The sequence below is a fragment of the Rhineura floridana genome, chromosome 4 (assembly GCF_030035675.1).
Source record: "Rhineura floridana isolate rRhiFlo1 chromosome 4, rRhiFlo1.hap2, whole genome shotgun sequence".
Classification (NCBI taxonomy): Eukaryota; Metazoa; Chordata; class Lepidosauria; order Squamata; family Rhineuridae; genus Rhineura; species Rhineura floridana.
The window spans coordinates 7,095,049-7,167,137 of NC_084483.1; the positions used below are offsets into that span (position 1 = coordinate 7,095,049).

At 41.7% G+C, this 72,089-nt stretch overlaps 2 protein-coding genes and 1 pseudogene across 2 annotated transcripts; 2 read left to right on the forward strand and 1 right to left on the reverse strand.

Moving 5' to 3' along the window:
- Positions 1-9,180: 9,180 nt before the first annotated feature.
- LOC133382827 (serotriflin-like) lies at positions 9,181-38,131 on the forward strand. The gene is made up of 9 exons (XM_061622318.1): positions 9,181-9,215; positions 10,396-10,457; positions 11,491-11,532; positions 17,222-17,332; positions 19,487-19,577; positions 26,495-26,640; positions 30,547-30,641; positions 33,995-34,083; positions 37,997-38,131. The coding sequence occupies exons 2-9, from the start codon at positions 10,398-10,400 to the stop codon at positions 38,122-38,124; spliced, it is 762 nt and encodes a 253-aa protein (XP_061478302.1). The 5' UTR covers positions 9,181-9,215; positions 10,396-10,397; the 3' UTR covers positions 38,125-38,131.
- Positions 38,132-56,789: 18,658 nt separating this feature from the next.
- Positions 56,790-68,786, forward strand: LOC133384110 (serotriflin-like). The gene is made up of 7 exons (XM_061626038.1): positions 56,790-56,849; positions 58,756-58,860; positions 62,016-62,106; positions 64,852-64,997; positions 66,898-66,992; positions 67,992-68,080; positions 68,659-68,786. Exons 1-7 carry the CDS (start codon positions 56,790-56,792, stop codon positions 68,784-68,786), a joined length of 714 nt encoding a protein of 237 aa, XP_061482022.1.
- On the reverse strand, positions 65,152-65,321 carry LOC133384725 (U2 spliceosomal RNA; annotated as a pseudogene).
- Positions 68,787-72,089: the final 3,303 nt, after the last annotated feature.

Genomic DNA, 72,089 nt, shown 5'->3' on the forward strand with positions numbered 1-72,089 from the left:
TCTGATGAAGCTTTACACTGTGCATAATAAAGCAGTCCCTCAAGATGTAGTGACAGCCACCTTGGATGGCTTTGAAAAAGGATTAGACAAATTCATGGAGGATACAGCTATCAATGGCATCTCATTGGGCACTGTGAGAATAGGATGCCGGACTGAATGGGCCTTTGGCATGATTGATCAGGGCTCTTTTAATGTTCTTATCACCACTCTAGAAAATTGAATAGTTGTTAGGCTGACCCAAGTGTCATCCAGGACAGCCAATAGGTGATGCAGTCATAATCGAGATGCTTTCTGGTCGGCAAAAAGCCAGTTGTGACTATCAGCTGAAGCTCATAAAACTGCACCCTTGAAATAGTCTTGTACTTTCTGAATGAAACCACTCAGAGCAGTCAAGTGATTAAAGGTACTTTCTTTGATTATTTTTTTAACTGATTAACCAAGTAACTGATCTAGGGGCTCTATTTTATCCCGTATGTATTCTAATATTTTCATGAAACCACTGAGTGAGGCCATTTGAGTAAGCTGCCATCAGTATTCAGATGACATCCAATTCCAGTAGCGGCCAGTGGTGTGGGTGGGGCTCCATTGCTCTCCCAGTATTCCAACATTGTGGATCACTGGTGGTGACTGAGAGAGGGGGGGAGAGGTGAAGGAAGCGCATCTTCTCCCTTGCAGTCAGCGTCAGGAAGGCAGAAGGCAGGAGAGCAATGGACCCTGATCCACACTGCTCCACTGGTTACTACTGTCCAATTCTATCTTCTCAACTAACCCAGGTAAGGCAGCTGAGATGCTTAATCAGTGCCTGACTGTGGTGATGGGCTGGATGAGGGCCAATAAACCTGGGCTCAATGCCAATAAGACTAGCAACTGTTACTGGGTGGTTTCTATCTACTCAGGTGAATGTTCAACCTATTTTGGACGGGGTTGCTCTCCAACTAAAGCACCAGATGCATAGTTTGTAGGTGCTTCTTTTTCCATCTTTGTCACTAAAGGTTTAAGCGACCTCTGTGGCACAAAGCACCTTCTACCAGCTTAGGGTGGCATGCCAACTACAACCATACCAGGAAGAGATCACCTGGGTTCATTAATCCATGCCTGTTAACCTCCGGTTTGGACTACTGTAGGCCATATATACATATATACATATGCTAATATTTTTATTGGCTCCTGCTCTGTTCACAGGCTCAGTTGAAAGTGCTGGTTCTTATTGTTGAAGCCCATCGTGGTTTGGGATCTCTGAATCTGAAGGATTGCTTCTTCCCCACATGTACCTTGAGATCATCTGAGGCCCTCATCTGAGTGCCCCCTCACACCAACTGAGGAAGGGCACGTGGCCCCAAAAGAAAGGGCCTTTTTGGTCGTTGGAGAATACCCTTCACATCTCTAATGTCTTTACAGCGCCAGAGGAAGAGCTTTTTGTTTTCTCAGGCCTTTTAACTATGCTGTAGGCTTCAATATTGTGAGCTGTTGGATTTTTATTCCTCTGCTTTCTATTTTATTGATCAGGCTCTGTAGTTTTATTTCTTTGCTCTCTGTTTTAACTGACTGTTTTTACTTTGTTGTTCTGTTTGATTGTTGCTTTTATTGTATTTTTATTGCAATGCGCTTATTTTATACAGTTAGCTTCCAGAAAGCTTTTATTGTAGAATGACATATAAAAATGTAAGCAAGTAAGAAAGTAAGTAAATAAAGATGAGGAGAGCTTTTTTGGTTACAGTACTCACTGGTACAGGAACCTCTTTCTTTGCTGCCCAAGGCAGCCATTTTGTGCTGACAACCATAACACTTTTATCTTGTTTTAATAATATATTTTTATTGATTTTTCTTTTCTTTTCCAGATATATAAACCATATAAGAGAAACTATAACAACAAAATAAAAAGAATGTCATGGGCAAGCATAATGTCTCAAGATAAACCACTACTATCTAAATCAATAATCCTGAGCTGGAGGCTACTAGAGGAAAACTGCAAATGGAATAGTATTCCAGAGCAGCCAGATATTAGTCGAGTATTGCCAAATGTCCCCATAATGTAGTGGGTCTCCTTGAGAATGTTGTATCAGCTGCATATGAAATAAAAGAATACCAGATTCAAAGAGAAAGAATCTGGAGCTTCTTGTCCTTGTAAGAGTTTCATTTGATGTGTTATTTTTTTCCATTATGGCACTATTCCATAAATAATAGTACCATTTGTCCAATGTGAGATCACGAGACTGTTTTCATAGCTAACTGAGCAGCAAGTAACATACAGATAACCAATACTTTAGAGATAATTGTGCCGTTATTTCCATCAAAAACATTAAGTGACATAAGTTTTGGACACATTTCAATTCTGTCAGGTAAAATTAAAAGCATTTCTTTATATATTAATTCCCAATATTTTTTCACACCTTCACATGCCCACCATAGGTGGTGGTATGTACCCATCTTTCCACAGCCTCTCCAACAAAGTGGGAGCATTCAGAACCGTCTAGGCATTTGACTTGGAGTACAATACCAACAATGCATTAGTTTTATGCAATTTTCCCAGATGTTATTGGAAACAGAGTTAAATGGATTGATATCCCAAACAGCATTCCAATCTTTGGTATGTATCTCCAAGCCAATGTCTGATGTCCACATTTTGCATGTGTGTGTGTTTAGAAGTATTTATTTATTTATTTATTTATTTATAGAATTTATTAGTCGCCCATCTGGCTGGCTGTCCAGCCACTCTGGGCGACGTACAACATAGGCATATAATACCTAGACATTGAAAATCTAAAAATAATGAAGATAAAATGTAGCCCACCCCAAAAGCCTGCCTGAAAAGCCCGGTCTTCAAGGCCCGGCAGAAGCTCATCATAGAAGGGGCATGGCGGAGATCATTTGGGAGGGAGTTCCACAGGGTGGGGGCCACAACTGAAAAAGCCCTCTCTCTCGTCCTCATCAGTTTGGCTGTTTTGACTGATGGGATGGAGAGAAGGTCTTTTGAGGCTGATCTTGTTGGGTGGCATAGCTGATGATGCTGGAGGCACTCCTTTAGATAGACTGGGCCGAAACCATATAGGGTTTTAAAGGTCAAAACCAACACCTTGAATTGGGCCCGGTAAGCAACTGGTATATCATAAACCTGTGACACAGTGCCCTTTCTCCTTCTCCATATTGCTTAACAAATTTTCAAAACGTGTGAGCTGTCTTAAAGCCTGCATTTTGACAAAATCCTTTATGATCAAGCTGCATACCTGTACGATAGTTAATCAATCAACATGTTTACCTCACAAGGTAGATTGGAGCTGTTCCACTATAATGGAAAGATTGTTAGTACAGAAGTCACGAAGACAATAGAGACCTTTAGTTTCCCATGTTCACAACTGTGATTCTCTGTTGGATGTGTGAAATGGTGGTTGGTATGCTATAGGTGTCAGGAGCGAAATTTCCTGTGCTAGCTTATTTTGCTAAGACTTGCAGATGGTCGTGGTATTTCTTGTAAATGGGTTTGATCTTTTATGTATAAGGTCCGGTTTAATTGATTTAAAGAGTTGCCTAAGTTGGGAAGCCAAGTAATAGCATCAACCTTCCTGAGAGGTTTGTCTAAACAGTAGAGAATTAGTCAGCCTGAGCTTTTTCTTTTGAAAACTAAAACTCTGTATCGCTTGTTGCCATTTTTGTATGGTCTGTATGAAATTGGGGCGGGTAGAATTTGAAACAAAAATAGGAAGCGAGGAAGAAGCATCATTTGCACCATAGCTATTCGTCCCAAAAGTGACAACATATGTTGAGACTACAATTTCGAGTAGGCCTTCAGCTTACCTACAATTGGGTTATAGTTAACATAAAACAGCTCATGTAAATTCTGTGGAATATATACCCCTTAATAATTGAACGACTTTGCACATATCATAATACCTGACAACTCATTTACACTCCTTTGAATTCCAGATCTATAAATAGAGATTTTGTGTAGTTAATTCAAAATCCCAAAATAGACCCATATTTTGCAAGCAATTCCTGTAATGCCAGTGTCTGAGTCTGTTAAAAATAAAGCTATGTCATGAGCAAATAAGACTGGTTTTGTGATGTGTGTTGGCCAACGTATTTATACTGTATGTTGGGGTTCCCTCTTACTGCCTGTGCTAGAGGTTCCAATCGAAAGAGCGCCAAGAGGGGATAACCTTGTTTTAGTACCCTGCCTTATCTCTACAGCGCCAGATTCAAAGGCATTAACCCAAATGCTGGCCTCTGTTTATCAGCTGCAATTCTGTGGGGCAGTGCTCAGGTAGGAAGAAGAGTCACAGCTGCCTCTTCTTCATGCCTGATGCCCTGTCCCCTAGCAACTCCAGGTCACTCTGGGTCATCAAGTCTGACCCATAGCAATCCATGGCTGCCTGAACCTGACTTGGCTGAGGCCCCAAACTGCTGAATGCATCTGATTTGGCGCAGGACTCAGCCGAATGCAGCGCACAGCCCTACTTCACAGTTTTAGTTTATGTATTCAGTTTTTGTGGGGTAGATAAGAACTCTTTATTCTTATCTTTCCACAAGGAGAACTGAATGACAAAAGCTTCAAAACACCACTAACTGTTTCCATGGCAAATCTGAGTACATTTGTCTGCAGATAATCTCATATTAGTGCCAACCATACTAATTTGAAGACAAGCAAGATTACCTAAGGGATACGAATGTACATCCACTTTAGACAAACTCCAAATTCCAAGCTGAAGCTGTCTGCGGAGGCATTCAGACTTTGAAGTAAGGCAGCTTTTGTGGACTGTTCCCAAAGATTTTGATGTGCCTCGGAGATTCAAACGACTGCTTTTTTTTTCAGTTGAATTTTAACTTGAATTTGATACTTTAAAAAAGCTTCCTACCTGCAAGCCCTCAAAAAAGGGAAAATGCTAGACAAGAATGGGGGAGACAGTAGGGGTGTGGTTTTGTGACTGACAGCTGTAGCTTCCAACGAGGAAATGTATTTTCCGGGACTCTCCTTATTACTTCTAATCATAGTGTTTTTGGGGAAGGATACAAAAGGAACTTATAACAAGCTTTTCCAGTGTTTTGTTTCCACAGTACCGCCTTTTGGGGACCAATGATTTGTGGCAGCTGCATCAGCAGTTAGGGCTTGAAAAGCACCACTAACTGCGAGGGGTGTCTTTACCCGCTGCTGCTGCCTGCTCAGTGGGTGGCGGCTGATGCCAAGAGCTACATGTAATTCCATTGACCATGGCTGAGTCAAGCTCCCCAGCCCTTTCTCCCTACCTGCCAGTACAGGGAAGACAGAGCACCGCCTTCCTGCTAAAGGTGGTACTTACCAGCAGAGCTTGGAAAACTTACTTTTTTAAACTACAACTCCTATCAGCCTCGGCCAGCATGGCCACTGGATTGGGCTGATGGGAGTTGTAGTTCAAAAAAAGTAACTTTTCCAAGCTCTGCTTACCAGAAACCCTACGTTAGGGGTTGATGATCTCCAGGGAGCACAGCTGGGTGTGTCTGCATGGGGAGAACTGGTCTTGCCCCTTCTGCTGCCTCACTGTTAATATTTAGGGTTGCCATATTATTCAGTTGGCCAGGTTTTACTCAGATTCTAGCCATGACACCTGGTGCCCATTCGCACCATTAGCTGGCCCAGATCCCTTGTTTCATTCTTTTAAAAGCGAGTTCTTACCCTTGTAGATGTCAAGATAGGAGGCAAAATTGCAGGCGCTATTCTAATTGTTGTTGGGGTTTTTATTTTTTAATAAACAAGTCCATCCTGTCTGCTATTGTTCTTAGCCAATTAAAGAAATCACAGCTGTGATTGACATTTAGGGAACTAATAATATAAAGTGACATACTTACTGTCTACCAAAGAGACTTCCTGGTTCATTTTGAAGCTACTTTTTGTCTTCCGTGAGGCAGAACTGATATCTGGCCAGAGGAAGCAATAGAGAAATCCAAGAGGATAGCTGTGGGTTTGGCAGTACAGCAGCAACAAGGAAACTCCAGCCTTTATTAGGCATGCCAGAGGTCCTACTTTGGCTAGCGATACCATTTTCTACAAGCCATGCCCACCTGCCCCACACCTGAGATCAAATGTGACGTTAGGTGTGAGGCTGGTAAAGATGCAGCTGCAAAGGAAAATCAGGAGGCTTAAAAAGCTCTCATAATTGTTCCCTGACAAGTATGGCTTTTATTTGCATCTTTAAATCTGGCACCAAATCCAAGCCCCTGGTGCTACCCGTGGGGTAATTTAGTCTCAATTCCCCCTCCACACATAGCAATGATGTTGAAGCCTAATATGGGGAAGTCTGGATCTCTGGGCCTCAGTGAAGTATACCCTTCCCCCCATGCTTGGGATTTCTCTGGAGATGCTGGGACAAGGTCTGAGTGTCCTTCTCAGCAGGTAAGGACATTGTGCCAAGGAGCTGAAATCACCTCTGTCCCAGGAAAATTGGGTGGGGACACAGAAAGGGAGAGGAGGTGGCAATGGAGGTGAACATTAAAGCACCTATGGGGGTTTTGCAGGCTCTTGCTTGGAGTGCATGCAAAGGATCAAGCCCTTTGAGGGACAAACCAAGAGATCCTCATGTTTCCCTTGTCTAACCTCAAAGTGGCAAATATATGGTGGTTGACTATTAAATCAGCTGTGCCCTTTTTATCAGTCCAAATCTGGCAACTATGATTTGTGTCTTCTATCACATTAGTGATAGATTACTGCAGTTTGGTCTTGCAAGGCTTCTTTTGAAGAAGTCAGAAACATCAGGTAGTGTAGAACATGAGGAATTGGCTGAGTCGAGTGGTGGGATACAATTGAAAACGTGGCTGCTATTCTGCAAACCACAAGGACTGCTGGGAGACATAATCCAACGGAAATAAAACCAGTCCAAAACTGAAGGCTCATCCAGATGACTGTAAAATATGTGACATGATCGCTTTGTGTTTTCATTAGTTTTCGGTTGTCCATATGACATCGCACGCTTTTGCGCATTTTTGCGCTGTTAAATCTGCTCCTGCAATACTGCAAATCATGCGATTTGCTTTTTTAAACCAGAAATCATCTGCTGTACCTTCAGGTGCTTGGATGCAATACCACGGACTTTACAGCTGTGGGCGTTTGATGGGCGGTTCCCCGTATCCCTTCCCTCATTCTCACCAATCACGTATTTCCACTGTTGTGCATGTGTGCGAATGTCTGGGGAAAGCCCAGGAAAAAGGAACCTATCAGAGCAATGGTGTGGTGTTGGGGCCCCCCCTGCAACTTCTACTGCGCAGATGCAAAAAAGCGCATTTGCACAGAAGCAGCAACAGTGGTTAATTTTTAACTTGGCAGCAGCTCAGGGTGAGATCTGCAATTGTGGTTGTTTGGAAACTTTTTCAAGGGAGAAAATATTTATCTTTGCCTATCCTCCACCTCCCACCCCTCACCCCCTGCATCAAATGTCCTTCTTGAACGTATTGGTGTTTGCTTCCAGGCATCCAGAGTCGAGGGAGAGGGGGGGAGAAGAGAAATAGAGGCTTTCCTCTTGGATTACAGACACTCACCACCCTTAGTCAATTTCGCTTTCCTGCCTGCAAGGCTACTCTCTTCGAGTCTTGTCAATTTCAACCACAGCCTGCAGGTTCTGGCAGCCCAGCTGAGCTGAAAAGCATACAGTCGCTTTTGCGAAATATCGCAAATACAAGCAAAAAACCCACAGGAATTATTGGCATATAAGTGGTTTGCTAAGAGCGTCTCAGCCACCCACAACCATGGAGACTGGTGGTATACCTTCCCAGACATGACACATCGTTACTTGCTGTTCTGGGGAAATAAGTGGAACTGCAATCATGTGTATCTCCAGAAACGTTAATATGCATAAAGGTAGAAAAGTATACAGTCGGTTTTGCGAAATATCGCAAATACAAACAAACAAAAATACAGGAATTATAGGCATATAAGTGGTTTGCATGTTTCTTTTATCAGAGGGAATACCGCAAAGCCTGTGCTGGTCGCTTCAGCGCAGGTTGACACAGCAGCACGTGGGGCTGTTTGCCTGCATTCTCTGCCCGAGCCAAGAGCGGCCACCCCTGGGGGGGTTGTTTGCTTCCCTCAGGGGCAGCATTCCTGCCGCTGAACCGCATAACGGTCCGGGGCTGAACTCTACAGTGAATGAGCCCAAGGGTTACGGGGGATTCACCTGGCGATTACAAGCGCTGATCCCTTGCACTGCCCACAATCCCCCCGGATGGTCAGGGGCACCTGGAGACACCCCCCCCGGCCGGCACTGCTCCAGAGTGGTGAGCGACAAGGAACTCCATTACAGCCACTACTACCAAACCATCAGGAAATTCAAACTTTTGCGCTCGTACGTTCAAGCGCATGCACCTTGTGCTTTGTTACAAAGGGGGAGAGGAGCATACGTCATATTTTTGCGGACCAATTGGCTGATGGGGGGAGTGTTATGGGCGGAGCTGGGAAAAAGCGAGAAGTACGGGTCCTCTCGCTGCGTGTGTGGGTGCAAAAAAAGCGGGTTTTTTTATTGGGAAAGAGCGAACAAACAGGCAAAGTGAGGACTGTCAGATGACAAACCTGATATGGAAAACGTGGATTATCCCACTCCGTTTGGATGAGCCCTAAGTATGGCAAATAGGATAGCTCCATTGTGGAAGTTTCTCCATCATCCACAACTTTGCTTTTAAAACTTTTTGTTCCAGGGAAGGCAGTGACTGAAGCATCTCTCCTCAAGATTCTCTAAGGATCACGCACATTTGTCAAGCTCCTGGATCTCCCAAATCAGCTCCAGCACAGCTCCATTTTCTTCCTAGCTGAGGATGTTTAAGTCAGGTAATTTTACAGTGCAATCCTATATATATCTACCCATGTATAGGTTCAGTGAGACCTACTCCCAGGTAAGTGAGTATAGGATAGCAGCCTTAATAGCTCATATTAATTTTAACACTGCAATCTTACATTCATCTCTTAAGAAGAAATCCTGGTGCAGCTTAATGCAATATATTGCTATACATATTTTTAGAGAGAGAGAGAGCATTGCAATTAAACTGGGAGCTTCACAGCTGCTATTAGCGAAAAAACTTTAAGAGTTTTAAAAGAAATACAGTTTGGTACCGTTGTAGATTTTTTTGTGGCTTTTTTTTGGAAGCACTACTTTATGAAGCAGGAAGTGTTCTTGCTGTATATATAGACACACGTCTCCAGAGCAGTTTAGAACTAACTCTGCCACCCTTCAGAAGACACAGAAAAGAACTCTCTGGATAAGGTTATTTATTTATTTTCATGATTTACATACCACCCTTTGCACAAGTAAATCCCTTAGTTGTATGTCGGTTGGGTTATAGCAATACATTCTACATAGAGCTGTTTTAAAAATAAATGTAAATGTATTGCCTTCAAGTCGATTCTGACTTATGGCGACCCTACGAATAGGGTTTTCATGAGGCTGAGAGGCAGTGACTGGCCCAAGGTCACCCAGTGAGCTTCATGGCTACGTGAGGATTTGAACCCTGGTCTCCCTGATTGTAGTCCAACAGGGTAATTGCTAGAGTCTACTCTGTGGAGCACAATAGTTGTTATGTACAATTTACATTACCTTCCAGTTTGTTTCCAGGTAATTACCTACACAATCCTGGTTTGGGACCAGGATATGTGAAGGACCACCTCCTCTCATATAAATCTGCCCACCCACTATGTTCAGCATCTGTGTTCAGCAAGGGTCCCGCTCCATGTTCCACCTCCCTGGTCTCCTGGTTTGTGGACCCAGGATATAAAACTCTTCCTCTTTAAAGGATCTTGGGTGGCTTTTGCTGCTGTTAGGTTGGATTATGTATCTATTTTGTCTTTTGAATTGATTTTATGATTTTCAATTGTGAGTGGCCTTGAGAGGGCCTTTGGCCCTAAAAAATAGTTTGCTTTAAGCATGTTTATACTATCAAAAACATAAACATTTTTTCAGAGCTTGGAAAAGTTACTTTTTTGAACTACAACTCCCATCAGCCCCAGCCAGCATGGCGCTGGCTGGGGCTGATGGGAGTTGTAGTTCAAAAAAGTAAATTTTCCAAGCTCTGTATTTTTTAAAAAACCTGTTTCTTTTGCCCAGCCTGTGGTCTTTCCTGAGTCTTTATTGCTGCCTTGGTTTTGCTGCTTATGTGCTGACTTCTATCATATTGATTTTTATATTCTTGCATTTTTATTGTAATGGTTGTGTAACTTGTACTTTTATTTAGTGTGTGGGGAATCCTTGTTAGGATTAAAAGGTGAGGTATACTTTTAAAAATGCAAAACTTATCAAAGGTTACTGTAGTCACTGACTCACTACCAATAGTAGTAAAGTCTCACACTGAACTCGGTGGGACTTAATCCTGAGTAAATAAACACGTCCACAAATAATATAAGTATGTGAAGATCCCAATTACATTTGCTGATTGCTTTTGTTTCCCCAGAAATGCTTCTTTCCATCCTCTTCCTGCTCTTGGCTGCTGTGCCGCAACAATCTCTAGGACAGGTATGAATGCCTGGCAGGATGATTCTGTGTTCCAGATTAAAATTGCCAAAATTACGTTGAAGCTTATTGTGGCATAAGTAATGGTATCATATGCTCTCCCAGCATCAGTGATAACAGAAAAAAGAACTAGCATATCACTTACAATGGCCACTCCCAGCATACCTACCAATTCTGTTGTCATCGATGAACCTCCCATGTCACCCATAAATGCAAGGAATCAATAAATGGGAATAAATCTAAGGCAGGAACACCTTCACAACATAACATCCTATGCCATGCCCTCTGGGTTCATCATGACAGCAAATGCTTCAGTTCATTATTTTGTGTGGAAAGCAGGGCAGCTGACAAGGAAATAAAATGTTTCACCAACCTCGAGATAAATGGCCCCCTACTTTGCCACTCATTGACACCAGTGCTGGACATAGTAACCCTATTTTTAAACCTGACATATGAGCAAATCCTTGATCTTTTTAAGCCTCTTGCTGAATCTTTTTCAGGAATATGAATATGCTTCTTGTTTGCAGCTCTTTAAATGTCCACACTTAACCTGGAGTATCCTACATATACTTACTCAGAAGTAAGGGTGGGCAAGAAATTGGATTCAGTTCGCATTTAAAACCAAATTTATCAAATCTGTATTTTCTGAAATATTATAACTGAAACACACCCATCTTTCAAAATGTGCACTTATCCAAATTTTGTGATGCGGTTATACAACCAACCAGTCTTTATAAAAATGCATCTATTATTTTACATATTTCATGTGTATAAAATACATATATTGCTGAAAACAGCATACAAAAATGCATTATATTAGGATAACTTGCTTGCAAAAAAATGTGTACATTAGTCAAAACTCAAATGAGGAGCAGAGAACCGAAACTGACACATCATTCCATCCTTACTTAGAAGTGAATCCCAAGCTGATGAAATGAAGGAGGGCACAGATTGTGCCTTTACACAGCACGCATATGTAGCTTTGAGCTTTATTAGACTCTGTATGTGTTCAGAATGTCTTATTTTTACCATACAGGACAAAAGGAAAGTGGAAGGAAAGGAACAAGCAGTGGCTCAGGTAATTTTTGACTTAATTGACTTACAGGTAACGATGGTATTTAGACAGTGATGTGTGCATTTATTTATTCTATTAATTCACCTACTTCAAATGCAAAACATATTTATCTTACCCACCCACCCACATTTGCACACTTTACAACCGCTCTGTACTCCTCCTGATGTATAAAGCAAAACAAACAACATCTTGATGACCTGAATAATGCACGTGTGAGTGAGTGCAGATATATGTATGTATTACAGACTGCACTCCTGTGCCCCACTCACTCCCCATCACCTCCATTAACCCCCTAGTGCTTCCCCTTCTCACCCCGCACAACTACTAAGCTCCCTCTTCACCTTCCCAAACCCATTTCTGAAGCCACTTCTCTCCTCTAGCCTGCAGTCTGCTTTGCACCCTTGCTTTCACCGTTACCCCCATGCAGAAGGCTTCTCCTGTCCCTCCATTTGTGCAACTCTCCCTTGCACACAGACCACCACCTTGGTAACCTCCTGCATCTTCCACCTCTCACACATTGCAATTCCAGAGCTTGGAAAAGTTACTTTTTTGAACTACAACTCTCATCAGCTCAATCTAGTGGCCATGCTGGCTGGGGTTGATGGGAGTTGTAGTTCAAAAAAGTAACTTTTCCAAGCTCTAAAGCACCCTTTTCACCTTCTGCCCAGTTATACCATCCTCTCCTATTCTGTAGCCCCTTTCATACCTCTGCTTTTATCTTCCCCCACATTTCCATGCCTCCTACTCCCTCCTTTTTTGCAACCCCCATTGCATTCCCCATTTTCTCCTTCACCCTTTTCCTACCTCCTCCTTCCTCCTTTTCAACTCCACCTTGCACACAGACCACCCCCATTTTTTGCCTCCTCCTGTTCTGCAGACCCCTTTGCACCCCCTGTGATTATTTTTGATAATGTATCTTTAAGATGAATAGTAAGCTTGTTCAGTTAGAAAAGGTTAAGTTCAGTTGATGAATGTTATGCATATATGGGTGTTTATCTGTTAATAAAATACGTGTTCTAAATTACTACATTGAATCTGGGCCTTCATCTTGAAGACAACACATGGTACAGGAGTGAAAGTACTATGGAATAGTTGAGGGCTCTGCATCCTTTATCTCATATTATTTTTATTTATTTATTTATTTTATTTTATTTATAGACCGCCCATAGCGAATAGCTCTCTGGGCGGTGAACAGCAGAGTTAAAATACAAAGTTACAATAAAACATACAAGGTCACAACAAGGTAGAGTAAAAAACATATGAGGCAGTTGTGAAGTGTATGTGGGTGAGATAAATACTCATGTTTTGCATTTGAAGTGAATAGAAACTGGAGTTTGAGTATAGTGAGAAAGGGTTGACACTGAAAGGGGAAAAGTGGTGGTTTTAAACAATGGCAAATGTTTGAGTCAAGCAGGAATGGAGGGGCATTGAGAGGAAAATTGTGGTTTTAAATAATAACAGAGGTGTGAGTAGAATGAGCAGGGGGAGACACACAGGAAAAAATTTAAGGGTTGAGTACAGTGGGAAGGGAGTTGGTTTAAAGGCTTTGTTGTGCTAGCTTCTGTGTTGCACCTATCTCTGCTATTCCTCCTTGTTAAAACTTTTTTAAAACAATCCCCCCGTGTACCTCCGTTCCCAATCTACTCAGACCTCTCCCACTATTTTAAACCACCACTTTTCCCCACTCAGCGTCCTTCTTTTCTTGCTCCCATGTCATGGCCACTGCTGTTGTGCAACCTGCCTTTCTTTCCCCCCCCTACCCTGCTCTGACTTCATGGCAAAGCCAGCATTGAGATGAGGCACTACATATTTCTGTTGCAAAAAGGTTTGACTTCCGCCTTCATCAGCGGCTCTGGTGAAAATGAAAGGATGCTATTGCCAAGGTGGCAGTGATAGAATTTTGCAGATGGAAAGTTCAGAAGGGCTTTATTTCCTGAAGCTTAGTGATGTTGGCACTATCCTCCAGGCCATGAGGTGTTAACTCTCTTAGCTCTCTCCTTCTGTGAAGGATCAGTTGACATCTCTTCTGCAGTTATCAATAAATCTGACAGTCTGTGTTTCTCAGAATTGAAATGGTTGCTCTTTTTTGGGGGGGGGGCAACATTGCCAGACTTGTGGTTTCTAAAATATGTACATACACAGTCGATTGTAATGTTATCTATGTACTGGATATAACATTCTGGTTGTTTGCACTCAATGATATAGACTACATTGCAGGATTTGCAGGTGATGTTCTGTTTGATGTGGCATGCCCACAAAATCCTGGTGCTTTTGAAGGCAGCTGTCGCTATGAGAAAGATGATAAAGTGTTTGGAATTACAAGGATGAGATCCAGGACTGCTGAGTTATCAGCAGTGTGTTCCCCTTATAAGTGGTTTTGCAAATTGGCTTTTTAGGGATGTCTTGTTCATGTTTTCCCATAAAAAGATTTGCATAAGATGGTGCCATGTGAGTGCCCATGGCTGTGCTTGTAACTATAGGTAGTGTTCACCACTGAGTGTAAAGTTATTACAAGTGTAGCTAAAGTAGTAGAGTAGGAACTCATTTAAAGCTTGAATCCGATCATTATGTGGTATATTTGTATAAAGACATGTGACATCAAAACTGGCTAGTATTGTTGAATTGATGATGCTTGTTTAGAGACTCACTGTTAAGTAAGATGGCATTGGTGGCTTTAATATATGGTGTGAGACTATACACCTTGTATACTGAAGGTCCCAAATTGGTGGTCATCAGTATATCTTATTATAGGGCTTTCTAGAGTTTAACAGTGTGCTTTGTGAAGAAGTTCTTCCAGGAACTTGTACAATTCTTTGGTTCTACTATTATGAGGAATAAGTTTTTTTTCTTATCCACTTTCAACTGTGAACTTATCCAATTTCACTTGTGGAACTCCTTACCATCAGTAGGAACAGGACCGCTAGAAGTGTTGTCTCAGCCACACTCTGCCATGACACAACACAGCATTTATGGGTTAAGAGTCACAAATGTATTGATAACATGGGGACCTACAACAAGGCAGGGTTAACTAGGGGGCCCTGAGATCTTCAGGAGAGACCCTTCTCACGATCCCAACACCTTCACAAGTGTGACTGGTGGGGACACGAGATAGGGCCTTTTCAGTGGCTGCCCCTAGGCTCTGGAGCTCCCTCCCTAGGGAGGCAAGAATGGCCTCCTCTGTGCAGTCCTTCCGCTGACAGCTAAAGACTTTTTTCCTCCGGCAGGCCTTTGGAACTGAAGGCTTTAAGGCTAGTGACTGAAGAGGATGCTGTATGTTATTGTTTTACTTGTATGCTCCTAAACTGGGTTGCAGTATTTTAAGAGTAATTGGTTTTAACATCTTAATAGTTTAATCCTGTTTTAATGCTGATTTTATATGTTTATATGTTTTATATGTTTATAGGTTCTTAATGATATGTACTTATTTTTATCTGGAAGCCGCCTTGAGTTCCAGTTTGGAAAAAGGGCGGGGTATAAATAATAATAATAATAATAATAATAATAATAATAATAATAATAATAATAATAATAATAATAATAATAATAATAATAATAATAATAAAAGAAGAGACAAAATTCTCTGGCTGCAAGCATCTGGTCAGGAGATTAGCTGATCTGCTCCTCTTTGGCTCACCTGTTGGTACGAGGCAAGGGATCCCTGATTCCTCCACCCCTCCTCCACTGTCCAGCATTCAAAGAGATGAAACCTCCAGGGCCCAAAGGTAGATACCTTCCCCGCCCCTCAAGCCAGCTGCCAATGAAGAGTAGACTGGGCAGTAGCCCATGTGGGTGCCTCAGCGTGCTCATCAGGGCAGACTAATCTCTCCCACAAGGACACATTGAGTTCAGCAACTCAAGTGAACTTTCCCCTACCACCTGACCAAATGGTTGCATAGCCCTTGGTAGAGACCCTCCACAAACAACAGTAGACAGATGAATGCCATCATCTCGGTAGAGATGTAGAGAATCATGCCAAATCTTATACAATATATAGACTTCATCCATTGGCAATAAAGAGTGGGTGGCAGCAGCACCCCTCTGGTAGCAGCTCTGTATTTGCTGAGACAGTAGTGAGGTTGGGGAAGCTCTGGGTTGGCAATGGCAGTGTCCAGCACACACACACACTTCTCAACAAGAGTTTTCCTCCACCTTTTGTTTGCAAACAAGCAGGGTCATTCCAGGTGCTTGTAATCTTTAGCAGTGTTGGGCAGACAGCAATGCAGATGAACAAGTAGGATGCTGCCTCCTTTCCTCCACAGATGCACGGCCCTCAGTGTTGGCCTGGTGCATGGAACCATGTGAACACAACTTCCCCTTGTTCTGCATTGAGGCAAAGAGGAAGAAGGACGAGCCAGAAATACCCCCCCAGCTTCTTGCACATCACCAGCCTGCACAAACATGTGCTGTTTTGTTCTTCACTCTTCCTGAGGGGAGAGGGGTAAGGGCCAGGAGGAGTGCCCCTTCACAACTGCAACAGAGATTCTGCAGCAGCAGAGGCCAGTGTATGAGGATGTCTCCTGGCTCTTAACCCTCTCCTGGACTGTGGATGATGATGATGATTTCACTGTTCAGGTCCCATTGTGGGTTACAACAGTTTTAAAATACATCATTAAAAACAGTTAAAAACAACCTAAAATCAAAATATTTATTTATTTATTTATTAAACTTATTTATTAAACTTGTATACCGCACCATAGCCAAAGCTCTCTGGGCGGTTTACAATAACTAAAAACGAATACAATTTAAAATACAACTTTTAAAAAACAATTTAAAACACAGTTTAAAAATCTAAAACAATATAGAACACATGCTAAAATGCCTGGGAGAAGAGGAACGTCTTGGCCTGGCGCTGAAAAGATAACAGTGTTGGCGCCAGGCGCACCTCGTCAGGGAAATCATTCCATAATTTGGGGGCCACCACTGAGAAGGCCCTCTGCCTTGTTGCCATCCTCCGAGCTTCCCTTGGAGTAGGCACCCGGAGGAGGGCCTTAGATGTTGAGCGTAGTGTATGGGTGGGTTTGTATCGGGAGAGGCGTTCCATCAGGTATTGTGGCCCCAAGCCGTGTAAGGCTTTATAGGTCAAAACCAGCACCTTGAATCGAGCTTGGAAACATAAAGGCAGCCAGTGCAAGCGGGCCAGAATCGGTATGACATAAAATAGGGTGGGTCCTAAAAATATACATACAGGTGTCAAAGGCCCGGGTAAAGAAGTGTGTCTTCAGCATTTGCGAAGAACTGTACAGTGAATTTGCCAGACACACCTCAGTGGGGAGGAATTTCACAGCTTAAGAGGCCACCCCAGAGAGGACCCCCAAGCTTTGGAGGGTGGTGGAACTATCAAAAGGGCCTCCTCAGCTGATCTCAACACCTGAGAGGGTATGTAGGGAAGGAGATAGTCTTTCAGATATTCCCTAAGTCATTTAGGAATTAGGGGTTAGGTTTGCACCTACAGTGTAGTAGTGCATTGTATTTGTGCAAATGACTACTAAGGCTGGTCAAACTGGATGTGTGTGGCAATTCATTTCAAATTAGGTTAGATACTTGTTGAAGAATCAAGCATCCTGTAGTATCCTAATAGATTATTGATCGCAACATTCATGGTATATTAAAATCATGGTAGGTGTGGGGAAGTGGAATTTTTCAAATCAAAGCAATCTATGACACAAGTTTTGTTTTGTTTTTTTAATTTTAGGAGGAAGGTACAGTGATGGATCTCTCTGCAACACAGCAGCAGGAAATTCTTGACAAATTTAATGCTTTCAGGAGAGGGGTACAGCCAACTGCTCGCAATATGCTGAAAATGGTAAGACAGACGTCGCTAATGTTACTAGATGTTTGTTGCTAGATATTATTTTTTGCTATGTCACAGGCAAACGTTCAACCCTCATGACATGGGGTTTGAGATGCAGTACATCTGGAAAGAAGATCCTCCGTGGCGCAGAGTGGTAAGCAGCGGTAACGCAGCCAAAGCTCTGCTCATGGCCGGAGTTCGATTCCAACGGAAGGAGGAAGTCGAATCTCCGGTAAAAGGGGTCGAGGTCCACTCAGCCTTCCATCCATCCGTGGTCGGTAAAATGAGTACCCGGCATATGCTGGGGGGTAAAGAAAGGCCGGGGAAGGAACTGGCAATCCCACCCCATATATACGGTCTGCCTAGTAAACGTCGCAAGACGTCACCCTAAGAGTCGGAAAAGACTCGTACTATAAGTGCGGGGACACCTTTACCTTTACATCTGGAAAGCGTAGAGTCAGAAATAAGGCTCTTGAGACTAGTGCATCTGAAGTCTTTTACTGGAAATATTCAAAGCTGAGGTCTACATGTGGATTTCAGTCTTCCTCATCCTTGGAACTCCTGCTGATCCTTCATTATACTTATACTATAATTATCTGCCCATTCTCTTTCCAGAATAGTTTTACACCACAGCCAATTCAAATCCTCATTCATAGCGCCGACCCTTTCTCTTGGCCTGCTGGTTTCACAAATTTCTGCCTGGGGTGAGTCCCAGGTCTCCAGAGGCCCCGGAGAAGAGCCTTTGAGCTCCATTACCTGTGCACCAAACTGGGGGGTCTTCTTTGTTCCTTCCCAGCATCAGCGACTGCTGAATATGAGACTCAACCACTGCTTGCCCAGTTCATCAAATTTAAAAAAAGAGGAAAATAGACATTAGCAACTCTTGTGCCTGCAGTGCTGGGAAGGGTGGAGGAGATAACAGATGAGTCAACAGTTTGGACACTGAGCATTGGCTGGTGATGGGAAGGGAGCAGATAGCACTTAGTGGTGGGCCTTGGCAGATGTCCCATTGATGCTGGACCTGTCCCTACTTTTGATCCCTGTTTGAAATATTTGATGAGACTGTTCTGCATGCTTTGCCCCTCTTTGCAATGCAGCAGCTCAAAACACCACCCAGAGGTCCTTTTAAAGACCCTACCCCTTCTGTAATAGGTAGCAGGCAGAGCCAATCACTGCCAGTGATTCTATTTCCTCCACTTCTGCCTCCAGTACCACAAAATCCCTTATTCCTAGGATTGCCAACCAGCAATGGCTCTCTCCTTGACCCACCAGGTTCACTGACTTATCTGTCAGATTATTGGAGACTATTTATCATGTTTGGTCAGGTTATAACTTGACTTCACCTCCTGGCTCTGTCCAGGACACATGTATTTTTTTAAAAGCAAAAGTTGGCAACATTGCTTCATCACTCTGCATAAATGAGGAGAGGGCACCAGCAGAATGCAAAAGTCTTGCACCACACTTTCAACTTCATGAGTATCTCTCTCCCCTCTCACTTGCAAAGCGAGTGAGAAGAACACCACCCAGAAGCTGCTGCAATTCATGCAAGATGCACTAAGAGGGTTGGAAGTAGTCTTGATTCACACACCATTTGTTAATCTGTGCTATGCTTTCTGTCTTGAATTATGGGCTTCTTGCTACTCCCACACCTGGTACCAGACCTCAGTGAGTGTAAAGTGCTTAGCCTTGGCTGGACCATCATGCCCAGGGAATTTAAAAAGTCGTTGGGATTTAAACAGTTGGAAGGGGAAAATATGCTCATTGAAATTGTCTGCAGTCTGCCTCCTGTCTCTCTTGTGCTAAATTGACCCCAATCCAGCGAGGGACATGCACATGGGGATCCGGTGCATGCATCCCTCGCTGGGTAGGGGACTGGGTGCCCTGGGGGCTGCGCTCCAATCCAACAGCCAGAACTGTGCCAGCAGAGCTCTTCATAAGAAGCTAAACTCCTGGCAGCTGGCTCTTTGGAAGGGGAAATTGGGAGCCCGGATTCAGTCTCCTTTCCCCACCAAATGCACAACTGGCCAGATTTTACCTGCTTTGTGTCTGCACTGCACTCCCCTGAGTGTGTACTCCACTGTAGTGTGTGTGTGTGTGTGTGTGTGTGTGTGTGTGTGATGGCCTAAATCAAAATGTAGTTTTTTCTTCTTTGTTTGCTTTACTTAGACATGGAGTGAGAAAGCTGCCAACAGTGCAAAAAAATGGGCCCGAAAATGTATAGGAAAAAGCAGTCCCTTAGAGGAAAGAAACGTTGATGGTAAGTGATGTAAGAGACAGTTCCACACATTATGTAGAAAAATGGGGTAGCAACTGGATAAAGAAGCCAATCCAGTGGGGTATTTGGAGCAAAAAAATAGCCTGAGAGGAAAGGCTGCAGTTGTACAACCGTTGCACAACCTGTCAGATTGAAGCCCCACCCCCCTGGTGGCTATTTTTCATTAGCAACAGAAAGTGGCTAGCAAGTAAAGCCAGGGGAATATGAGGAAGGGAACCAAAACACTAGAAAAATAAGAGTTTATATGTAATCCAAGCCAAACGTGTTTCAGCCTTTGTGTATTTAGGCCTTCATCAGGGGCTGTAGATAAAAAGGCAGGGACAAATTTACTTCCATGAACATATAAAATGAAATCATACATGTAAAATCTACAGTAGGGCCCTGCTTTATGGTGCTTCGCTTTACAGCGATTTGCTAATACAGCGGTCTCAATTAGATGCAATTAGACTAAAGCTCCACTGATACGGCGCTTGTTCCACTTTTACGGCGGTTTTGGGGCATTACGCGCCATTTTATTCAATGAGTTCCGCTTTACAGCGGGTTTTGCTTTTCAGCGGGGGCCGGAACGTAACCCGTCGTACGAGTGTGGTTCTACTGTATCTATAAACCAGGGGTTCTTAACCTTTTTGGTGCCATGGGCCCCTTTGGCAGTCTGGTGAAGCCTATGGACCCCTTCTCAGAATAATGTTTCTAAATGCATAAAATAAAATACATAGGATTACAATGGAAACCAATTATATTGAAATACATTTATCAAAATATTTTAAAAAATTGTGATATAGTAATATATGTGCTTCTTTATTAACACATTAAATAACAACACAATACATTTAAAATATAGGCAAGTTAAAGTTAAATTTTATTTTTTAAAGACATATCAGTGTGAGGCTGTTGTTGATTAGCTTGAATAAGGATATTAAACTGCGGGGTGGTCTTCGACAAGGCAATATGCATGTCATGTTGGACATCCAATCCATTTTGATTTTTTTGTTTTGATGGTTACAAGTGTTGAAAATCCCGATTCGCAAAGATATATTGTTGCAAATGGAATTAAAGCTTCCATAGCTCACTTTACAAGGCGAGGATAGGCTTCTCGCAAGGAACACCAGAATTCTCCAAGGCTTTTTGAGTTAAACTCCAATTGTAGCAAGTTTTTTGTCCTAAGATCAATGAGTTCATCTTTGGCTAGGTCAACATCTTCGATATAGTTTATATCAGAAAGAAAAGGATTGCGGATCCATGGTTCAACTTTAATGCCATCAAGATAGAAATAACTTTGGAAAGAGTTCTGAAGTGTTTTCAGGTGTTCACAGATTTCTCTTTTCAAAGAAATTGACAGAGAATTTTGTATCTCAACTCCATCTTGGTAAAGCACTTCCTCCAGCATTTAAAAGTTTGCAAGGATGTCGGCCTCTCTTCTTCCATATCGGCAGCTTAGCCAAGAAAATGTGTAATTTTTCCGTAGCATCCATAATGGTGACTTCAGGACCTTGAATTGAAAGATTTATCTCATTCATATGGTTAAAAATATCTGTCAGGTAAGCCAACCCAAGGATAAAACCCTTTCTTTCAAAGTATTCCAAGAGTGGGGGGGGAGGGTTCCTTTCAGAAAAAGTGAAAATTCTGCCCTTAGTTCAAACAAGCGCTTCAACAAGTCTTGTCCTCTTGAAAGCCAGCGAATTTCGGTGTGCTAGAGAAGCACTTCATATGCTGCTCCCACTTCTTGACAAAATCTTTTTAAAATGATTCAGAGACCTGCTTCTGATAAAGTTGATGACTTTTTATAGCTGTCGACAAAACTTCTTCCAGGGTTGTTGGTTGGTTGTTGCCAGTGCATGTCTGTGTAAAAAGCAACGAGCGATGATGACATGAGGAGCTTCATTTTTCACTAAAGTCGCAAAACCAGATGTTATCACCAAGCATCGCAAGAGCTCCCTATGTGCAAAGTGTATGAAGCTTTTCTTTCCAATCAAATTTTTGTTTGGCAAAAAAACTTTTTACAATTTCCAAAACATCGGTGGCCTTTGTAGTTTCCGAAAGGGACTCACAAAATAAGAATTCTTCTTTGATGGTGTCAGCATGCACATCACAAACAAAATCAAGGAGCTGGCTACATTGAGAGATGCCTGTAGTTTCATCCAGTTGCATACTGAAGGGGAATGGCCAATTCCTCAATGACCTGCTGCAAAATGTTAAAAGAAATATCAACTATTCTAGAACGTATCACGTCATTTGACAGGGGAACCGCTTCCAGTTTTTCCCTCTGTTCCAGTCCACAAACCAGCTTGACCATTTCCAGTGCACATGGCTTTACTAAAGTCTCTCCAATAGTGTGGGGCTTCTTTTGTTTGGCAATCTGGTAAGCAACTTTATAGCATGCTTCAAGTAAAGGTTTTTGTGAAATGGCAAATCCAAGTTTTGGAAGTGGCCCAGCTTTTTCAAATTGAGCTTTCTTTGCACAAAAAACCCCTGTATCTTTACACGCATTGAACTTGCCTGGTCTACACTCGTAGCCTGCACACCTATCTGTGTTACAAAAGGCCGCGCCGCCTTACGGAGAGTTAAGAATTCTCATTTGAACTGTCCAGTTTTGCAAAACTTTAACAAACAATGAAAACGACTCACCTCCTTCCACGTATTGGTCAACAAACAATTGTAGATAGGGCATACTGGACAGCAACGTAGATGCCTGGGTCACCAATGTGGGAACACGCGACTTCACCGTTTGGTGGCTGAACGACTACTAGGCACAGAGTTGCCCGACAGTTGGCCAGCTATGTCGCACAAGCATCTGTAGACAGGAAGACTGCGATCATGTGCGATCTAGCAGCAGGTCTAATAACTACCGTAATTTCAAAGTAGTGATGAGCATAAACAATATTTCAAGATATCTGCAACAATTGTAATGTGATATGAAAATATCTGTGATTTCTATTGGTGACAAAGTCACAGGTACTGCTAATACTACTGTGGTTTGTTGCCTACGTTCATAATGGAAGGAAATGCTAAATTTCAGTTAGAGGTTAGTGAAAATAAAGATGTAAATTTTTCCCCATCCAAGTTCACGGACCCCCTGAATAGATATCCATGGACCCCTTAGGGGTCCGTGGACCCCAGGTTAAGAACCCCTGCTATAAACAATCTTTTCACTTACAATAAAGGCTGGCAAGAAGTATCTTCCAATAAGCAAACTGCTTTCACCGATGCAAACACCTCAGAAAAGAGTTAATTAGGCCTGTACATATACATATACCAAAGAGCATATTGGCCATAAAACCACTTAAGAATTGCTTGATCACAGACTTCTTGCCAGCCTTTATTGTAAGTGAAAAGATTGTTTATAGATAGATTTTACATGTATGATTTTATTTTATATGTTCATGGAAGTAAATTTGTCCCTGCCTTTTTATCTACAGCCCCTGATGAAGGCCTAAACACACATAAGAACATAAGAAGAGCCTGCTGGATCAGGCCAGTGGCCCATCTAGTCCAGCATCCTGTTCTCACAGTGGCCAACCAGGTGCCTGGGGGAAGCCCGCAAGCAGGACCCGAGTGCAAGAACACTCTCCCCTCCTGAGGCTTCCAGCAACTGGTTTTCAGAAGCATGCTGCCTCTGACTAGGGTGGCAGAGCACAGCCATCACGGCTAGTAGCCATTGATAGCCCTGCCCTCCATGAATTTGTCTAATCTTCTTTTAAAGCCATCCAAGCTGGTGGCCATTACTGCGTCTTGTGGGAGCAAATGCCATAGTTTGACTATGTGCTGAGTAAAGAAGTACTTCCTTTTGTCTGTCCTGAATCTTCCAACATTCAGCTTCTTTGAATGTCCATGAGTTCTAGTATTATGAGAGAGGGAGAAGAACTTTTCTCTATCCACTTTCTCAAGGCCATGCATAATTTTATAACTTCTATCATGTCTCCTCTGACCCGCCTTTTCTCTAAACTAAAAAGCCCCAAATGCTGCAACCTTTCCTCATAAGGGAGTCGCTCCATCCCCTTGATCATTCTGGTTGCCCTCTTCTGAACCTTTTCCAACTCCTTTTTGAGATGAGGTGACCAGAACTGTATACAGTATTGCAAATGTAGCCGCACCATAGATTTATACAATGGCATTATGATATCGGCTGTTTTATTTTCAATACCTTTCCTAATTATCGCTAGCATGGAATTTGCCTTTTTCACAGCTGCCGCACACTGGGTCGACATTTTCATCGTGCTGTCCACTACAACCCCGAGGTCTCTCTCCTGGTCAGTCACCGCCAGTTCAGACCCCATGAGCGTATATGTGAAATTAAGATTTTTTGCTCCAATATGCATAATTTTACACTTGTTTATATTGAATTGCATTTGCCATTTTTCCACCCATTCACTCAGTTTGGAGAGGTCTTTTTGGAGCTCTTCGCAATCCCTTTTTGTTTTAACAACCCTGAACAATTTAGTATCATCAGCAAACTTGGCCACTTCACTGCTCACTCCTAATTCTAGGTCATTAATGAACAAGTTGAAGAGTACAGGTCCTAATACTGATCCTTGAGGGACTCCACTTTCTACAGCCCTCCATTGGGAGAACTGTCCATTTATTCCTACTCTCTGCTTTCTGCTTCTTAACCAATTCCTTCTCCACAAGAGGAACTCTCCTCTTATTCCATGACTACTAAGCTTCCTCAGAAGTCTTTGGTGAGGTACCTTGTCAAAAGCTTTTTGAAAGTCTAAGTACACTATGTCCACTGGATCACCTCTATCTATATGCTTGTTGACACTCTCAAAGAATTCTAATAGGTTACTGAGACAGGACTTTCCCTTGCAGAAGCCATGCTGGCTCTGCCTCAGCAAGGCTTGTTCTTCTATGTGCTTAGTTAATCTAGCTTTAATAATACTTTCTACCAGTTTTCCAGGGACAGAAGTTAAGCTAACTGGCCTGTAATTTCCGGGATCCCCCCGGATCCCTTTTTGAAGATTGGCGTTACATTTGCCACTTTCCAGTCCTCAGGCACGGAGGAGGACCTGAGGGACAAGTTACGTGTTTTAGTTAGCAGATCAGCAATTTCACATTTGAGTTCTTTGAGAACTCTCGGGTGGATACCATCCGGGCCCGGTGATTTGTCAGTTTTTATATTGTCTATTAAGCCTAGAACTTCCTCTCTCGTTACCACTATTTGTCTCAGTTCCTCAGAATCCCTTCCTGGAAATATTAGTTCAGGTTCAGGGATCTGCCCTATATCTTCCACTGTGAAGACAGATGCAAAGAATTCATTTAGCTTCTCTGCAATCTCCTTATCGTTCTTTAGTACACCTTTGACTCCCTTATCATTCAAGGGTCCAATCGCCTCCCTAGATGGTCTCCTGCTTTGAATGAATGTATAGAATTTTTTGTTGTTGGTTTTTATGTTCTTAGCAATGTGCTCCTCAAATTCTTTTTTAGCATCTCTTATTGTCTTCTTGCATTTCTTTTGCCAGAGTTTGTGTTCCTTTTTATTTTCTTCATTCGGACAAGACTTCCATTTTCTGAAGGAAGATTTTTTGCCTCTAAGAGCTTCCTTGACTTTGCTCGTTAACCATGCTGGCATCTTCTTGGCCCTGGTGGTACCTTTTCTGATCTGCGGTATGCACTCCAGTTGAGCTTCTAATATAGTGTTTTTAAACAACTTCCAAGCATTTTTGAGTGATGTGACCCTCTGAACTTTGTTTTTCAGCTTTCTTTCACAAAGGCTGAAATGCGTTGGGCTTATTTTTCTAGCATTTTGGTTTCCTTCCTCATATTCCCCTGGCTATTTTTCATTAAACAACAAACAAAACCTTTGGGAGACTGTTACATGCGTAACTCTGTGGGGGCAGCAAGAGTGGTGAAGGAGTGAAGTGCCCATTATTTACTTATGCTGCACCAACATGCTTGCTCATTCATGCTACGTCATAGTTTGGCTGAACATTATGTCTGAACCAGGCCAATCAGTGACGAGAATAGCTGAAATTGTTTCTGTTGTTATTACTATTATTATCATGAGCGATTTTTCACAGAGGAAAGCAAAATTGTGCCCCTAAATGGGGTGTGCCTTCAATTATTTTCCATGGGAGCTGCGTTGGGGAGAAACTTGCCCTCAGCAATTCATAGATTCCGTCCATCTTTTTTGGCTCTATTTTCAGTACCAGACCTTCTGTTTCAAAATACTCCGGATGGAGCTTTATTCCAGACCAATTTGTGGGGAGAGGAGAATTGACAACTTCCACTCCCTCCTTCACCAATGTGCCATAATGATACTGTGCATCTGTGGCAAGCTTGGCTAACAGTTGGGAAATGATGGATGTGCTGCTGAAGAGGAAGATGAGCTGCTGCCACCACAGCTAGGTTGTTAGTGCCCCCTCCTATATCATCTGATTTGATTATGATGTACTGCCTTCAAGTCGATTCTGACTTATGGCGACCCTACGAATAGGGTTTTCATGATAAGCGGTATTCAGAGGGGTTTTTACCACTGCCTTCCTCTGAGGCTGAGAGGCAGTGACTGGCCCAAGGTCACCCAGTGAGCTTCATGGCTGTGTGGGGATTCGAACCCTAGTCTCCCAGGTCGCAGTCCAACACCTTATACCACACTGGCTCTCGTCATCTGATTTAGTCTATATATATATTGTATGATGTGGTTTTTTGGGGGTGGGGCAGGTTTAATTTGTTTTATTGTATTGTATCTTTACTAGTTGTAACCCATCCTGGTTGCAGTGAACGGTGAGTAATTAATTACAACAATAGCAATAATAATATAGACCCCTCCATTATGATGGTGGAATATTCTAAGAAATGCCTTCCCCAAATTCACCACCTGTGAATGGGGGCCACAAAATCTGGTGAGCACTTGATACTGGCCCTCGTATTAACCCTTGCATAAAACTATTTTCTCCTTCTTGCAGGAATCTTATGTGGTGAGAGTATATCACAATCAAATTTTATCAGAACCTGGCCAAACGTCATCCAACAGTGGAATAGTTCAGGGTCAACTTTCATATTTGGCAGTAAAAAAATTGCCCCAGAAAAACATTTTTTGGGGTATACTCAGGTATGAATAGAAACACAACTAACTAATCTAAAAAACTCTCTCTCTCTCTCTCTCTCTCTCTCTCTCTCTCTCTCATTTTATCTAATCTATCTGAACATTTATATCCTGCCTTTCTATGGCAAAATCAAACTCAAGGCACTTTCCAAATGAAAATAGAAATCACGACAAAAATGTAAAACAATCCTCACAATGAAATAAACAAAAATAAATAAGCAACAGTTAAAATAACTCCATAAAAACTATATCAACAATAGCAAACTAAAAGCATATTGGAGGCTCTTACTAAAAGATGCGAGCTGGCATAAAACTGTCTTAAGAGCCCACTTAAAAGAGGGCAAAGATACAGCATGTAAAATGATATTTGGGGAATACAACAGCAGAAAATAATGTACAGAATATTTTCTACTTTGATGCTGTTTAATTCATCCTTACATTTGCCATGTAACTTTGTAATGTGCATAGTTGGATCTAAAGAGCTGCTCAGAAATATTACAATACAATCATCAGTAATCATAGAAGCCAGATAACACATCAATCCCTCCGCAACCCCTCCACTCCTCCCTTGGGAAATCATTGAATAGGTCAACACTGAAAATACTAAAAAAAGGAAAAAGAAATTGTTGTTTGAGTCATTTTTACCGTGATAACCATAGCCACTTTGCTGCTGCTGACTGATAAAACAGCTGATCAGGTTTGAAGCAGCACTTCTCTGGACACATCAGGTTATTCCCCTTCCCCTTATTATGCTACAGGAGAGGCTTCTCGCAACATTCCCCATGTTTTAGGAGTACTTTATCATACGTGGATGGTGGCCACAAAAAGAAGCACTGCAAAAATATTAGAAAACCTTCACTGTGCACAGAAGATTCCCTTCATCCATTCCTTCATGATTCGGGATCGATGAGAAATTAGATTCAGTCTGAATTTAAAGTTCAATCTATCAAATTTGCACTTTTTGAGAACCGACACAACCATCCTTCAAAATGCACACTTGTCATTCTATGATTCGGTGATCCTTCAAAATAGACACTTATCTGAATTTTGCAATGAAGTTCTCCTGCCAACCACAACGATGTATGTATTAGGGGAAAGTGTGCGTAAAAATGAATATATTAGTGGAAATAACATACAAAATAGATTGTATTTGGAGCAATTGCTAGATCTATAGGGTCATCATAACCATCCCAATCCTTCTGAATAGCTGTTGGACTACAACTCCCATGATCCCTTGACCAATGGTTTAGCTGGCTGGGGATTATGGGATTTGTAGTCCAAGAACATCTGGGGACCCAAGGTTGAAGAACAATGCTCTAGATAGCAAGTGACAGCTTAGCATGATGTGGGCACCGGCAATCTGATGCTTCTGCCACTACACCACCATGCCCACACAGTGCCCTTGCCATTTGGAAGCCAGGTACACAACGCCACCCAACCTTCACTGCTCCACCGATGACGATGGGTTATTTATTTATTACATTTCTATACCGCCCCATAGCCGAAGCTCTCTGGGCGGTTTACAAAATAAAAATCAATGTACAATGTGTAATATACAATTCATATTTGGTATAATTAAAAGGAAAACACATCACATTTTAAATGAACATAAGTAAAGAATAAATCTCAACAATGTACATAACATAATAACGGAATAAATAAAACAAACCAAACACAACAATTTTTAAAATGTCTAAAAATATTCTCCAATGCCCCATTGTGCTTCTCCCCATCTAACCCCATCTTCTACAACCAATAGCACATTTCTTCCACTGTCTTTTCTCCAAGGCAACCCCAAGTTATGACTTAATGGACAGTTTAAGTTGCACTTTGTTGACATTATGCTGGTATTAAGGTCATAACAGGTCCTGGGGGAGGCCCTGAATTCAGCATTCACCCTGTTGCCGCCATCCCTCCCCCCTGCTGGCAAAGTCCCTCACATTACACCAATATCTGGACAATGGTGGAGGTGTATCTTAAAATATGCTGCACCAGGGCCTTCAAATGAATCCTAAATGTCTGTTCCTGGCATATCTGGAGCAGAGGGATGCAGCTCTAATTTACATCCTTTTTTCTATGTCTTCTACCTTCTCCTCAAACTTTGCTCTAATCTAATCTTTTATGTATATTTTAAGAAATATTTTAAACTCAGCAATAAACACACCCTTAATATCCTACCGTCTACGTTTCCTCATGCTCTTCCTTATACAACTTGCTTCTTAGCAGCTCGTTTCCATACTTTAAGTGACTATACAGTTGTCTGTATCATTTTGCCCTGTTTATTAGTCTTTTTATGCCAACATTATTTAAGATTCAGAAATGCTTTCTCTCAGATAATAAAGAAATTGGTGAGGGTGCATAAGAGGTGGTTGGGGAGGTTATAAAAGGTTCCATAACCTCCACTAGTATTTTGTGGGTAAATTCTCTGAAAATAGAAGGCGTATGAGGGAGGTGCCCCATGTAAGAAACATGCAAAATTTCAGGCAAATACATCCAGGAGGATTTGTGCTAGGTAGCTTTAAGGTTGTTGGGGGCGGGGGACTAAAATGGATTCACTTCCCTCCCTATAGTTTTGTGTGCAAGGACTGTATTATGAAAATGGCATGCATCATAGAGGTGCACCTAGGAAAGTAATCTGCAGCCTTTCAGAAGAATGAATGCAGGAAGTAGGGGGTTAAGATCAATGGTGGGGGGAGGACTTCAGGCTTGTATTCTGCTCCATTGGCACCATAAGTCACAGAAACTGAGTGCAAAGCTGATTTGACAGGAGTGGGCACATGGGACAGAGGCAAAAGGACTCGAGTCCAGCATTTTCTAAGCAAGCACCACTAATAGAGCTAGCAAAGAGCACAGAGCAGACAAAAAGGTGAAACCTTATGTCAGCAACCGTTTGCCACAGCACCATGGATGGAGGGCTCTGGTAAAATAATTCCTTCTGATAAGAAGCTAGATGTGTTTCTCACAGAAGAGCTTTCCTTCTCTTTCTTTCCCCTGTCTGGAGCATTTTTAAAAAACAAACAAACATCCAAATCTCCAAAGTGCTTTGGAGGTCCCTTCTTTGGTTTGCGGCATTTCAGAGACATCAGGCTTCAGCTCATACAAACCTCACGGAGTATGTAATCCACAGACCACACATATTCTTTGGTAATGAATCAAGCTCAAAAGATTTCTGAGAGGCTGGTGGAATTATTGACCCACTTTGTTTTAAAACATACACTGTGAAAGGATTCCAAGTACCCTTGAATGTATCTTTTGCCTTTATCCGTCGCAGTACCCTGTGGCATTCTGTTAATTTCTGAGCTGATGCTAGAGCCCATATTTTGGTTCACCAGCCCTGAAGGGTGAACAATGAGTGATAGTGCCGGTGGTGAGCAATCTCTTATTCTGCTGCTGCCAACAGAAATATGATCAAGTCCTTAAGTACGAGATTTTGTAAAGTGTGTGGGAATATTGACAATAAAGCTAAGCCTGGAGCCACTGGAACAATCTGCAACACAACGGATGAAATTTCTTGGAAGATTCTCTGCTAGAGTGAACAATTGAGCATTCACACCACATATGGAAGTACCCACCCCACATTTTACAGCCTCTCCAATAATCATGAGGCAAAAAACTATTCATGAGACTCAATTTAGCTGCTGTACAGTACCACCTTTATACTATCTTTAACATTATTTCTTTAATCCAAGCAGAAATTGTTTTTAGTGGTGGTTTAATTCACAGATTATTCTCACTTCAGTCCTTGATTTGGGATTCGTCCAAACCTTCCAGTATACTTCCAGTTAGAATGAGATTTTCTTCATATCACTTAGAAAACCATACAAGTCTATGATTGTATAACCATGAGACCAGGACTTGGAACTTTGCGTTAAAATGCACCTCTGTTTTAAAGTATTTTTCCCCACCCCACAGATTGTTTGGTATAATTCGCATGAGGTTGGATGTACATTTGCCCACTGCCCAGAGAATGAATTCCCTTTTTTTTATATGTGCCGTTTCTGCCCTTTGTAAGTATAAATTGTGATTGTATCTTCTTAATTTGCTGTTTAAGACCTCATATGCTCTCCGATGCACTCAGTGAGCTCCTTTGTATGGGGCTCCTCCATTTCAACAGAAGTAACAGATCTATGTGTGCAAAGGACTATATTCACCAATCTGCTGTTTTAACACATGAATGGAATAGTTCTTGCCTTTAGGGGCTTGTAGTTAGGAGGAGTCCCACATCTACCCAAGAATTCTTAAAGAACTCAAATGTGAAATTGCTGATCTTATAACAAAAGTATTTAACTTGTCCCTAAGATCAGCCTTCATACCCGAAGAGTGGCACATGAGATGGACATGAGAGAGAGATTTCGGTATCATCACCATATTGGTAATACCAAACTTCAAATATTATCTCTCTGAGTGGTTTCATATAGATGCTAACCACCTCAATGAACAATATTGAGACCTGCAGGATATCATAAGCAGAGCTTGGAAGATTACTTTTAAAAAGGAATAAATTACAATTACTGTTACATGACCCCAAAAAGGAATAAATTACCATTACCATTACAATTGTTCTGAAAGGAATTTATTACTTTACCGTTACTCAAAAGTAATCAATATAGTAAAGTTTCTTAAGTGCTGGCCTTGACTGCTGCACACCTAAGTTGCCTAAAACAACATTAAAAATAAACACATAGGTAATGGAATAGTTCTTTGTATCCATAAGATAGCAGCGGTGGTCTCTCCGCTGGTAAGGGAGACAGGGAGGGAGGCAGAGGCCACCGTTTAGTCTTTGCAAGTCAAATCAAGTACAACCCCCCCCACTCAGCCAGCCAGCATAATCTCTCTCATTTAACCACCTCCCAGACCCTGCCCTGCCACCAACTAAGGCACACCCACCCAAGCAAACATTTTCCCCTGGGGTGCAAAATATTCAAATGCAGCAAAGCAGCCAGGGAGGGCAATGGAGGCCGCTTTGTGTGCTAAGTATTCTCTCTCTCTCTCTCTCTCTCTCTCTGTCTCTCTCTCTCTCTCTCTCTCTCTCACACACACACACACACACACACACACACACACACACACACACACGTGTTGTCATCTCTCACCTTCACAGTTCTCTATCTCATTCTGCTGCTGCATCCTTTATCCATGTTCTTGCCCTCCAGTTCCTTTCACCCTCTCCATTTGTCTCCACCATTGTCCATTTTTAAAACAATTGTTTTCTCCACTGCATACCTTTGTGTCTCACTCTTCTCCTCCTCCCTTGTCGTCTCCTACCCACCCACAAAACACGAAGGAAGAGCAATGCTGCGCAGAAGCCCAGTTTGAGGCATATGATATTTATCCACAAATCAGAGGAGCAGAAGACGTCCCTTGCTCCCCCCCAAGTAATGCCCAAAAGTAATGCTAGAAACATTACAATTACTCCTCAAAAGTAATAAAATTATGCCTCATTCTATTACAATCAAAATGTAAAGAAATTACCCACTCGTAATAAATTACAAGTAATTTGTTTTTTGTAACCAATTACTTCCAACCTCTGATCATAAGCCAATATTCATGGGGTGGTATTCAATGCTAGTGCTACTCAGAGCAGACCCATTGAAGTTACTAGACATAACTAACTTAGGTTTATTAACTTCAGTGGGTTTACTATCAGTAGGACTTGGCTGAATACAACCCATAGTAGAACTGAAGTTCTCCAGCACCATCTATACCCCCCCCCGGAATGATTGAAAGTACTGCAACATGGTACCCTTAATTATTGTCCCAGAAGAATACCATGGTCAGCACCAAGAGGTCCACAGAACCAAGTGGGATGCACTCCCCATGTTTAGTTCCCTGCATAGATAATCAACAAACAGCCGCCGCCGTGATCACATCACGCCAGTGTTATTTCATCTACATTGGCTTCCAGTTGTTTTCCGGGCCCAATTCAAGGTGTTGGTGTTAACCTTTAAATCCCTATATGGTCTTGGCCCAGTTTACCTGAAGGAGCACCTCCAGTACCACCAATTAAGCCACCGGACTAGATCAGCCACACAGGGCCTTCTCTCAGTCCCACCAACGAAAACAGCTAGGTTGGTGGGGACTAGAGAGAGGGCATTCTCAGTGGCGGCCCCCACTCTCTGGAAATCCCTCCATTCGATCTCCACCATGCCCCTTCCCTGGATACATTTCGCCGAGCCTTAAAAACCTGGCTCTTTGGACAGGCCTTTGGGATCCCCGGGGTGGGCTAATTTTTCTATGATTGTTTTAAATTGTTTATTGATTGCCCTACATTGTTCTATACTGCTGCTATTTAAAATGGTTATGGTTGACTGCATTGTATTTTATTCTGTATTTATATTGTATTTTATCAATTTCAATGTGTACGTCGCCTAGAGTGGCTTCGGCCAGATAGGCGACACAAAAATTAAATTTTACTTACTTACTTACTTACTTACAAGGGCAACCAAGGCCATATCCATTCCAAAGCTAGTTTAAAAAACAGAATGAAAACGATCCAGACAATTAGTTTCATTCACAATCCCCTGAACGTGAGTCACCACCATGCACTCAGGTATCCTGCCCAAGAATGGGAGACTCACCAGAAAATACCCAATACAGTGGGAATTAATGAGGGCTGCTACAGCAGCAGCCTCACTACTATTTCCTTAACACAGATTTTATGCTTATCTTCTCATGACAATTCACTGATGCTGTACAAACCCCCTTGGCTACTCCACTTCTGAATGCTTTAATCGCTGAGGATGGGCAAGGGTCGAGAGTACCAATGGCTGGCCGCATTTTACTTTAGCCAAGTATTTATTTATTTATTACATCTATACCCCACTTTTCTTTCACCGTGGAACTCAAGGCAGCAACCAACACATCAGGGTGACGGTTATGCCAAGCCTCTTTCTCTCATGTGCTGTTTTTAAAATGCAAGTTCCCATTTGCACTCTGAAGTGATGCAATCAAGAAATCTTACAATCTCTGTCCATGTAACATGTCAAAACGGAAAATGGGCTGCCTTCAAGGCGATTCCGACTTATGGCGACCCTAGAAATAGGGTTTTTGTGGTAAGCGGTATTCAGAGGAAGTTTACCATCGCCTCCCTCTGAAGCTGAGAGGCAGTGACTGGCCCAAGGTCACCCAGTGAGCTTCACGGCTGTGTGGGGATTCGAACCCATAGTCCAGCCACTTAACCACTACCTCTAAAATATTTGCATGAAATTACATTCTTTCCTGCAAGTGCTGTGTTACCTTTTAAAATCAATAATTAGAAAGTAATTTGACTTTCATCAAAACCACAATTCTGTGGTGATATCTTTATGTTTTAAGAACTGTACTTTGATAACCAACATATTGTCTTGCTCTTTGATTTCAGAGGGAACATAGAACAACAGTTGCCAACACCCTATAAAGAAGGCCCATCCTGTGGAGACTGCCCTGCCCACTGTGAGGATAAACTCTGCAGTAAGTTATTGATTTATATACATGGGTGTAACCCTCTGGATAATGATCCTCTGTGGCGCAGAGTGGTAAGCGGCAGTAACGCAGCCGAAGCTCTGCTCACGGCTGGAGTTCAATTCCAACGGAAGGAGGAAGTCGAATCTCCGGTAAAAGGGGTCGAGGTCCACTCAGCCTTCCATCCATCCGTGGTCAGTAAAATGAGTACCTGGCATATCCTGGGGGGTAAAGAAAGGCCGCGGAAGGACCTGTCAATCCCACCCCATATATACGGTCTGCCTAGTAAACGTCACAAGACGTCACCCTAAGAGTCGGAAACGACTCTCACTACAAGTGCGGGGACACCTTTACCTTTAACCCTCTGGATAATGGGTTGATTTAAACATAGTGCTAAGGTGAATGTTCTAGGAGCGTAAGGATTTCTCCTTGTGCAATGGAATATTCTCCCCCTCTCCCCCCTACATGTCCCCTAAATCCATTCTGGGTTTCCCCCCAATACTACAGAGCAGATCTTGGGTCAGAGTGGGACACATGTGGGGGAAGGAGAGGGGTCAAAGTAATGCAGTTACTTAGTTTAATACCATCCAATATTAATCACCTTCTAAATTATCAATGTTAGATATAGTAAATTTCTCTAGAATCATTTGTGAAGTTTGTTCCCCTTCAGGGTTCCCAAAGCCTTTTGGGCACATCTGGAATTTTGAAAAACTGTTGTTTACACTGTCACAAAATGGCAGCTGGATGTGTTGCAAAGCACTGGCCTTCAGCTGCCTGTCATCCAGTTTATAATAATGCCCAAGTGGAATCCAGAGGCATTTTGGGAAAATAATGATGGTGGGCAGGTGGAAGCCTGAGCTTTGCTTTGCAGCCTGCTTGGCCATCTCAAGAGAAGTAATTGTGTATGACAGCATCAGTGGAGGCTGGTCCACTAGGGCTACTGCAGCACGGTCCTCCCAAGGAGAATGTCAAGCAATGAATCCCCCCCCCAAATCTCAAAGCCATACACTCTTTCCTGTCACATAGACATTTTATATGAACGTCCAGAAGCTCCTGTTCTCTGGCAAGTCAGTTGTCTGCATCACTCAGCCAATCCCAATCCAGAAGCATAGCTGTGGCAAAGTGGTCCCTCCCATGTGTCTCTAAGCAGAAAAGCCACGTGACTTGGGGGGTCTTCCCGTGTTCCAGCCCCTGTTGGGAAGGTTCCTCCATCTGTTTGTTTTGAAGGCTACATAGCAGCCTCAGTATAGAACAGAGCTTGGAAGATTACTTTTAAAAAGTAATAAATTACAGTTACAGTTTCATGGCCCAAAAAAGTAGTAATTACCGTTACAATTATAATTGCTCTTAAAGTAACATTACTTTACTTTTACTCAAAAGTAATCACTACAATTACATTTTAGTTACTTTAAAAAAATGTGTACAAGGTGCTGGCCTTGGCTGCTGCACATCTAAGTAGCCTAACACAACATTAAAAATAAGCACACACACAGAGGGTAGAATAATTTTTTTTATCTGTAAGATTAACAGAATGGCATAACAGAATCTCACATCCCCCACCCCACCCCCAGCAACGATACCCCAACATACATATAATTCACTTGAAACCAAATTTTCCACTTGAAATGCTGCTTTTACAACACATTTCTGTTATGGCTCAAAAGACCAGGATGCTCAAAGAGCACATCAGACAAGGAATGTCTTTTTACAGATTATGTTCCCACCAGTACTGAACAGGCATTCTACTGTGGCACTTGAAGGCATGCCTGTGTTGTGCTGCAAACAACTATGCAGCACCCCTTTCAACTAAAACACATTTTGATCAAGATGGCAATCCCCTATCATCAAAGAAAAATGCAAACTTTAGTACTTTACTAGTTGCCTTTGTAATTTTTTTTGTTGACAGTATAATTTAGAGGTAACTTAATCCTGTACATACTTACCAGGAAGTAAGTCCCATTGAACTCATTGGGTAGACATGTAAGCACTATTGAACTGTCAGAAGCTGAACTTAAGAGACATAACGTAGGTAAACTGAAAATGCACATATCAAAAGTAATCCACCAGCATAAACGTTATCCCTTCTCCTGCAATTAAAAATGTGGTCTTGCCCAGCATATAGTGAAACTATGGAATTTACTACCACAAGAAGCAGTGATGGGCACCAACTTGGATGGCTTTAACAGAGGATTAGGCAAATTCATGGAGGATAAAGCTATCTGAGGCACCTAGCAATAATGGCTATGTTCTACTTTCACTGTCAGAGACAGTATGCTTCTGAATATCAGTTGCTGGGAATGCAAGTGAGGAGAGTGCTGCTTGTGCACTCAGGTCCTGCTTATGGGCTTCCCTTCCCTGGGTTAAAATTGCTATGGAATAAATTATGTATATTTTTTGTTACATGAACTCCAAGATACTTAAACGCTTTGGCACAGATACTGGTACCTAGCATACTTTTTACCTGCATCTGTATCTTAGGACACAAATTAAGAAAAAGAGAATCAGACTTCAAATAATTAATAGCAAACCCAGACACTTTTCCATAATCCTGTATTAATATTTTGATTTTTTTATTTTTTAACAGTTTTTTTTCACTTCATCTTCTCTGAATCTGCTGTTTAAAATGTGTTGTTGATGTACTTCTAATGGCATAATTTTTAAGTTTGCTAAAAAAACTGAGCTGGTGTTTGTACTAGTTTCTGTTGTTGTCATGTGCCTTCAAGTCAATTACAATTTATGGTGACCCTATGAATCAGCAATCTCCAATAGCATCTGTTATAAACTTCCCTGTTCAGATCTTGTAAGTTCAGGTCTGTGGCTTCCTTTATGGAATCAATCCATCTCTTGTTTGGCCTTCCTCTTTTTCTACTCCCTTCTGTTTTCCCCAGCACTATGGTCTTTTCTAGTGAATCGTGTCTTCTCATGATGTGTCCAAAGTATGATAACCTCAGTTTAACCTCAGTGTCATCATTTTAGCTTCTAGTGATATTTCTGGTTTAATGTGTTCTAACACACAATTATTTGTCTTTTTCGCAGTCCATGGTATGCACTAAGCTCTCCTCTAACACCACATTTCAAATGAGTTGATTTTTCTCTTATCTGCCTTTTTTTACTGTCCAACTTTCACATCCATACATAGAGATCGGGAATGCCATGGTCTGAATGATCCTGACTTTAGTGTTCAGTTATACATCTTTACATTTGAGGACCTTTTCTAGTTCTCTCACATCTGCCCTCCCCAGTCCTAGCCTTCTTCTGATTTCTTGACTGTTGTCTCCATTTTGGTTAATGACTGTGCCAACGTATTGATAGTCCTTGACAAGTTCAATGTCCTCATTGTCAACTTTAAAGCTGCATAAATCTTCTGTTGTCATTACTTTAGTATTCTTGATGTTCAGCTGTAGTCCTGCTTTTGTGCTTTCCCCTTTAACTTTCATCAGCATTCATTTCAAATTATTACTGGTTTCTGCTAGTAGTATGGTATCGTCTGCATATCTTAAATTATTGATATTTCTCCCTCCAATTTGCACACCTCCTTCATCTTGGTCCAATCCCGCTTTTTGTATATGTTCTGTGTATAGATTAAACAAGTAGGGTGATAAAATTATATGAAAAAGGGTGATAAAATGATAAAGTGATATGAGCCCTAATAAATGGCTCTTGTTTCTGATTATTTTCAAGGACACCTCCAAATGAAATATGCTAAATAAGCCTAGACTTTACAAATGCACAAATAACAGTCGGAAATGCTCAGGATGAGGTCAAAAATATTTTGGATCAATAAGGGTAAATGTATGATTGCTGCAGGGCTAGAATAATACATTATGCAAACCAAAGAGAAAAATAATAGTTTTTATTTTTTTCCAAAATGGATGACTTTCTCTCATTTCTATCTAACTTTGTTTGGTTTGATTCCTTTCAGCCAACCCATGCAAGTATGCAGATAAGAGTGATCAATGCGCACAGCTGATAGACAACTTCAAGTGTAAAATGAACTGGGTCCAGCAACAATGTAATGCCTCCTGTAAATGCACAACAGAAATTAAATAAAATGTAAATGAGCATCACAAGATTGATCACATTAAAAAGACATTCCCAAAGTTTTCCCATGTGTACTTTGTGTTTACTTTTCTGCTTTATAAATGTTTTGAACACGCCAAAATTAAACATTATAAAGTGGTTTACATCTCCTTCCAGCAATTTCAACTTCATTTTAGATTTAATTCTGCACAAAACTGTAATGAAGACATATTAATCATGGGCGTTGTTCCATAAACTAGATATTAATTTTATAACTGATCAAACATGAATCTTACTTTTGAGAATATGTCATTTAATAACTATGTCCAAGTTTAGCATTCTCATTGATTATTTTAAAGTGAGGAAGTTGCAATAAACTCTTAAATACATTATTAGTCATTCGTTATTAAGTTCTATTCACTAATAGGCAAAAAACCATTGCAGTTTAAGAATGTACCTATAGCCAACAGATATTTCTATGAAACTTTAAAAAGAGGGAAATTGGGCGGCTATAGTGAATGCACCAGGCAAGCAGGTGACCTGACCTCCTCTCTGAGATATTGTACTGCCCTACAAATTTGTAAAAATGCAAACACAATTTGGGTTGGTCTTTCACAGTCCAATCCACTTCCTAGGTAGCTTGAAATAATTTGGTAACTTGTGCCTCTGAGCATACGGTGGCTGGAGTGGGCAGGGAAGGAGGAAGCGGGGGGAGAGGGAGGGAAAGGCAGGTGTGATCATTTGAATGTTTATTGAGATCAATGGGATTTACTCCCATGCAATCATGCTTAGGATAGGTGAAACTGACCACAGGGGGGAGGAGAGAGGGGAGGGGAATGGAGGAAATGGGGGCATGGAGAAGAAGAGGAAGGCAGGGAGGAGAAGGGGAGGGGACTGGAAGGGGAGATGTAATGAAGGGGAGGAGAGGGGCAGGAGGGATGCTTATTGAGTTCAGTGGGATTTACTCCTGTACAATCATGCTTAGTATAAGTGAACCTGACCTGGGGGAGGGGCAGGGAAGGGGAAGGGGTGGGATAGTGGGAGGAGGAGATTGAGTGGGTGGGGATTGGGGAAGGGAAAAGCCCATTTCCAAAAGGAAAACATTGTTAACAGTATCATTATTTCTTGGAGTTCCCTCCACCTTTTTATTCTACAGCAGACACATGTAGTCTCCCACCCAAATTTAAACCAAAGCTGTCCCTGACTACACATACCAAACATTAATTCCACTTTAAACAGTAATGGCTTCCGCCAAAGAAGTGTAGTTTGTGAAGAGTGCTGAGAGTTGTTAGGAGATGCCCTAGTCCCCCCACAGAGCTACAGGGCTCATCTACACAGAGGTTTACAGTAAGGGCCCGCTTTTTGGCATTCTGCTAATACGGTGGCTGGAGCTCCCCGTGCTACAGTTGATCACATGCTTCGGCTGATCGCTGTCAGCTGGAGCGTGGTGGCTGGAATACAGTATTGTGTGTTTGGTGATACTCACATCTTTTCATATGGTTCACATGATGTTACTGGCAAACAGAAGCTATCATGGAGTTTTTCTCCGTACTAACTGCTGATAATACAAAAAGATTAGAATAATATGGCTCCACTGTGCTCCACACGTCTTTGCAGACCATTTGTTTCTGTCAGGCCCAGGATGCGACTCAGGAACCAGACCAGACGTTGTAGTTAATTCGTGTTTTATTAAAGTAATGTCCAACAAAGACTGCGCTTTCTCATGAAGCAATACAGGGATACAGGTCCTGCGACATTGGGAGAAAGTTGACAGAGCAAGGGGCTGCTTCCCGCCTGTTCTTTAAGAAGGGGCCAAACGGGCGCGCAACCTTTCGCTCCTCCTTAACTGCCCCTCAGGTACTGCCCGCCTTCCCCCCTTCTCTCCTGTCTTTTCAACCGTCTGCGTGTGCGTGGTGAGGGGGGAGGCATCACCTCCTCCTCTTCTGAAGTGTCCGATTCCCCTATGGGTGATAAAGGAGGAGCTGAGGGTAAACCATCTCTCCGCCTTTCTGCTGTGATCAGCCCTCCCTCTTGCTCTGAGCTGCGGAGAAGAGAGGGCCTGGGAATGTCTGGGGAGGATTCTAAAACTTCAAGGCTCTCAGGCTCCCCGTTGCAAGGCGACCCTATCTCTGGCATGTCCTCTGTTTCGGCTTCGCTCCACAGAGGGTAAGTTCCTCCCTCCTCCCTCTGCCAGCCATTTGAATCCTCTTCTGACAACCCCCCAGGAGCCCAGCTCATCCTCCCGACAGTTTCAATGGCTTTTAGTGGGCAGGTGAATTTTCACTTTCAGCTACTCCCTTTTCTCTACCCACTAACTTGCCCATGAAGTCCATTTTGTTTCCAGTGGTTTATCCAGCAACCTCTGACTGCTCTGTCCTCCTGCCTTTACAATTTCCTCCCTTTCTCCCTGAGTAAACTTCCTTTGCTCCTTGTAACTAGCGATGGGAATTGCGATTGGATTTTATCTTTCTTTCTCATATTCTCTTATCTTTGCAGAAAAATTTTTGAAGTAGCATTTCTCCGCACCTGGTTTCCGAATTTTTTCCCTAAAAAAATCTAAAGCAGATAAAGTCACCATGAAAATATTGATATTAATATTTTGAGAAAATATTGCTATTGATATTTTCTCAAAATATCAATATTGATACTGATGTTTTATTTAAAATATCAATACTATATTGATTTGATTTTCCAGCGGGGCAAAATCAACTCAGAAAAAGCAAGGGGCAGTGGAGAAGGAAGGTGCCTGTGAGTTATTTTCTTTTCAACTGCCAAACTTCAGGAAGCAGTAGGGACAGGAGGGAGTGGAAATACTGTGCACGTCAAAAATATTTGCACATGCCCAGTAACTGAGCAACCAGAGGGAGTAACAATATAAAATTAGAGGATGGGGCCTACAAGGAAACAGCAAAACTAATCCTTCCTAGAGGATCGCCTATTTGTGTGAATAGAAACAACAGATTTGAAGCTCCCATTGAGCATGAAGTGTCGGCCTTGCCAATCTATTGCAGAGCTTGGAAAAGTTACTTTTTTGAACTACAACTCCCATCAGCCCCGGCCAGCATGGCCACTGGATTGGGCTGATAGGAGTTGTAGTTCAAAAAAGTAACTTTCCCAAGCTCTGATCTATTGTGATGGTAAAAGCAGTGCATTTGCCACAAAGAAATGTTCCCATGTGGATAAGTCTTCAATACCCAGAATTCTCTGGGAAGAGGGGCTGACCGCTCTGGCCACTGGAGCGCTGTCAAGGGAAGAGGAGTTTCCCAACAACTGTCAGCACCCTTCACCAACTACGCTTCCCAAGATTCTTTGGGGGAAGCCATGACTGTCTACAGTGAAATAAAGATGTGGTGTGGGTGTGGTCCTTTGATTACCCAAGCTAAACCACTGTGAGTCTGGCTTTTAGAACACTGACAGTTGGTTCTTACTGAGCATGCCTGGTGCTATAATAGACTCCAATGTTATATTTCTTAAATTAATTAAAATGCCATGCATTTTTTAAACTTTTAAATTGCAGAAGATGAAGGTCAGAGTATGGGACAAGGTCAGCAATAGGTTTACAGGTATTCTGTGAATATGGCTGATTTTTAATTAAACAAATTATGGGACCACTGACAGAAAAAAATCCAACAGGGGTCCGGATTTTTCTTCTCTTCTTTTACACTTTGAACTCTAGATTTTCTCGTAGTGTTTTGTGTATCACCATGAAAACTCAGAGGGTGGTTAAGCAAGTGTTTCTGAGTGCAGTACTATAAGCTTTGTAAGATTTTGTTTTGAAATGAGCTCATGGGAAGAAGCAGAATGGCATGGGGGCTATTTTCACTTTAGAATGAAAAATCCATGCTGGCCATAGTATAACAGCTACTCTCATAGCTATACAATTTGTCTCAGTCAAAACTTTTTGTTGACTGTAAAATGAAAGTTAATTTGAAAAATAAATATGTTTGTGAACTCCACTGGCAGCAGTTCATGGTTTCTCTTAATGCTCTGAGAGAGAAGACTCAACTCTGAGTAAAATATTGTAACTATTTAAAGGCCAAGTCATGCCTAAGGCTTTAATGTGGTGATGTTGGTTACAGGGGGGAAGGGATATACACTCATACTGGGAGCACTCCTCCCTATTGAGGATTTAGGATCACAGTAGAGTAGAGCTGGAAGCAGAGCTTGGAAGATTACTTTTAAAAAGTAATAAATTACAGTTACAGTTACATGGCCCAAAAAGTAGTAATTACCGTTACAATTACAATTGCTGTGAAAGTAACTGATTACCTTACTTTTCCTCCAAAGTAATCACTACAATTACATTTCAGTTACTTTAAAAAAACGCCTACAAGGTGCTGGCCTTGGCTGCTGCACATCTAAATAGCCTAAAACAACATTAAAAATAAACACACACATACAGAGGTAGTAGAATAATTATTTTTATCCATAAGATAGCAGTGGTGGTCTCTCCGCTGGTAAGGGTGGTGGGGAGGCAGGCTGAGGCCACTACTCAGATCCTTGCACGTCAAACCAAGTGCAACCCCCCCACTCAGCCAGCCAGCATAATCTCTCTCACTTAACCACCTCCCAGACCCTGCCCTGCCACCAACTAAGGAACACTCACTCAAGCAAACATTTTCCCCTGAGATGCAAAAAAGTTAAAATACTGCAAATGCAGCACAGTAGCCAGAGAGGGTGATGGAGGCCACTTTGTGTGCCAAGTGCGAACACAGTATTCTCTCTCTCTCTCTCTCTCTCTCTCTCACACACACACACACACACACGTTGTCATCTTTCACCTCCACAGTTCTTTATCTCCATTCTGCTGCTGCCTCTTTCTCCTCCTTTATCCATGTTCTTGACCTCCGGATCCTTTCCCCCTCCACTCCGTTCTTCATCACCACTATCCATTTTTTTAAATAATTGTTTTCTCCACTCCACCCCGTCTCACTCTCCGCCTCCTCCCTCATCGCCTCCTGCCCATCCACAGAGCATGAGGAACGAGCAACACTGCACAGAAGCCCAGTTTGAGGCACATGATTTTCATCCACAAATCAGAGGAGCAGAAGACTTCCCAGGCTCCCCCCGCAAGTAATGCCCAAAAGTAATTCTGGAAATGTTACAATCACTCCACAAAAGTAGTAAAATTGCTCCTAGTTCTATTACAATCAAAATGTAAAGGAATTACCCACTCGTTACTCAAAAAAGTAATGAATTACAAGTAATTCATTACTTGTAACTAGTTACTTCCAAGCTCTGGCTGGAAGGGGCCATAAGGCCATCGAGTCCAACCCCTGCTCAATGTAGGAATCCAAGTTAGGGGGTTTGTGGTTACACAAACATACAGGCCACACGGAGAAATTGAAGCAGCTGAAAACTCCCACACTCCCACACTATGCTCCATTGATACTGGGGAGAAGGGAAGCACTTCAGTCAGTGTACATATTTATTTATTTATTGCACTTGTATACTGCCCCATAGCCGAAGCTCTCTGGGCGGTTTACAGCAACCAGTACCGCACCTTACACACTTCTAGCACAGATGGGGAAGAAGAAAATGTCACAAGAAAGCACAGCTCAAAACAATACTGCTAGCCCCAACATCCACAACTGCCGTCTGCCAATCATGGACTAGAGTGACAGCAAGGATTTCAAGGCAACTTACTCCTTTTGTCTGTGTGATCAGTACCAAAATTCAAGCATTGCCCCAAGCCTAAAGAGCTCTAAGAAATTATTTTTACTCCTACCAACTTGCACCCACTCAGATTGAGCCACTCTATATGTCAGCTTCTCAGCTAATTATGCTATATCCTATAGTACCATAATTGAGTGAAATTGAAAATTCCTCTTTAGATTTCCAGAAATGTGCTATTTCCATTTAAGCTACAATGAACAGGTATATTAAAAAATCCTTGTACACAATCTTTTTGTTGCGTTCTCTAAATATGGTAAACAAGGAAAAGGCTGGATCCTGCTGCACATGTTGCATTGTAATACTAACAGGTAAAAAAGACCTTACTCCAAACAAGCTTAACTTTATTGCATTGCCATCATAAATGGAATAATGTGCCCTATCTAGCATATGGATGAGAGGGAATTATTTATACAATGCAACTGCAGGGGAATAAGTGGAGTAAGTCTCATCATAGCCTCTCTAATCCTGGCCCAGATAGTTTTGAAATGTGGTTGTAACCACATAGATTTCTGCTCTGTTTCACTCAATTTCACATCTAAGTAGTTCCCCAACAAATCTTCACTCCTAGGTCAAACTCATGTTTGCTTTCTATTAATAAATTTGTATGGTTCATATTCCAGTCTCTTCCTCACTACAGTAAGTGGTTGGACGCCAGCTAGTTGTGTGTGTAAGTAGGAAAGCTAAGAGCTATAGGGAATATTTACTTGCTTATTTGCATTGGAGTGACTCACCAGAGCACTCCTAGCTGTGTTACAATTGGACATCTTTCAACAAACCTTTAAAACTTTTACATTGGCATGGTCCCAAACTCCTTCTGCCAGCTTCCCATTCCTGGCAACCTGATCAACTGGGAGCTCTATGCATATTGTTATTATATGCCTTCAAGTCGATTTCGATATGGCAACCCTATGAATCAGCGACCTCCAATAGCATCTATTATAAACCACCCTGTTCAGATCTTGTAAGTTCAGGTCTGTGGCTTCCTTTATGGAATCAATCCATCTCTTGTTTGGCCTTCCTCTTTTTCTACTCTCTTCTGTTTTCCCCAGCATTATTGTCTTTTCTAGTGAATCATGTCTTCTCATGATGTGTCCAAAGTATGATAACCGCAGTTTCATCATTTTAGCTTCTAGTGATAGTTCTGGTTTAATGTTTTCTAACACCCAATTATTTGTCTTTTTTGTGGTCCATGGTACTTGCAAAGCACTCCTCCAAAACCACATTTCAATTGATTTTTCTCTTATCCACTTTTTTCACTGTCCAACTTTCACATCCATACATAGAAATTCCCTGACACTACATGTCACCCTCTCAGGAACCAGCATTGATGCTTGGCGTTGGGAAGACAAGTAAGCAATGAAACCCTGTCTGTATCCACAACCCTTGGTTGTCTGCTGGTGGGCCAACCACCATCTTTCTTTCTTTCTTTCTTTCTTTCTTTCTTTCTTTCTTTCTTTCTTTCTTTCTTTCTTTCTTTCTTTCTTTCTTTCTTTCTAACTCATAAATTGTTTTTATATTGTTTTGAATTTTGAAATTGTGTTTTAAATTGTTTTTAAAATATGTGTTTTAAATTGTATATTTGTTTTAATGTTCTTGATTGCTGTAAACCGTTCAGAGAGCTTCGGCTATGGGGCGGTATACAAGTGCAATAAATAAATAAAATAAAATAAATAACTGCTCAACCAATATCGTTATTAACATTCCAGGACTCTTGAAGGAAACTGAGCATGATCAGTATGGCCAATATTGTATTTTCAATCTTCTTTTTTCTTTTAATTTGCAAATTACCGGGGTGGTTCCCCAAATATGCAGAAATAACTACCTTGTCTGTGGGTGACCTTTTTTCACTGAGTTGTTGGTTTTCAAGCAGGGTCACTAAATTTGCTATCAGAGGGAATGATAGGGTTCTAAAGAATGGTGTATAGGGGCAGAATGAGGATTTATTTCTCATGGAATAAGGAAGATCATCATGAGTTTTTAAAGATTGCATTTCTAACCTATTGTAATCATTAGCTGGAACAAATGGCAGAGTTTAGGTTGAACAAAGCAACAAAGATACTAAAAATTATGTACTTACAACATGGTTCACTGTGCCTTATTACCATGTACCCAGTTTGTAATCTTCTTTCATTTCTGTGTGAATGACCTAAATGACAAAAAGACCACCATGAACCATAAAGAGTATATAATGATGTCAGGAAATGATAGCAAACGTCGTATTACATACCAAGTAGTCCTTTATGTACACAGTATGTTCAATAACCCATCAGCACTGAGAACTGAATGTCTAATGTGGCATCAACTATTTGTTGTGGTTGTTGTTGTACTTATCAAGATAGAGCTTTACCAAACCTTGAATGACCATCTGGAAAAATTTAAAACATCCAGCAAAGCAAAACTAAGTATGCTTTCTTATAGTAATCAATCATTCCAAATCCAATCGACCCAAGCTGATACATAACATTGATCTGCAGATAGGTTAATAAGTGGAAGGTCAATTGGGCTTCACAGAGGCCTTTGGGGGGGGTGTTTCCATTTCTTGGGAGATGTTCTGATAGGCCTTCTGTCCCACACCTTCTCATTGTATTAAATAGCTGCAAACTAATCAAAGTCCCTTCCAGGAGAGAACTGTGGTATCTTCTGGCTAATCAAAACAGAGGTGTCCTCTGGCTAATCTGGTCAGCAACAGGCACTTCTGGCCGGGAGCCTACCACTGTAACACTGCGCTCTAGGAATAGTTTTCTGTTTTCTGCTTAAAAACAACTGGGGCAGTCAACTGATATTTTAGTTGCTTAATTTTTATTACATTACTGCATTATTGAGATCTCAACATAGGCATCCCATGGTGGCCAGCGTAAAAATACGAATTAGCAATCTTTATCAGAAAAAAAAAGAATAGGTGATGCCCAGCAGTGCCATGTCTGCCAACAGAAAAGACACTGTCTGCAGAATTATTTCTTCTTCCTCTCTCCTTTAGCCCTCTCACACACCAGAAATATAGTCTGCACACACAGCATTGGGTATCACCCACCATCGTTAATGGCAGAGATTTAAAAAACAGTAATGTTGTATTTTTCTACTATTCCAGACAGGACTCTTTCCCAGCTTGAGGGTGCCAGGGACTGAACTTGAGACTCTGCCACTGAGCTGTGGTTCGTCCCCAATGCAGGGGCATCACAGAACTCAGATGCTGAAAAAATATATAGAAACATCTCACGTTTCAATAGTGCACAGCTTTAGTATATTTAATTTTGTGAGGCAGACAAAAACTCCTTGTTGTTTTATTTATAGATGAACTAAACAACAAAGGGTGTAGTCTTCAGACTATGCTCACCATTGACTCCATGGCAAAATTAAATAGATTTGCCTATGAAATGACAAACAGGCAAACCCACCATGAACCAAAAAGAGTATTTAATGTTAGTAAATGTAGCAAGCATTGCATTGCTTACCCATCCTTTACTTACATACTATGCCCAATAAATCCACCAACACTAGGAACTGTTGTTTGTATTTTTTTATTCGAGATTGGGCTTTACCAGACCATTCAAGGTCAATGATGGCCAAATGGAAAAATTTCAAACATGCGCCATCCAGTAAAGCAAAGGTAAGGATGTTTTCATACAGTAATCCTGCATCCCAAAGCTGACACATTATCCAGCTAGTTTGCTGATTGTAGGTCACTTTGGGTTTACTTTTGTGAAGAAAAGTGATGAATAAATTAAATAAACAAATAAATAAAACAAATAATAACAACACTGATTGGCAGATAGACCTATAAATGGAAAGTCGATTGGGCTTCATTGTAGCTTTTTGGTAAGTTCCACCTCCCTATATATGCTCATATTTTCAATCCTGGGAGGGCACTTCCAGACAGGGTGTTTATTTACACAAAATTTGGATGTTATCCCTTATTTTTTCATGCAATTATGCAATCACTTTTCTAACCACAAAAAATCTGATTAGAAAATTGATGGAAAATTGCGCTGGAAGCTGCAAGATAACAACCATTAGTGGCAAAGTCATAAAACCTCCTTGTGAACATACCAAGATGAATGCTCAATAAACAGGTGGCATCTTATAACCTTCACACAAGTTTTATATGAACATGACACTATGAATGTTCAATAAATAGCCATCTTTGGAAGTCCAGAGTTGAAGTGACAGATGAATGGATAATGTTCATCAAATCTGCTGTGCACTTCTTCATCAGCTGCCAGTTTGATGACCATCATTTTGTCACATTGAGGGCAGACTGTTGCAGTTTGCTGTATGCAAAGCATCAGGTATTGAAGAACATACGGATTTTGCTGAGCCATGGGGTGTATTGCCCCCCTTTATTGTTAGGGATGCAGCATCATTGCTGCCATGCTAGCCCACAATAGGTGGCTGTCGGGTGCCTTTCCATAGACACTGAGAGTGTGGTTGCTCTTGTAGCTCAGTACTGTGTTTATCTGAAGAGGTGTTTTTTCCTCCTCATCTTCCATTTTGGGACCACCCTGAACTTCTTCAAGAAGGAAGGGTGGGATATAAATTCAATAAATAATAAATAAGAAACTGACTAAGTTATGAAGGTATATGTGGCCCACCAGAATAGTGGGACCATGTATCAATCGCCTCCTTACCTCTATAGGTCCATTGCTGGGAAATACAAAAGGCACTGTGTTTTAAAACAGTTTATGAATTTCTTTTTAATGTTTATAAGAGCTGGCAGCTTTACAGCTGAAAAACTACTGGACTTTAAAAAAAAAGTTTGGTGCTGCTAATATAGTTTTTTCCCCATTTGCTAGTGGCACTTATTGATGGAGCAGGAAGTGTTCCTGCTATATATACATTCCTCTCCAAAGCCATTTAGCACTAACTTCTCCCGCCCTTCAGAAGGCACAGAAGGCACTAAGAAAGGTAATGTAAAAGCCTTTATTTTGGAAAATATTCTGCTTTCCAACGCAATGATTCACATTCCAACAGATATCTGCTAATGGCTTTCAAATTTAAACATCTCTAATGATAACAATAAATATTTCACATGTATGAAGCATCTTTTGATTTTACAGTCAGACAAGCAAATATAGGCAATGAAATTTACCACATTCATACTACTGTTATCCTGCTACAAAACATTTTGCAGGAAAGATTATTTAAAAACTTGACAGGTATGGATTAATTTTGTTCTAGAAGTGGCAAACATATAGCAATCCTTATCATTAAATTTCAGAAGAAAATCACCCTGTGCTTTATAGATTACAGCAAAACCTTTGACTGTGTAGATCATGAAAAACTATGGAATGCTTTAAAAGAAATGGGGTTGCCACAGCATCTGATTGTGCTGATGCGCACCCTATACTTTGGACAAGAGGCTACTGTAAGAACAGAATATGGAGAAACTGATTGGTTCCCAATAGAAAAGTTTGTGAGACGGGTGTATTTTATCACCCTATTTGTTTAATCTGTACGCAGAACATATCATATGGAAAGCGGGATTGGACCAAGATGAAGGAGGTGAGAAAATTGGAGGGAGAAAGATCAATAATTTAAGATATGCAGACGATACTATACTATTAGCAGAAACCAGTAATGATTTGAAGCGAATGCTGATGAAAGTTAAAGAGGAAAGCACAAAAGCAGGACTACAGCTGAACATCAAAAAGACTAAAGTAATGACAACAGAAGATTTATGTAACTTTAAAGTTGACAATGAGGACATTGAACTTGTCAAGGATTATCAATACCTCGGCACAGTAATTAACCAAAATGGAGACCATAGTTAATAAATCAGAAGGCGGCTAGGACTGGGGAGGGCAGCTATGAGAGAACTAGAAAAGGTCCTCAAATGCAAAGATGTATCATTGAACACCAAAGTCAGGATCATTCAGACCACGGTATTACTGATTTCTATGTATGGATGTGAAAACTGGACAGTGAAAAAAGCGGATAAGAGAAAAATGAACTCATTTGAAATGTGGTGTTGGAGGAGAGCTTTGCGGATACCATGGACTGCAAAAAAGACAAATAATTAAGTGTTAAAACAAATTAAACCAGAACTGTCAATAGAAGCTGAAATGGTGAAACTGAGGTTCTCATACTTTGGACACATCATGAGAAGACATGATTCACTAGAAAAGACTATAATGCTGGGGAAAACAGAAGGGAGTAGAAAAAGAGGAAGGCAAACAAGAGATGGATTGATTTCCTAAAGGAAGCCACAGACCTGAACTTACAAGACCTGAACAGGGTGGTTCATGACACATGCTCTTGGAGGTCACTGATTCATAGGGTCGCCATAAGTCGTAATGGACTTGAAGGCACATAACAACAACATCATTAAATTGTTAATACAATTTGTTTAGTATTGATATGTTTAATTGTTTACAGAGGAAGTATTCCTACTGAAGGCAAGCACCACTAGAATATTAAAGAGGAATCATTACTTGCAATAAGGGTTAAATGACTCAAGGGTACTCTTAAGGTGGTGAAAGCTGATAGTCCTCAGATCATTCAGTCCAAAGTGAATGGGATACCTTGGAGAAAGCTTTTTAACAATGACAGACCATTAGTCTGATTTCTTTTCCTTTTCCAAATATACCAAGAAATTTGCTATTGATTTTTCCCCCTTTTGTCCATAAATATATGTGAGTCAATTCAATATTTAGGCTGCACCATAGTGCTACTTTACTGGAACGAAGTGCTCTTGAATTTGGGAATTAGGGTTGCCAGGCTGCAACACAGAGACCTGCCCTCGTTACTGTCCCCTTGGCAGGGGAAGAGGTGCCATCCTTGGCTCTTTCTCTTCTGGCTGACTCTTACTGGCTGCATCACAGTAGAACAGACCAAAGAAACCTTGCCCCCTCCCCTGCATGTGGGGATTTTGAAGGCATGTGCATGTTGTCTGGGATGCACACGAACTGGACTGCCAAGGTACAGCGGGAGAGGCGAACGGAATGCCTCTTCCAGAGGCAGAAGAAGCAGATGTTAATACATAGGAAGTAGGTCAAAATAAAATTGGATAATAATTGCCACAAAGGTACATGAAAAAACCAACAAGAAAATTCGGTGTATTATTACATTTACATGTAGCTCAGCTGTGAAAACTCCAGGCCCCAAGCTACGCTACAGAGAACTATTTTCTTGGCTGAGAGCAGCTAACATCCTCCTCAGGATTGCACCCAAGCCATCTACATTCTGAACCTCAAAAACCCAAATTCCAAAGTATATATGGAAACATAGTATATACAAAAAATTGGAGGTAAAATATAGCTGCTCATATGACTGGGTCATTAAGGGCCATTGCAGTTGCAAGCATGTTTGTGACAACTCATATTTGAAACATTTTCAGAGCATTCCAGCCTCAGTTCAGTCTTTTCAAATCCCATTTATTTCAGCCGGAGAGATTTAAACATATCATTAACTTAAAAGTGATCAACGCGGACTGGATTGTTCCCCATAGGGGTCCACCTTAAAAAGTGCTGTGTAAACTAGCCCAGGAAACTGCCAATTAACAGTTGCAAACTAAATTCAATATCACATGAAACTGGCAACATTATCTAAAACTGGCAATAAGAGTATTTGTCTTTTCATAAATAAGCCTCAAAGTGTATTGTTGTAAATTCCAGTTGATAAAATCTCTGTTTTAACAAGTCAGATATAATATAGGCTTGCTTTTATATAAAAAAAGTTTGTTATATTCCTGCCGCTTATCAGACTTCTTCACTGGCAGCCAAAATTGAAATAACATCTGCCTGAGGTCCACTTTCAAACAGACCCCCATTGGTTGGACATCTGCCAAGCAGGAGGAAGAGGAGCTACCACTACCTCTTCTGGCTGCCTCGTAGCAATAATGAGGAACAGCAGCAGCACTTGGCAAACTCACTGAAGGAAGGGAGCCTTACTTGAGGGTCTCTTGCTCAAGAGATACTCTAAACCTATAGCTGGCACTGCTCACAACAGGACAAAATGTTTCCCTTAAACCAGGCCAGGCTATCTATCCATTTAGCCCATGACTATCTACTCTCATTGGCAGCAGTTCTCCCAAGTGTCAGGCAGGGGTCATTCTCATTAGTTTCTCCCTGATCCTTGTAACTGGTGATGCCAGGGGTTGCAACTAGGCACTTCTACATGAAGATCATGTGCTTAGCACCTGAGTTATGGTTACTTCCGAGTAAGCTGTGGCACCTGGTGACATTTTGACTTAGTAGGGCTGCCATTTTTAACCGTGTTGTTCTCATCACAACAGGATTTGGACAGCACTTATTTAAGTGTTCCATTACCTGTGTGCAGAGTGCTACTGTCTTCTAGCTGAAAACATCAATTGTTCTCTGCACAACTATGCACAGGGGAAGAGCTTCCATGTAAGAGGGTAGACAAGACTGACTCCATACCTCTTATTTTGAAATTAGGCCATACCATATGACACATGTTTTTGAATTAATGCATTGTTTACAGCTTCATATCCATTACAAAAAATCCTTAAAACAACAAACACAAAATATCTTTTAAAATGTGAGGAACACTTGCTTCTAGTTGAATGCAGCTTTCTTCCCCCACAAAATGAATGTAAGCTTTCATTATCCAAAACACGTTTTCCCCTAAACTGAAACAAAAATGTATTCCATCCAACAGACAAAAACGACTGTTTCACTTGAGCCAAGGCACATCATAGCATAGCAGAACATATTTGCAATGCATGGCTCAGTCCTAAAAATGTAAAGTAATAATCTCTGTTTATGTGCAAAAATACTCTGCACATGGCTCAGATCAATCTGGCCTACTCTACCCAGCAGCTGCTGCAGCTTTTGATGACTGAATGCAGGGAAATGGTTAATATAGAGTTTGTTGCAACACATGCACTAGCCATCCTAATCCTAATTTCTCCTCCTAATCCTCCCTTTCACAAAAATAAATGCAAAATAATTAAGTTTTAAAAAACCATATTTATTATAGAAAGGAACTCACACGGTGTCCACTGTTGCTCTCTCTCTCTCTCTCTCTCTCTCTCTCTCTCTCTCTCTCAAGATCACTAGGAATGGAGAAGTTCACATACAAAGGCAAATTTAACTAATTTGTACTTTTGGAAACTGCAAACCGAAACTCAGCCATTCTTCAAAATTCAGTTTTCTGAATTTTGCAGTGCAGTTGTCCAGCCAAGTAATGTGTGCAAAAATACCTTTACTGGAGTAGAATAGTAATAAAAATTCATATATTGGTGAAAATATATTGGTGAAAATATATTGGTGAAAATAGAATTTGAATTGTACTTTAAGATAAGACTTTGCTGTGTGACTATTCTCAGAGATGCAGTTAAAAGAAAACTGAGTAATGACAGCAAGACTACATTATATATTATTGTTTTTTATTAAATGTATGTCCTGCCCTTCCTCCCAAGGGAGCCCAGGGTAGCAATTATGTCCATAATAAAAATGCAAAAACATTTAAAACAATTAGGATTGTTTTAAAATCAGAATCAGCTTTGAATGCAGAATATAGCTGTATTTCAAGGCAGAGAAAGGTGTTACTATCCTAAAAGGTGTTACTGTTGTCCACCTAATGGCCAAATATCATGCAAAGATGCATCATATCAGGGGAAATTGCATACAAAAATGTGTATCTTAGGACAAAGATGCACCAAAGTGCAGATGGATTTTCATGAACTCTTTTTTTTTTTTAATTAAAAACTGTTGTGGAAATGTGGAGTACTGAATTTAAGACTGGAAAACAATAAACCAAACTGACAGATTCACCCATCCCTACAGGTCACAAAAAATACTAAGCAAAACAAAAAAAAGCAAAGCTGCTCAAAGTAGCAAAGGCCTCCTGGCTACTAGAAAGTGTCAAGAACTGCGAGGAGGTATGGCCTTTAAGGAAACAGCTCTGAGCATGCTCAGAACAGATGTATTAGCTAGTGAGTCTACAATGGGGGAGCAGACCTACCAACATTCTGTACTATGGCTGGTTTGCCATCATGACAACAGGAGGGAGGGTGAAATGGCACAAACAGTGCTAAGAGCTTGTGGAACACAAATTATTATTTATTTATTAGTTTTATATCCCGCCCTTTCTCCCAGTAGGAGCCCAGGGCATTTATCTCGTGTTTTTTCTGCCTGGAGACAAATGGGTAGGATCTCCTGGCCATAGCAATACTTTTATTTTATTTAACAAAATTTGCTTTGGAACTGAGACTGGCTGAGTGGTGCAGAGAGCTAGCTGATTAGGCAGAAAACAGGAGATTGACAGAAATGTCTCTGGGAGCTTCTCTGAGTTCAAATGTATTATGAATAGGGTTGCCAGGTCACAAGCATCCCAAACCCTGATATTTCAGGGGTGGGCTCTAGTGTTGTCACAGGGGTGGGCCCTAATCCTAGTGATGTCATGAGGTGGGCCTTAGTCATGTCACAGGGCAGGCCCTAGTGATGTCATGGGGCAGGCCCTAGTGATGTCATTAAGCATCAACTACAGTTGCTTGGGCATACTACGCAAACAAAAGAGTTCTCTGACCGGAAATTAAGATAGACATCTTAGCTAAATGAGGTTGTTCCCAGATCCATCTGACGTGATGGGATCATTCCTTCTTTCCTGCTTACGGAGCCTGGGTAGGGAACATTTAATCTAACCTACTTGCTTCTGGCAAGAAGGGTTTAAGTGCCCTCAGGCCAGGCCAGTCACCAAAGGCCATTGTAAGAAGAAGGGAGCCTAGTGTTGTGGAGACGTTAGATGGGAGCACTCAGGAGTAAAGATGGATGCCCCCGAAGGCTGCAATTCTAAACACACTTACTATGGGACTAAGCCCCATAGAACTCAACAGGACTTACTTCTGAGTAGATATGGTTAGGATTGTGTTGTTGGTAAGGTCTGACTAGGGATCCTCTGCAAAGATATCCGTAGCAAAGCAGGATTGGCAACCCCATGCCTGGAATGCCCTGCCCCTGCCTTTTAACATGGCTGCTCCAAACATCTTTACAGACTTGACCCTTCAGTGCAGATATAGGTTTGAGAAATAAGTAAGAGTTAGTAAGATTCTCTTCACTTCCCTGCCTACCATGTGGGCTACTATAAACTCCCTTTAACAGCCAATGCAATCCCAGTGAATAATAAGTGACACAGAGAAAGCATGCATGGTTTGGTCTGCCTTCACAGGCAGTAGCTTGGGAACAACAGCAATGGAAGTCACACTTTCCAGTATGTGAATTCTCTTTTATCACTATTGGGCAAGAAACAAACCATTATGCAACCAACAAGGTGCATCATCAGTGGGTTTAAGGGGATTGAGCTGAGCACATGAAACCATGGTTATTGCTTCTATGGAGCGAGGTCAGAGGTAAATGAAATGCAAATAGAAAAACAAAAACAGTGATGTTCTTCTAAATGCAATATCATACCAACCACAACAAGATTCCTATGAGTAAGGCAGAAAACTCAGTATCACACAACCAGTCAGGGTTCCTAACCAAAAACCAAAAGTAGAAAAAACCTGGGACACAGTCAGCCAAGGCCACAGATATCCCTTTGCAGCACAAGCTGACCCGGGGGCTGCAGTTAGTGCAAAATGCTACGACACAATTGGTGACATGAGTGAGACCCTATCAACACATAAAACCTCTGCTCTGAAATCTGCGCTGGTTGTCAGTTTGCTACCAGTCCTAGTTCAAGGTGTGCTTTCCATATTACAGATGCCACATAATACTTGTTCTGCTCGTCAGTCCTTTAGTGTGGCAGCACATACTCTTTGGAACTCCCTACCTATTGACATTAGGCAGGCGCCTTCATTGTACTCTTTTCGGCACCTGCTAAAAACATTTTGTATAGGCAAGCCTATCCAGGCATGCAGAAGTTATTTATCTGCTTTTTATCTGTTTTGAACTCTGTTGGTTTTGTTATTTTGAATGTTTTTAAATACCTGTTTTTGCCAATAATTTTATTGTTTTAATTTCTTCTGTAAACAGCTTTGAGGTTTTTTACAATAAAGCGGTATATAAATGTAAGTAAAATACATAAATAAATTTCAGAGTCACCATGGCCCTTGGGTCTCTTTCCTCTTTTAGAAACACAGGAATCTGCCTTATACCGTCTCAGGCCATTTGGTACTATCTAGCTCAGTACTGATGACACGCATGCAAAGTATGTGCCCTCCCACTGAGCTACAGCCCTTCTCCTGTTTAAAAAAGTATCTTTTAAAATTGTTCTTTGCAATTTACTAACGAATGCAGAGCATATTATGGCAAATTCAAAGCATGCATTTAAAGCTCATGCAACATTCATTTTGAAGCACCTGAATCCCCACCACAGAATCGTGGGAACTGTAATTTGTTAAGGGTGGTGGGAACTATAACTGTGAGGGGGAAACTACACTTTCCAAGATTCTTTGGGGAAATCATGTGCTTTAAATGCGAGTTGGATGTGCCTTAAATGTATTATATGGATCTGCATTACTTCATAAACTTTGCCTGCATGCAAATCATTTTAACTAAATTTTAAAATGGAAATAAACTACAAAATTTGCTAACCATGGGCTTAGAGATAGATAACCACTATCTCTCAGCCTAATCTGCCCCTCAGGGTGAAAACAACAGAGAGGGACCATGACCACCCCAAGGAAGAAGGGCACACTTAATATGTAGAAGCTGCAGGGGGGGGGACTTACACAAGATCCTTCTCATGTTCAGACCCCTGCCTGGGTCCCAATCCCCCTTTGAACTCCAGAGTAAAAAAAATAAAATAAATCCTATTCAGGCCTACAGGGAGTGCTTACTCCCTGGGAGGCTTGTGGACCAGAGCAGGCACTTTCCAGCCAGCTCCTGTGCACGGCTCCCAATGAAGCCGGCATGGCCCAGCAGCTCCCGGATGGGAGGAGGATCCCTTGGAGCTTTCCACCAGCTCCACGGGCTGCTCGGTAATTGGATTGCTCCCAAGTCTAATTGAACTCAGTGGGACTTACTTCTGAGTAAACACAAGATTACACTGCACCGCCAAATAGTTTAAGCAAGTGAAGATTCTAATCACATTTGCTGATCATTTTTGTTTCCCCAGCAATGTTTCTTCTGATGGGCCTCCTGCTGTTGGCTGCTGTGTTACAACAATCTCTAGGACAGGTATGAGCTTTAAGACTGGTGTGGAACACCTGTCAAGGTATGGCTCGATTGGAGACCTACAATTAATGGAGATACCATTATACTAGTGCTGCAGTTGCTAGCTTTATGTTGAGAAAAGCCATTTATTTTTTATGATATTTTTCTATAAGTTTTCAAAAATTGGAAAGCATGAAGCAAAGGGGGATCTAGAAATATATGCAAGCTATAGTCACACAATTAGGATTTTTCAGTAAGATCGCTGCTAGGCTGTTTCAAACTTTCTACCTTCAGGGAACTGTTTCCATATTGACTTGCTGATGAACTGTTGAACATCTTTTGCAGAGACCCACCACACTGCAACGTATTCTAGGCTACATATAAACCCTTCAAGCAAAGTACTGACCAAGCCTAGTAGGCCTTGCTATTGGCCCACACAAATTTAGAGTGTGCTCTATAATGCTCCAGGCACTTCTCTATAGCTGTGCATTGCAGGCACTTATTGATAGCTGTTCAATTCCTACTCAGTGCACACAGTTTGCCAAGTCTCCCATTCTGAAAAAGGAGGGAACAAATTAAAAATCAGTGTGTGGTCTAGTTCACATGTGACTTTAAAGCACAGTTAAAATAAAATAAACTATGGTTTAAGTGCTAATGTTCATTAATGCAATTTTGCACCTTCAACTCTTTCACTTCCATCAAGACCCATTTTAATTTCTCCAATCTCTTCCATTAAATTGGATCCATGTATATGTTTTTTTTTCTTGTTGATGCTCATTACATCAGGAGATCCTCAATCAGTATCTGGGTAATCCCATAAAAATCCAGCTTCAAACTGATGCACCACATGAGGGTGGGAACAGTCCTTCCTTTTGACTCTTGAGTCCCAAATTGTCAAATCACCTTAAATTCTCTCTTAAAAAGGCTCACCAATGATGTTTTGCTTAGCTGCTTGTACTGTTGTCACATTTTGCCTTGAAGTTACTAACTGTCCTTTATACTATACTACAAAGATAGTTCTTGATCTTCTTGGCCAATAACTGCTCAGAAATGTGTCCCAGCAATGCCAGTTGATTTTCTTGGCACACGGGTCTCTTCTTCTCTAGAGATTCACATAATCTCAGAAGAGCCATGCTTTGGGGTTGATTGAGTTGTCCCTGTATTTCTATATGAAGGTTTTCAGCCACCACAGATGGGTCAACAATGAAAAACTATCCCACTACATCATTACATTACCATTTAGCACATCCTGAAACTCTTCACAGATGTTCCCAACTCACCTGATCAGAAGGGCAAACTGGTTGTATCAATTGGTCCTGAGATGTACAGCTGATGGATGTGTTACCTTCATAATTTCAGGAAACCATATAATTTAGTTATCTATATTTGTTTTAAGGGTTTTACTGATTTTATCTGTTTTATTTATAATTATTTCATGTATGCTTTAATGATTTTATGAATTTTAGCTGTGTTTTATTGATCATTTTGTTAAGTACACTGCTTAACAGGGTTTGTGATTACGTGGTCTATAACTCTTTCTAAATAAACTATAATGATGCCTGGTTTTGTGGGCAAAAGATAATAACTGTTTTCCACCTCATATGCATAAGCACTGATTGCTAGGGTTCCTTCATAACACTTGTCTTGTTTCAGCTAGGTTGGGTTAGGTACCTGTAGTCAACATTTTAAATCAGGATTTCGGCATTCTAATAAGATACAGACATGAACACTTGCTTGTGTTTCACAATATTTTTAATTGTGATTGTGTTTATGTTTTAAACTGTTTTTAGTATGTTTTTCATGTTAAATTGCTTTGTTTTGGTTTGCTGTCCATAATAACAAAAATGAATTATATACATTAGGGTCAGAATAAATATTAAAAAGTGGAACTTTTCAAATCAAAGATATCTGGCATAACTTTTTTTAAAAGGTTGAGCATGGTGAAATTGGTGCAGATCAGCAGAAGGAAATCCTTGACAAACACAACGCTATCAGGAGAAAGGTGAAGCCACCCGCCAAAAACATGCTGAAAGTGGTAAGAATTCACAAACCCTAACCCTAACCCTACATATAGTGGAAAGGACTGGAGCAAATCCCCTAAGAGGAAAGGTTACAATATTGAGGGGCTTTTAGTTTAGGAAAAAAGGTGAGTAAGTGAGGCATGATTGAGGTGTGGCTAGGGAAAAGTTTTTCTCCCTCTCTTGTAATACTAGAACACAGGGCTATCCATTGAAGCTGTACGCTGAAAGATTTGGACAGACAAACATAGTACATCTTAACACAGTGCATAGTTAAACTGTGGAATTCACTCTGCAAGATGTAGTGATGGTCTCCAACTTGCATGGGTTTAAGAGAGGATTAGACAAATTCACGTTGAATGAAGCTGTCAATGGCTACCATGATATCTAGGTTCTTTCTTCCTCAGCTGTCAAGAAGTACCATGCCTCTGAATACCAGTTGCTGAGAGTCACAAGTGGGGAGAGCTCTGTTACACGCAGGTTCTACTGCCTGGCTTCCCATAGACACCTGGTTGGCCACTGTAAGAACTGGATGCTGAACTAGATGTCGACTGGACATCAGGAAAAACTTCCTAACTGTTAGGGCAGCCTTTCCCAACCAGTGTGCCTCCAGATGTTGTTGGACCACAACTCCCATCAGCCTCAGCCAGCATTGCCAATGGTCAGGAAAGATGGGAATTGTGGTCCAACAACATCTGGAGGCACACTGGCTGGGAAAGGTTGTGTTACAGCCATACGACATTAGAATCAATTACCTAGAGCGGTAGTGGGCTCTGCGACACTGGAGGCATTCAAGAGGCAGCTGGACAGCCATTTGTTGGGAATGCTTTGATTGGGATTCCTGCATTGAGCAGGGGGTTGGATTTGATGGCCTTATAGGCCCCTTCCAACTCTACTATTCTATGATACTATGATTCTATGATCTTTAGTCCAATCAAGCAGGGCTTTTCTTGATATTTCCCACCTGATACATCTAGAGCCAGAATTTAAGGCTCTTTGCTATCAATGTTTCTGAAATGTTGAGATCCAAATCAACTCAATATGTGAACTTCAGCCTTTCTCACCCTTGCAGTTTCTGCCAATTGTTCATTACATTTATCTGTCCAAGGTTTCTCTCTTCCATGGTTCTTTTGCCATCTCCCCTGTTGCTTACTCCTATTCTCCTGATATCTCTGGACCACTGCCTATTCCAGTTCTTGTTTCTTAGCTCACCCCCCACTTCCCTTGGCCTGCTTCTTTCTCAATCTCCTGCTTAGAGCTGGCTCCAGATTTTCATGGGCCCTGTAGATGACCTTAGCCCCCTCCCCACTGAGCAGCACTGTCCCCCACGTACTCTTTCAGCTCTATCACCTGCCTCCCCACCTCCCTCTAAACACATTTTAATGCATTACAAAATTGATTCATTTGTCTTATGCATGACTGTAATCTATTGATTAGATCTTTGCTTTGCAGGTGCAACATTTTTAGTTGTGAAGAGCAACGGCTAAGTTAGGGCTGGACTTCAGGGCCTCATAGTCAGTCCTCCCCCCCCCCAATGACCACTAGCAGCCCCAAACAAGGCATCCCCCCCACCAAAAAGCTAGCAGCACAGGAATGTAGGACAAACATATGATGCTACCTTACACTGAGTCTGGTCACTGGTCCATTTAGCTTAGTATTGTCTGCACAAACTGGCAATGACTCTCTAAGGTTTCAGACATGGGACATTCCCATCCCTACCTGAAGATGCTGAGAATTGAACCTGGGGCCTTTGGCACACAAAGCAAATTCTCCACACCACTGAGGTACAGCTCAGTGATATGGGGTGGTGGCAGAAAACAGGCATGACATCAGCAACTGCCATGGGTAGCTGCATACCAGGGGTGATGTCAACAACATCCTTTAAAAAGAACCTCCCAACTAAACAGTTCTGCTAGTGCAAGGAGCTTCCCTGCACTTTCCTCTCCCTGCGCACCCCCTGCATGTCCTATAAATCTGATCCAGAAGGGGGAACACCCAGAAGAGATTAAGGGGTTCCACAGAGAGGAGAGGGTGAGGAAGTTTGTGCAGCTAAAACTCCTTGTGCTGGAAGAACTATCTAGCCGTCTAGCTCAAGGTACCTACAAAGTGCCTACCAAGATTCCAGCCATGCCTGTCATCTTCATATCCCCCTGGGGAAAAGAAGACGGTTGGTGTGACTAGCAGCAGACACCACTGAACAGTAGGGCTCATCTGTAAAAAAAAAAAAGAAAAATTTAAGGGGGAAGGGCAGTTTCTCACCATCAAGGGAGGGAAAGCATGGCAACCAGAGTGATGGAGGAGAGGATGGCAGAGCATCTAGGAAGCTGGAAGACCAAGCATGAAAATTAAGGAGGGCAGCAGTGGTGGGGCAGTTAGGGTGGTGCACAGGGGGGGAGTGCCCAGGGTGGGGCCCACTCCAAGGTCAACTTTGCTCAGGACCTCTCAAACCTAGCAGTGCTGCTGCTCCCACCTCCCAACACATTCCAGGAGGAAATTTGGGTTGCCTGACTTTCTGTCAGACAGCGGAAACAATCTGGGCAATATTAAGTACTTTGAGACATGTATTTCAACAGCACTTGCTTAACTCTCTCCCACTAAAGTGCGTGTGAATGTAAAGTGCTTAGCCTTGGCTGGACCATCATGCCCAGGGATTTAAGCAGTTGGAAGGGGAAAAGGTGCTCATTGAAATTGTCTGCAGTCTGCCTCCTGTCTCTCTTGTGCTAAATTGACCCCAATCCAGCGAGGGACGTGCACATGGGGATCCGGTGCATGCATCCCTCGCTGGGTAGGGGACTGGGTGCCCTGGGGGCTGCGCTCCAATCCAGCAGCCAGAACTGTGCCAGCAGAGCTCTTCATAAGAAGCTAAACTCCTGGCAGCTGGCTCTTTGGAAGGGGAAATTGGGAGCCCGGATTCAGTCTCCTTTCCCCACCAAATGCACAACTGGCCAGATTTTACCTGCTTTGTGTCTGCACTGCACTCCCCTGAGAGTGTACTGCACTGTAGTGTGTGTGTGTGTGTGTGTGTGTGTGTGTGTGTGTGTGTGTGTGTGTGTGTGTGTGTGTGTGTGTGATGGCCTAAATTAAAATGATAGCCAGCCGGATGGGTAACTATGAAATTCAATAAATAAATAAATAAATAAAATGTAGTTTTTTTCTTCTTGGCTTTGTGAAGACATGGAATGAGAAAGCTGCCATGAGTGCTAAAAAATGGGCTAAGCAGTGTAAAAAAGTGATCAGCCCCAAAGAGAAGAGAATTGTGGATGGTAAGTGAAGTCATGGGAATAAAAGCTCTTTCGAATATACTGTAATAGAGGGCAGGAAAAGTGGATTTGCCACTAGCAATGCTGGTTCCAGGTTTGGTTCAATATACTCTCCCTGAGGTCCCACCTACCCTTTACCATTGCTGCTACTGCCCATTTGCCTGCCTCTCCCTCTGGCAGGATGTGAAAGATGGACAGTGAAAAAAGTGGATAAGAGAAAGACCAACTCATTTGAAATGTGGTGTTGGAGGAGAGCTTTGTGCATACCATGGACTGTGAAAAAGACATATAACTGGGTGTTAGAACAAATTAAACCAGAACTGTCACTAGAAGCTAAAATGATGAAACTGAGGTTATCATACTTTGGACACATCATGAGAAGACATGATTCACTAGAAAAGACCATAATGCTGGGAAAAACAGAAGGAGAAAGGAAGACCAAACAAGAGATGGACTGATGCCATAAAGGAAGCCACAGACCTGAACGTACAAGATCTGAACAGGGTAGTTTATAACAGATGCTATTGGAGGTCACATTCATAGGGTCGCCATAACTCGTAATCGACTTGAAGGCATATTACAACCACCACCCTCTGGTCCCAATTTGAGCTACATCCCAGATAGAGAAGAAACAGTAACTGGAGGTTACTTCTCTTTCTCATCCCTTCAAGTCTTGATTGTTTGGCGAAGGCAGGTGAACAGGCTGCTGTAAGAAGGAGGAGTCAAGAGCAGCAGTTTCCAGGGACTGGCAGTGGGTTTTCCAATAAGTCATGGGCCTTGGTGTGTGTCCAGTGATGATGATTCCTGAAGCTGCCCCTGGCCACCAACTAGAAAAGCAGCTTGAATGGGGGCATTCTGAGCAGGGAGAAAACCACCATCTTGTTCAAAGTGGAAACTAACATTCACTGGTTTTCATTGCAAAGAAGCCTTTTGGGAGACAGTCATATTCATCTGCAAGGTAGCATCAAGTGCGGTGCTCACACAGTAAGAAAGAACGAAACCAACCATCTGTCAGGGTTTTTTTTGCCAATGGGGCAACTGAAAAAAAATGGCTACTTAGAACTTATTGTTTTCATTCAATTAAAATTAATTTTTAATTAAAATTAATTTTATTTTACCAATATTTAATGAAACACATAACCTTAATTTAAGGATATTAAGCTACTATTTCTTTAGGGCAGGGGTCACCAACCTTTTTGGACAAGAGGACACAGTTCAAATTTTGAGAGTGCTGATGGCACCGTTCGCAAAATAGTTGCCATGGGTGCGTGGCATAGCATAAAATTAGAGAGTAGTCATGGTGAAGCTTTACCCATCATGAGGTGAGGTTGGTGAGGACAAGGTCTAGAGCCTTTTCTATCATGGCTCCTACACTTTGGAATTTGTTGCCAACTGATCTCCGTCAGGCCCCCTCCCTGTTATGCTTTTGGCGGACCTTGAAGACCTGGCTCTTTACCCAGGCTTGGGAAGGGGATTAGGCTGGCAGATTGCAGTTCTTGGGGGGCTTAAATGTTTCAGCTTTTAATTTTTAATTTCTAATTTTTAGGATTCTGATTATGTTTATATGGAATGTACTTGTGTTTGGTTGTAAGTCACCCAGAGTGGCAGATTAACCTCTGCCAGATGGGCGTCTAACAAATCTCATAAATAAATAAATAAATTACCCATAATTGTATTTCCATACCAGAAATGGCTTGACCTATTGAATTTCTGCCTGCCATACAGCTGTTAAAGGCACAAAAACCCTGTTTTCCCCCAGTACCAAACCTAAGCCAAAACTAGGCTTTCATCCTGTAGCCACTTACCTGGAAGTAAGCCCTGTTAAACACAAATAGACTTACTTCTGAGTAGACAGGTATACCATTGCACTGTAACTTAACTATACAGTGAATTCTTAATGAGGCCCTGGTCTTTAGCTCCTGCAAAGCAAAAAACATACCTAAGACTCTTTGCAAAGTTTTTGCATCTGCCTTTTGAGGAGAGGGGGATTCTTTAACATTCACTCACACTTATTGTATAGTAGTATTTGCAGAAAATAATTTCTAGGCACTACTTGATTTCAGGTAAACCCAATATAGGAGAGATACATCTTGGTTGCTAGGGAAAAAAGAAAGGCAAATTATGGAGATTCCAAGAACTAGGGCAGCCTTTCCCAACTAGTGGGCCACCAGATGTTGTTGGACCACAACTCCCATCAGCCTCAGCCAGCATTGCCAATGGTCAGGAAAGATGGGAATTGTGGTCCAACAACATCTGGAGGCACACTGGTTGGGAAAGGCTGAACTAGGGGGGGAAAGACACAGAAAGGGAGGGCAAACCAGCAGCTCTTTAGGACCCCAGATAGTCCTACTGCATGGTGTCCAGACAACTTATCAATCGCACCTCTGACTTCACTAATTGACTGACCGGCATGAACAGCTAGGCTGGCTTATTTCACATAAATCACTTAGAAGGTACCTGCATATTTTGCTCCATAACTTTCTGTCTAGGAGGGCTGGAGACTTTTTTTAAATATGAAAGCTCAGATTCTGGTCTACTTGCTGTGGGCACCACTGAAGGCCTTTGTGGGTGCCATGGTACCCGCAGGCGATGGGATGGCAACCCCTTCTTTAGGAATTTGGCTGTGGTCTAAAATTCTGTTCTGGTATGGATTCTTAAACCAATTTAGCAACTAATCTTCACAAAACTATACTAAACAATTTCAAGTATGCACCTTTAAATATTTATCAGCCCTTGCTCTCATTGCAGGAATCCCTTGTGGTGAGAATCTATTTGAAGCAACTCATCCCACCACCTGGTCAGATGTAATCCAAAAATGGGGTAGTAAAGAGTCTAATTTCAAGTATAACTTTGGACCACGTTATGGAAAGAATGAAAGTGACGTCTATACTCAGGTATGAACAGAAACCCCAAAATCATCTGGCGTGTGAGTGAGCAAAAAAAGTGTTAATGATAGCTCCCAAATACCACATAACAGACAAGTGAGAATCAGGTTTTGAAAGTATTTCAGATTCATAATGATCAATCAAAGAAACACAAAGCAAGTTCATAAACTGCACTGTTTCAGAATTAGATATTTGTAATCACTGGGTAATGGAAACATAATGGGACTTGGGGACACAAAATGAAAGAACCAGAATTAATTTGAGGAAACATTCACAATTTAATTGTGAACATAAATACTACACTTGATCTTAGCCAAAAGGCCGAGAAGCCTTTTAAATGCATGATAAATGGTTCATTAAATCAGTTACAACTCCTTTGTTAAAGCTAAGTAGTGCTATTGAATGGCCTCACAGCTCTGCCATTTTGTGTTCCTTGGTCCCGTTCTGTTACATCTTTATGACGCCACAAGCCTCTTTGCCGTTTGTGGTACATTTGTATACATGTTGGAAAGATTGTTTGGGATAACCAATCATCCAGTAGGCATGTGGCACAAGCAGACTGGAGGATATTATATGAGATATCTTACAGTGTCTTCTGTATGACAGCCTATTGAATATTGCCCATTGTGCATAATGTCTGTGTGCAATACACAACACAGACACACACACAAGAAACTCCTAGAAGCAGATACTGAATTATTTTTTTTAAGTGATGAGCTTTTTTGTGGTAGCGGGTAGAATTCATGAAAGATTAGCAGCATATCCTCTAGAAATGAATGGAGCTGTTCTATTCCATTCTAATGTTTCAACAGAGAGTGGAATTAAGTGATGTAAGTGATTCTGAAGCCAACTTCAGATATGCATTGAGAGCCCCAAGGCAACAGAGACATCAGTATTTTCTTGACATACTAGATGCTTCTGGGCAAGCAAAATAGAGGCTTGTACAGCCTGGGAATGACTTAAAGCTTCACGAGGTCCCACTTCATTTGCAAGAAGGTTTACAACACAACAAAGAGCAGTGGAGTCACCATTCCATTAGCAAATTGCAGATCTTGGAGCATCCAAATTGAGGCCTATTGTAACTCAAGGTTAGCTCTGATCTTTGTTAGGCTTTGCCTCACATGCTGAGAGGCCTCTGGTGGGCTGAGGGTGGTAAAGTTGCTGTTCCCTCAGTCCTGGAGGTCTTTGACCATATGAGATGAGACTAGCACACACCAGGAATGTCCCTCAACCATTCCAGGCCTTGTAGTATCATATGCTATGAGGCGTCTGTTATGCTGAGAGAGTAGTGACTTCTCAGAGATCTTTCTGGGAATGTAAGGTGGGATCTCCTGGGTTATGTTATAGCCACAACTCATTTTAATTCAGGAGTAAGCCTAGAACTCACCAGAAAACAATGGATTTTGCATCTGTTCTGGAGATGTTTCCAAGGGGGCTTGGGTTTGTGGTTCTGATCTGGCTTTCAGCTGGCATGGAAATTTTCCCCATCCTTGTTGTCCAGGTAGCCATGTATTTGCAATTTGCAAAGATGTGGAAAAACAGGGCACAACATATTCCTCTTACAGTAGTACCTTACTATTAAAGATTTTCTTCTCTGGCTCTCAAGGCTTAATTAATTGAACTAGCACTTCACACATTATTTTTTTATGTACAACTAAGATTCTTCACATGTAAGTCTAAAATATAAAAGCATAGGAACCTGACAGGCACACTTGCCAAGAATCAAGCAGAGAAGTGTGGCACAAAATCAGCATTATATAGGTGACTCTGCTTTCCTGAACCTGATTGAACTAGATATGTTTCATTTTAATTTAAAAATCCTACCGTTCTGTTCTTGTAATTGATTACAAGAATTACATGGACTTGAATGCTTGATTAAAATGTAATTTTTAATGTCCCCCCTCCATAGCTCATTTGGTATAATTCACACATGGTTGGATGTGGATTTGCCTACTGCCCAGAGTTGACTTTGCCTTACTATTATGTCTGCCATTATTGCCCTGAGTAAGTATCAGTTTTTGAGTACGATAGTCTTAATTCTCACTGTGCAAGAGCTCCATGTTAGGACTGATCCAAATGTTTTGTCCCCTTGAATAAATCCACATTTGGGAGGCTCACGGCAGGCGGGAAGTTCTCCAAAGACTGGGAGTGTGGGTAGACCTTTTTGGGGGGGGAAATAAATCCACATTTGGGAGGTTCACGGCAGGAGGAAAGTCCTCCAAAGACTGGGAGTGTGGGCAGACCTTTTTTGGGGGGAAAGACTAAGTGAGGGTGGAAGTGGTACTTATTTAATATGTAAGTAGCAAGGTGATCTGAGGAGCTCTTAATCTGACCCCTGTTTTTCTGACATTTAAAGGGGGGGCAGACTGCAGCATGGCTGCACCATGGGTCCTGCATGCTTTGGAAATGGGACTACAATTGCCCCTGGGAAGATGCTCAGTGGTGATGTTGCATCATTCCTAGGGCATGGTACAGAGGGGGGGAAATGCCTCCCACCCTCCTCTCTTCCCCAGTCCTTCTGCTATTCAAGCAACAGCTCTAACCAACCACTCAGGAAGTATGTGGCACAGGCAGACAGGAGGACATTATATGCTATATCTGACAGTATGACAATACTAGGCAGATATCTTTCGGGTTCTCCTTTACATAGAAGAAATAATTTTTAGCCTGCTTGCTGATAACACATTGATTATGCAAAAGGAGGCAGTATTTGCTATAGCTGCTAGAAAGCAGTGCCAGTATTATGTGGTCGGCACAGCAATTAATTGTACAATGGGTGATTAGTTTTAAGTACATTTGTCTGAAATTTTTACAGGTACAATTTTAGTTTTTCAGCTTTATTTATGTGATTCATTGTGTCATGTGCTACATATAACTTCTTTTGCCTAAATCAATAATAAGAAAGTAGTTTAAGTTCCATGAAAACTGCCACACGGTGTAAGCTATAAAAGTCAATCTGCATATCTCTGATGTAAAGTATATTGCCCTGCTGTGCGATTTCAGAGGGAACTTAGTGACAAAACTGCGACAACCCTACAAGAACGGTCAATCATGCGGAGACTGTCCTGGCAACTGTGAACATAAACTCTGCAGTAAGTTACTGATAATAGAAAGCAACCTGTCTGGATAATATGGACTTCTAAATTAATTGACTTATAAATTACCAGATCACCTCAGAATTTGTTGCAAAACTAGTCCTCCTTAGGGAGTCATGCAGACAGGATTCTGTATCGTAGGCAGGGCCCGGGCCATTTAGGCCTTTTTAAGTGATAGCAACATAACACATTCAATCAAGCCCAGAAACAATGAAAAAGCCAGTTGGACTGAAGCCATGAGTGGAATAATATGGGTGTTTGATGTACTATTACAATATGGACCATAGCATTATGCACCAACTCTAGCTTCTGGATGTTATCCAAGGTCATCTCCAAAGGAAATTAATTGCAGAAATAAATCTGATAGCATAAATAACAATGGTATGTTCCCTGTCCTCAAGGGCAGAATGTTCAGACCAACAAATTATTTTGGATCATTTAAAGCAAATCAGCTTAACTTTAGGAAGATTAAAATAATGCACCATGCAAACCACAGGGGGGAATAATAAAGATTTAAATAATGAGTGGCTTTCTGTCTTTTGAATCTAACTTTGTTGTGGTTTAATTGCTTACAGCCAATCCATGCAAATATGTTGATCGAATCTTTGACTGCGAAATGCTGAAAGCAATGGCCAGTTGTACTGAAGATTTGTTGAAAGAGAATTGCCAAGCCACCTGTAAATGCCCAACAGAAATTAAGTAATATACACGAATCTCACAAATATCAGTTTTGAAATAATGGCTGTTCATTGAAGAAGATAGAAATCCAGCATTAATAGGAGCTTCCCATTGCCGCCGCCGCCACCAACTGGACAAAATAAGGCATTTGAAATTATTGGTGTACAAAAACAAAATCCAAACACCCAGAGCATTTTCAAAGTTAATACGCAAAGAGACCGAGATATATTTTTTCAATCCCTGTGTTACCTCTTTGTTTTTTCTTTTATTTATTGTTCTGCTATAGAAATGCTTTTAAACACTTCAAAGCTAGACATTTAAATAGTGCATTTTCCACAAAATTCTAACTCGCCTAAGAATTAAATTGTGTGCAGAACAGCACTGTTTGGATGTTGCCATCCACATATATGGCTAAAAATGTGTCCAAAGAGCTGAACAATGAATCCAAGTCCTGTTGCTAATGTTTAAGTTCTCCCTCCTGCTGACACAACTCGTAGTGTCTGCATAGCGATGCTATATTTGCAAAGGCTTCCAAGTGTGGGGTTCCTAAAGGGGCTCCTGATAGAAGCCTTTGTGCATGCATGTGAAGGATTCTCTTTGAAAAGCATCTGCAGCAACATGTAGGCATTAAGTGTGTGTTTGCGATGTCAGTTTCTGTCCACAGGCTTATTCCTGTACCTGGATAGGGCTAGTCTCATCTGAACAGGGCTACTAATGTGGGTATAGCAGCTAATCATGGGGGGAAGTGGAGAAGCTGTGGTGCCTCACCAGGCTGGGGCAGTGGTGAGGTCAGGGGAAGTGAGTTAGCAGCAGTGGTCCCACAGGTGGCAATGCACCTGCAGGGCCACTGTCTCAACCAACCTGGATCTCCCTGACCTCAGCACTGTCTCGCCACATCCCTGTCCTGGTAAGTGTCAGCATCACTGGGAGAACGTTGCTGCAGCTCTCACCCTCATGTGCCAGTACTATGTGAGTGGATTCTCTGCTTTACGTAAATCCTGAGTATTGTTCAGGAAGCTAGCCATTCGTTTTATAACTGCTTCAGACTGAATCTGATAATAATAATTAATTGGTCTACTATAGTTCTCAGCACAGCATCCCAACTGATTTTATTTTTCAAAATATTGGGAAGTAATTTAGTTTATTATTAGCCATTCATTACTTTCACTTGTTTGTCAAATAGCTTTTTATTGATTGTAAGAGAAGTCTTGCAATATAAATACATTTTCAAACTTCAGTGATGCCAGTTCATGATTGCTCTTAATTCTGTACCATTTGAGAAAGATAATTCCATCATAGCTACAATCCTGATCCTAGTAATGGACATCGTTCTTGTGCAGTGAATAATGTGGGCTATTAGCAGTAGTGTAAGTAGTGAGTCCATGATTAAGAATTCATCAGATCCTTTTACCATGCTAGATTTGCCACACTGCCACCAATGCATTTTTGGAACATTTTTGGTGGTATGATAAATATGTGGTATGCTATAATCCTATAGTCCCAGGCTATGGTCTGAAGGCACATGAGGCCAGCACCCTTCTGAAGCTAAGCAGGGTCAGGTCTGGGCAGTGCCTGGATGGGAGACTGCCTGGGAACCATATGTAAACTGCCTTGGGTTTCTATGATGAAAAGAAAGGCAGGGTATAAATGTTAAAAATAAATAAAAAATAAATATAATCTAGGCATACATTGAAGATATTGTATGTCATCCAATTTCTCTCTCTCTCTCTTTCTGAATGTGAGTGCATTTACACTCCTGAGCTAAGCACCAGAATTCTTTCTGTAAAAGGCAGAAACAGAATTTTCAGGAAAAAAGTTTAATATTTTCCCCACTATAAATCAGCAAATGTTTTCATTTCCTGCATGTTTTAACTTTGTATTCCACACAAGTGCAGTAGAATGCCATGATGTAGTCAGTGTGAAATTATAGTGTACATGCTTATGGTTCCTCACTATTCCACCCTGCCCTGGGAAAAACAGCAGGGAGTAGAAAAAGAGGAAGGCCAAACAAGAGATGGATTGATTCCATAAAGGAAGCCACAGACCTGAACAGGGCGGTTCATGACAGGTGCTCTTGGAGGTCACTGATTCATAGGGTCGCCATAAGTCGCAATTGACTTGAAGGCACGTAACAACAACAAAATCCCAAACAAGTTTGGTACTCTGTAGCCGCCAGAACCATTCAGAGGAAAAAGCTTATGCTATTAGCTAAATCCTCTGACCTGCCAGAATCTATTGGACGCCAGTCCACCCACATATCAGAGGCTTGTAAATAAAGGTGATCCTGGTCACCATACAGCCACGTACCATCACAATTAAAAAGCTTGCCTGAACTCTCGTAGCAGCCCAATCCCATGGTGATATTCGACGTGTTCTGGAGAGGGTTGCACTCAGACTTAAGTTCTCAGCCTGAGGGTGCCCTCTGTTTGGAGAGACAAGTAGAATGAACAGCAGCTGTGGCCCTTCTAGGACAGTCAGAGTCTGGCTACAGTTATGTGAATAACATGTGAATTACTATTAAGCAGGAGGGGGCAAACCCCTGCCCAGGTGCAAAATGTCCAAAACTCGCTATCGGACTCTTGGGGCTCTCCCCTGGCCATGGTCTCTCCCTAGCCATACCCCTCATTGGCCTTGCTTTACACCCTCCAGAAATATTTTTGCCTGGCTGAACGTTCAAATGTGTCCTTGAACTTTGATGATGCATCTTGTTTGTCTGCATGGGGGATAGGAAAAGGAGTGTGTGTAGAAACTCGTTTACTGAACAAAAATAATTAATGTACATTAAATGCTCTACCCACTTTTGACTCTGGCCCTGACCAGCACTAGCATGTGACCCCAGGAAGGTCGTGCATAAAGGAATGTGGCCCTCAAATTGAAAAAGGTTCCCCACCCCTGCTGTAAGGCACTGTATGTAGAGCTGCCCTTAAGAACTGTTTGGAAACTTCCCTTGGTGCAAAATATTGCAGCTAGATTGCTGACTGGGGATTTGAAGCTCTTCAGGATCAGCCTACCTCAAGGACTGTCTCTCTTACATGAACCTGCCTGGAGGCATTCAAAAATGAGGCATATGGTGACCTATGATACAGCCACTGCAATGGTGCCACCTGATCGTTGAAATACCCTCCTAAAAGAGGCTTACTTGCTGCCAACTTTGTTATTGCTTGGTGTCTCAGGAGAAATTGCCCAGGACATTTTGATGCTATTAACAGGGTTCAAATCCACACTCAGCCACGTAGCTCACTGGGTGACTTTGGACCAGTCAAACTCTGTCTCAGCCTAACCTACTTCACAGGGATGTTGAGAGCACAGCATGAGGAGGGGACAAGTA

Excerpts from the sequence above, each read along its gene's own strand:
- LOC133382827 (XM_061622318.1), top strand. The coding sequence starts at position 10,398 with ATGCTTCTTTCCATCCTCTTCCTGCTCTTGGCTGCTGTGCCGCAACAA. Across the intron at positions 26,641-30,546 it reads ATTTTTTGGGGTATACTCAG|ATTGTTTGGTATAATTCGCA; the intron begins GTATGAATAGAA and ends CCCACCCCACAG. Across the intron at positions 34,084-37,996 it reads CTGTGAGGATAAACTCTGCA|CCAACCCATGCAAGTATGCA; the intron begins GTAAGTTATTGA and ends GATTCCTTTCAG.
- LOC133384110 (XM_061626038.1), top strand. The coding sequence starts at position 56,790 with ATGTTTCTTCTGATGGGCCTCCTGCTGTTGGCTGCTGTGTTACAACAA. Across the intron at positions 58,861-62,015 it reads CCAAAAACATGCTGAAAGTG|ACATGGAATGAGAAAGCTGC; the intron begins GTAAGAATTCAC and ends GGCTTTGTGAAG. Across the intron at positions 68,081-68,658 it reads CTGTGAACATAAACTCTGCA|CCAATCCATGCAAATATGTT; the intron begins GTAAGTTACTGA and ends AATTGCTTACAG.